The sequence below is a fragment of the Mesoplodon mirus genome (assembly GCF_964341445.2).
Source record: "Mesoplodon mirus genome assembly, chromosome: 16".
In the NCBI taxonomy this organism is placed as follows: domain Eukaryota; kingdom Metazoa; phylum Chordata; class Mammalia; order Artiodactyla; family Ziphiidae; genus Mesoplodon; species Mesoplodon mirus.
Window position 1 is genome coordinate 66993255 of NC_138992.1, and position 72089 is coordinate 67065343.

Below are 72089 nucleotides of genomic sequence, written 5' to 3' on the forward strand. Positions count from 1 at the left end.
CAGAATAATGGAACAGGATATATTAACTTGGATTTACAGACCTATGTATTCACTTTTAGTGGGGAGGGGACAAGTTAGAATATACTGAGGGTGAACTCTGTTTTGACATTAAATAAGTATTGTTTCTGACTCTACAGAATTCACATATGTCTTAGGGCACCAGGGTGGTGTAGTAATTAAGCAGATAGATGGGAGAGCTAGACTACCTGAGTCCAAATGCTGGTTCTTCTGTTATTAATGGCACGAGTTAATGTCTCCAATTTTCCCATCTGTGAAATGGGAAATGATAGTACCTACCTCATAGGGTTGCTGTGAGGATTAAATGCGTCAATCTATATTAAGCACTACGCTAAGAATAGGGTCTGGCACATAGTAAGCACCATACATATGTTTGTTTGTTATTTAAAAAACATATTAAGTTTTCTTAACACTATCTACACATCCTAGAAAATTGTGGCAGGAACTTTATCAGAAATTTAAAAGTCACAGCTGTTTACCAATACCGACTACTCTAGAATCACTTTTTAAATTAAAAAAAAAAAATCCACCTTGAGGCGGAGGCAGGGGAGAAGTGAGAGGTGGCCCGGCGGGGTGTCGGCGCTGGGGGGTGGGGGCCAGTGCGAGAGTGAGCCCGTGGCCGAGTGAGTTTATCCCTACGGGCGGTGAGAGGCCTGGGGCCTACCCCGGAGGAGCAGGGTCTGGCCCCCCTCTCGGTTCCCGGGCCCGGCGGCGCGGTAGCGGCCCAGTTGTGAGGAGGCGGGGAAGCGAGTGTCCGGCCCCAGCCACGGACGGCATGGACGTGGGCCCGGACCCTGGGCTGATGCAGAAGTTCAGCTGCCTGGGCACCGCCGACAAGGACGTGCTCATCTCCGAGTTCCAGCGGTTGCTCGGCTTCCAGCTCATGCTGGCCGGCTGCGCCTTCTTCCTGGGCATGACCAGCTGGAACCTACAAGGAGCAATTGGCGCCTATTATGACTTTGAGAGCCCAAACATCAGTGTGCCATCTGTGTCCTTTGTTGAAGATGTCACCATAGGAGAACGGGAGTCGCTATCCCCTTATGCTCAATATATAAAAACATGGCGGATCCAAAATTCTGGGGCAGAGGCCTGGCCTCCAGGGGATTGTCCTCAGTATGTCAGGGGAGACCAGCTTGGACGTGTGAACATGGAGTTGGTGAGATTGCTAAAGCCCCAGGAGATTGCAGATGTCAGCGTCCAGATGTGCAGCCCCAGCAGAGCCGGAATGGATCAGGGACCGTGGCGGATGTGCACTGCTACAGGACTCTACTATGGAGATGTCATCTGGGTCATTCTCAGTGTGGAGGCGGGTGGACTTTTAGGAGCACAGCAGCTGTCATCTTTTGAGACGGAGTTCCACACACAGCCACATCGCAAGGTAGAAGGAAACTTCACCCCGTTTGCCTCTCCCCCAAAGCACCGACAGGTGAAAACAAAAGATGCTGGGGGTTCCGGGTTCGACTCCATCAGCAAAAACACATGGGCTCCCGCGCCTGACCAAACCGCGCAGGATGAGAGTAGACTCTGCCAGAGCTCTGTAAATCTGCCCCCCAGCAGTCACGCAAACAACTTACCAGTAGCGACTTACAGTAAGGGGCTCCACGGGCCTTACCCCTTCAGTCAGTCTTAAACGGGTGTCACCAAGAAGAAAAATTAACGAAAGACACAAGGCTTGACTCTGGGAGGGGAGGGCAAGGGGTTCCTCTGGATTGCAGACCACATTGCAGGGACCCGTGGCTCTGACCCCCATCCTGGAAGAAGAGGAAGAATCAGAAAGACTAGTTTTGAGTAAACTCAGCGTGTGTGTGTGTGAATGCTGAGTGGTGGGAGTGGTGTTAAGGCTACCAAGAAGAAATCCACGCAGCCACTTTGGGTTTTGTTTATTAGGCGTCAGTCTAACAAGTCATTAGGGCGCTCGGGAAGGAAAAAAATGTTTAAAATGGGGGAAAATGGCCATCTTTTTAAACAAAAATTATTTTGCCTACAGACAGGTTGTAGGTTTGAGCACATGTTAATTGTTTCCCCTCTTTCCCCACTTTTATTTTTTTAGATAAGGGATAACATTCTGTGTATAGAATAGCTGCTTGCTCTGGAAGCAATTGAGGTTCAAAGCTGGCACGGCCTGCTTGGGGACTCTGTGGGTAGGTGCTATGGGAGGACACCTGCCGTGCCACCTGATTGCACAAGACTCTGACCCCATTTGTTTTTAATGGCATCAGCCCATGGGTTATCACGCTTTTCCTCTTCTTTTCTGTTTAATCTTCTGTTGATTTACACCTTTGACATTTGTACTCGTCAACCCTGTGGCTTGTTAGCATCAGAACCTCTCTGAAGACCAAGCTTCCCTGTGTGGCCAGCAGAGGAAGCCTGGAGGACAGATCTCAGGTGACGTGGGAGTTTGTGAGGCCGAGAGGTGACCTCCTGCACTCACTTGTAACAATTCAAATTGCTTTCCTTCCATGTTTCTCTTGGCGGAGAGAAGCGCCATCACACTTAACTGCTCTTCTGGATTCTTGGTATACAGCGGCTCCCCATTCGCTCTGGGAACGGTGCCTCTGTGCTGTGTATATGTGTGTGCTGCATGCACACACACACGGGTGTTGGTGCAGCTCACCAGCGAGGGTGCAGCAGGCGAATGTGAAGGTGTCCCCCGCTTCTCTGTTGTCACACAACTCCCTTCCCTGTGTTTCCCTCCAGTTGTCCTTTGTGGTGTTTTCGCAGCCTGTTAGTGGAGGCTGAGCTGTTAAGGTATGAAAATGGAGCCCCAGATGGGGAATTTGCCGTGGGGAAGGGCCACACTTACTGACTGCGTGATCTTGGAGACCACATTTTGCTGGGAATGAAAGGACCCCCTCCCTGAGCAGGATGCTTAGCTATTGGGAGGTGGCGGGCAAGGCACAGCCCAGCCGGAGCACAGGTTGATTGGCTGGCTGCTCCCTGGGACAGGTGGCCCCACTGGCATCCTGTGCGATCCGAGCAGGTTAACATGTGGATATCTCCACGGGAAGCTCAAACCAGGCCAGAACAGCTGTCTGCCAAAGATACAGGAGTATGCAGAGTCCCTCGTCTCTTCTCACCCCCTCCTCCCCTCGAGTCTTGGTTCGTTTGGTAGCCGGGGATATGGATCTAGGGTGCCGTTGCTGGGTCACCTGCCTGTGGTCACACCCCCATCCCCTGGGGGCTGTGAGACAACAGGGAGTCCAGCTCGATGACTGGCCGCAAGGGGTCACGTAGCCTGGGTGTGGCTGAGAGTCTGCCTGCCTGTCTGGCTCTGTCTGGGTGTCTGAGTTAGGAAAACGCCTGTTGTTTGTTCCTCCTCGTCCTCTTCCGAGACGGTTATTTTTTTCAAGCTTGACTGTGAGAGAAAAGCTTGTATGAAATTCTCCCTACCTTCTCCCCACCATTCTTTGCCTCCCCACCTCCCCCCAAATAAAAGGGGGCGTAAACATTGGTCCACTGGAGAAGCCCCGGGGGAGGGTGGAGCCTGCCTGCTGCAAGGGCAGTACCGCTGGGGCTGGGGCCGGACCAGAGCTCACGCTGGAGCACCTACTTTCTATGCACACACAGAGCACCCCATTCCCAGCAGAGCAGAGGGGAGTCCCTGCCAGGTGCCCAGGCCACCACAGGTCCAAGCCAGGGGCTCACGATAGCTTTTTGTTTGAGGGCCCTATTGGGCCCAGACTGGTGCCACTGTTGCTGCCAAGCTCCGGGGACACCGCCGCCCTGGAGCCCACACATGCCCAGCCGTTCTGCTCACTGGATAGCCCTCAAAGCATCACATCTCCAGCTGCCCCTGCAGGATCATGGGAGGCTTTACACCTGCCGGTCTCCAGGCTTCCTCATCTCCCCCACACTAGGTGCCCCTTCCCCTTTTCCCAGGGGGCTGCCCACCGTTATGCAGCAGTGGCTTCACAGGTGACGTCAGTGGGTCTGGGCCTGCCACAAGGATTCTGCGCCTCCCCTTGCTTTTAGGCATCTCACCTGGCAAGGTAATTGTCCCAAGCACGTTGGCTTCCCTCCCAAGAACAAACCCTTTCTGTGCACATCTTTGGAGCGGTGCGCTCCTTGCAGAGGCCAGAGCGAGCGCAGGCCGCGGAGTCGGGGCGGAAGGAGTCCGTGGTCCTCCCAGGGCCTGGCGGCCCTTAGCACCACTCGTCCTGCCTCTGCTCGCTGGTTTGGGCTCTGAGCAAGTCCCTCAGAGCCCCTCTTTCCCACTGCCTAGTGGGCCAGCAGAGGCTACCCTCAGCCCCAGTAGTCTGTTCCTCTTGGACCCTTTACCAAGTGGCAGGCTGCCTCTGGGCAGGACCACCAGCGTCTGGCACCCGCGAGGTGAGGCAGGCAGCATCCTTAAGGACCTGAGGCCAGCGGGGGAGGCAGAGCGGCTCAGGCTTGGGAGGAACCTGTCTGTCTGCATGGAGAGAGGTGTGTGTGGATGTGTGTGCACGCGTGCCTGCTTTTCTTCTTTTTTGCCATGGGGACAGTTGAATTGGGAGCATTTTTCTACAAGAAACAGCCTTCTCTTCCCCCCGCAAGGACTGGCTGTTACCTGACGTCCATCAAAGGCACTTCCAGCCAGGAGAGAACCTCACCAAGACAGCTGGTGTGGCCCAAGGGTGGCCCAGGTGGGAAGTGAGCATAAGGATAAACCCCTCCCCAGATTCAGTGTGAGCCCCAGCAGGAGAGGGTGGTGGCGTTGCCAGGGCCCAGCACTGCAAGCCGACTCCCCGCCCCACCCCGCCTCGCCTTTTCTCTGTCTCCTTGGGTGACTGCTGGAGCAGCTGCCCTCTCCGTCTGGACAGTGGTGTGCAGCAAGCAAGCTGGCTGGCTGTTTGTGGTGGGGCCTCCTGGTGCCTGGGAGGCGACGAAGATAAGGCAGTTTCTCCTGACTGTATACGTGAATATTTGTATGATTAACACAGACTAAAAAAACCCTGAAGAAAAAAAAATCCAACTTCTCACTCACTTGATTAACGTTGCAGTTACTGGTCAGGCAAGAGAAGTGGCAGGTAGCCCTACGAAAGGCACACGGGCTTCCCAGGAAAGCAGGTGCTGCAGGTAGCAGGGGAAGGAGGAGGGCACAGAGGAAGCCTTCAGGAATTTGCTCTTGAGGAATTTGAGGATTTTGAGTCTTCGAGGATTTACTTGAGGAAGTCACTGGGAATTAAGTAAGGGCCATTCCCTAGAGGAATCTTCTTAAGCGGCAAAGGGCAGTTGAAGAGAAAGGTAGATAATGAAAGGAGTGACAGGTGTGACAGTTCTTTTGAAAATAAAAGAACCCTGGGAAGGATCTGTGCAGGGAGGCGTAGAAGGTTCGTTTTCAAGAAGGACAAATGTAGTTGGAAATATAAGATCATTGTGGACAGGCAATATAGTGCAGCTGTTAATATCATGGACTTGAGGACCCGCCTGCTCTAGCCCTCACTAACTGGGTGATCATGGGCAAGTCACTTCACCTTTCTGTTTTAGTTCGTCTGAAAAATGGGGAATAATAATGCTGATAGTACTTGTCCCACAGGTTGTTGTGAGCATTAAGTGAATATGTAAATATTAAATATATAAAGCTAATATAAAGCTCTTAGGACAGTGTCAGGTCCTGAGCACGGTGACTGTTGGTTATTATTGTTCGTTCAGCAGATTTTTAATTTATGAAGAAATGAATCATGTTCTTTCGAATACAAATGCACCTGTGATCCTAAAACCCAGCACTTTCCACCTCCTTTCAAATCCTTTAGCTTGGAGGATGGGATGTGCTGAGAAGAGGTAAGAGAGAGAACTAAGAAAAGCAGGAGATAAGCAGGGAAGTGAATCATTTTAAAATCTATTAAAACTTTACCCTCTTATTCAGAATAACATGTATCTTTCAGGTTTTGGTAGCTGAAAATTAAATTTCCTAGTATGCTATACATTGATTTAAAAAAATAAATTCCATGCTGAATACAATAAACTTTTGAAATGAAGGCATTTTGTAGAAAATTGTTATGCTAATAAGTTAATCAGTATATAGGCAATACTTTTCATTGCTTGGTGGCTTTCATTTTTTACTTTTATAAAGCTAATCTAGGTTAGCTTTAAAATATTGCTTTTTGCAATTATAATAATTCTGAAAATATCAGTTTAGTAAATAGTTAATGTGTATACATGCCCGAATAGATCATTCTAAAAATATTAAAGAAAATTTTGGAATTTCATTCCCAAAGTGAATATCTGTACTAAAAAGTTTCCCCCAATTATTCTTCACCAGAAAAGAAAGTGTGTCGTAGATGAAACTTTGAGAGGAGATGAATCTGGACATCTCAGGAGTGGAGATATTTGGGTACCAGAGCAGATTACTCAGAAGTAAGAAGAAAAAACCCTCCCAGGTAAGATCCTTCTTCCTGGCCCTGGGAATAGGGATGTGCCTGGGGGTTCTCAGGCATTGGAGAAGCTGATAATCAGATTTTCAGCTATGAGCAAGCTCAGTTGGCAGCCCAGCTGTGAGCAGAATGTGTTAACCGCTGTCCTGTAACTGCTGATATGATTCTGGGAATTTAGTTTTGCTTCTTGGGGACAGCCCCGGAAATAGCATGAAAATTCCGGAAAATTGTGTCACATTTTGGCACCGAGCATGTTTAAGTCCCCTTTTGGAGCAAGACTTTTCTCAGAAGTGGTATATGTTGTGAGAATTAATCAACAGGTATTTATTAGTCTCTTCATTTTTAGCACTGTGCAAAGCACAGATGTACATGCTGACTCTAAGATGTAGTTCCGGAAATCACTGCTCACTTGAGCTACCTACAATTTGGACATGACTTTGTTTTACAGAAACTGGTTATACGTGGCGGAATCTAAATTTCTGGCCCTTTGTGGTCTAGACCTGCTCAGGAATAATATGAAGATGACTGTTACTTAGGTGCTTAGGAGGGCTGCAGGCTGGAAGAAGAGGGGTTTGGGAGAGGAGGACTTGTGTTTCTTGAATAAAGGTCTTTCTCTGCTTGGAGAAGGACTGTTGCCTGGAAGTGGACGTTCGCCTTCTTGTCATTGAGGAGAAAGGGATGGCTGGCTGCTGAAATTTAAACAAAAGCTAACTCTGAAATTGAGCCAGAGGTTTGATTGGGTGCCAAGCTAATGTATTAATGTTTCTATTAATTGAATTAATTAATTTTGCTATTAATATGCTAAGCCTCCCTAAACACTAAGGATTCTAGCAGCTGCTGCAATTTCTAGCAGGTAGGAATTTCTTTATTCTATGACACAGGTTAAAAACTTACTCATTTAACTAATATGCCCCAACTGTCTACCATGTGTCAGGCACTCTTTTAAGCAATGGGAGTTCAGGGCACAAAACAGACAAAAATCCTAGGCCTTGTGGTGCGGGAGAAAGATAAAAAGGTACTAAGGAGAAAAAGCAGAGAAGGAAAATAGGAAGCGTGAGGTGGAGGGTGTTAACAGTCCTAGGCAGGGTGGTCTAGAAAGCCTGCAAAGAATGACATTTGGGAAGAGATCCGGGGGAAGTCTCTTGATGGCGTGTTCTAAATTAAACTTTGGCTTAGAGCTGCAGTTGAACAGGATAGCAAGAAATTTCACTTCAGCCGGGTTTTGAGAGTCCTTCCCCTTCCTCAGATTATAAGGGGTCTGCAAGGGTTTATGTCTTTGTCCCCTAAGTAGGTTTTGAGCCCCTCATCTTGCTCCAGCCTGGTTGCTCCTGAGGTCTCAGGGTCCAACCCTGTGTGGTTACTTTGAGGGGCCATGTGGGCCCAGGAATCTTAATGTCTACCAAGTCCTGACTTAATTTTGTCACCCAGGCATCCAAGTGCTATCTCACCAGAGTCTCTCCCCTGTGGGGACACAAGTCTGGGCTACTCTGGGAACTTCCCCCAAAACTCTCCAACCTGTCTTTAGTCTAGAGGCCCCTCATGATGGGGGTACTTCTCTTCCTAAAATTTCAGCACACATTTTTTTTTCTTTCTTTTTTTTCTGGCCGCGCCACGTGGCTTGTGGGGTCTTAGTTCCTCGACCAGGGATTGAACCTGGGCATAAGAGCGTGGAGTCCTAACCACTGGACCACCAGGGAGTTCCCAGCACGCACCTTTCCAACAGCCCAAACAAAAGCATACATAGGTGGTTGTTTTCCATGTGTCTGACTACCTTTGTTTTTAACCTCTGAGGCTAGGGCGGCAAGGGAGTGACCTTTTAAAGATAAATCAAGAGAGCACTCATTCCTTCCAGTGAGATTCCTAAAGTACTAAGGACAAACCAGAATTAATGGCTAATCAATTACCTTGCCATTCACTCACATAATTTGGTCTCTACAAACGATTTCTATTTGTCAATATACTCGGAGAACTGAATGAAAAATACTTTTGTTCCCACTTTGCCTATTAGCATTATGATTATTGGTGCTTGAAGTTGGAGGCGGGAAGACATTCCTTTACTAACATCCTGTTACCCAGGCTATTTCCTGTCTCTCCCTGCGGCACCCTGCACCAGTTGGGGTAGATTGCCAGAAGTTCAGTTTATCTAAAAATTCCAGTAAATGTGAAAGCAGAGAGTTGACAGTGGTGAGCAGAGAGATTAGGAAACTAAAACAGAGAAACGAAGGTCAAATATAAAGAAGGTGGAAGTGGGAGGAGGAGGACAGGGAAGGAGACGGAGTGTTGAGAAATGGAAGAGAAGGGACAAAGCAGAAAATAAAATTAAAGAGACAGGATGAGGGAGTGAAACAAAAGAGGAATATAGAATAAGGAGTCTGAAGGACAAGGAAGAAACAAGTGAGGAGCGCTGATTCAGTGTTAAACTCATACAGTTCTGGAGGTCAGAAGTTTAACACGGGTGTCAGTGGGCTGAAATCAATGTTTTGCTAGGCTGTGTTTCCTTCTGGAGGCTCTAGAGGAGAATCCATTTCCTTGAGTTTTCCAGCTCTCGGAGGCTGCCTGCACACCTTCCATCTGTAAAGCATATCTCTAGTCATTCTCTGATCGTCAATTGCATCTCTCTTACCATTCTTCTGTAGTCGCCTCTCTCTCTCCATAGTCAGGAAAGGCTCTCCATTTGTAAGGACCAGAGTGATTAGATTGGGCCCACTTGGATAATCCAGTATAATCTCCCTATCTTAAGGTCATTAATAATCCCATCCATAAAATCGGTTTTGCCATGAAAGGCCTGAGAATTAGGATGTGCACATCTTGGGGGACCATTATTGTGCCTGTCACAGAGATCAGGTAGCCTTAATTGGAACCCTTTCTATAGGTCAGAAGATCAGCCAGTGCATTGCCAGGTAAGTGTATTTCCAGACCAGGCCATGTCAAATGTGTTTTAGTCTACATACCATTTGAAATGTAGAAATAGAATGTCACTTATGCTCAAAGAAATAAAATGTGTGTGTTTTGGTAAATAAAAATGCATATATATTTTTATGTTCTGATGTAAGACAGCAAAAAGATAAATAAATGGTTGACCTATGAAACCTTATATGAAATCCCCTTCTCTGGTAGCCTGGAGACCAGGATTAGGTAGTGAGCCACTGAAGTGGCAGTTTATTTAACCCTGCATGAACCGGAGCCAGGCAGCCATTGCTGAGGATCATGGTCAGCATGTCCTTTCTTTCCTCGATGCTTCTTTGCTAAGATGCTTGTGGATTCAGAATAATAGCAGGTGATTCCAGATGGCAACTCCACAAGATGCTTACGTGGCCCCTCAGATGGAGAGTTGATCCTTGTTTCTATGTAGCTAAGGGGCATTCTGTAGAATTCATTCCCTCACTCAGAGACATCCATGTGCATGCATTTGCCACAACCGTGGTAACTAGAAACTAGCTCTATGTGGGAAACATTGGCCAGAATGCCTCCAGGAATTCCACCATCTGATTCTGATTATAATTCCTGCCCTATTCTCATCGCAACCACTCTTGTACCAGCTCTCTGGGAAAGCTGGGAGTGGAAGTAAAAAATTCCGTGTGAGAAAGAAAAAAGAGGTCTGGGAGGGAAAGAGAAGATGAGCTTTGTGACTTGTAAGTTTCTGTTCAAAAACAGGACTGATGTTTGGCTTAGAGTCCTCAGGAAGGAAATGTCGTGGTTCAAATTATCCCCAGATGGGGCTGTTTATCTCATTGTTCCCTTCAAATGGAAAGTAGCATTCAATTGTTGAGTAGAGTTCTGAGCACTTACTGGTCACTGGCACTGTTAGTATTGGGTATTTTCATGGGTCTTGTTGGATGAGAGAGTTTATATACATAAGAAGTCACATTACGTTTGTCTATGTGTATCAACATATACAAACTCATGTGAAACCGTCTTATACTTGTTAAATACTTAACTTTTCAGAGTTCTTTCACTTTAACTATTTCACCTGGTCTTGCAGCAATTAGGAATATGAACAGAGAAGATATGAAAACAGAGTCAGAGAGATTAGCCATATTATTCTCATCTCACTTGGTCACAGGGCTAGTTTGTGAGCACTTAGATTAGAACCAGGTTCTTAATTTTCAAACCAGGGCTCTTTCTACTTAATTATGTCGATTTTAAAAAAAATTCCAGTAACTCAAGAGTTAGAGCAGAGTTTTAGTTATGTCAGAACTATCAGCTATAACACCAATTCCCACTTACAATGTATATTTAACTTTAATTGTAATTTGGTGGTGAGGCAGAATAAGAAACAAAGAAAAAAGGAAACGGCATTTCATGCAGTGTTACATAAAAACATAACAAGATCTTGAAAAATGCAATATTACATAAAGAACTAAGGAAGACCTGGAAAAAAACAAACACTTGCTGCTTACTATTTTAGAAATAGCACATGGTTTCTACCACATGATGAGTATAAGGATCAAACAAGTAAATGAAGAGATGACCTCTGAGCATAAATGTTCAACGTGCACAGAGCAGACCATTTTCTGGTCAGTGTTATTAATCCCACTGAAAATGGGGTGTGATATGCCGTTAAATTTAAATTTAGGCTGTAGAATTTAGAATTCTGTCCTTTACTTCATCTGTGTCTTTTTCTTAGTCTGGCTAATCTAAGCCTGTTGGACAAAAATTATTTTAACTTAAAATTGTTAAACACATTGTTTGGGGCTGGTTTGGGCCCAGAATGACTTTCTGGATCATTTATAACATTTAACCAGGCTGAAGTTTCGTTTTTGTTTTTGTTTCTATGCCAATCTACAAGTACACACAAAACTTCTTCCTTCCTGGTTTTATTTGTCAGTTTTCAGTAAGTGACAATTTGTAATCTTTCAAAAATATACTTTAAAATAATACAATTTGTCTTTACCTAATAATTTCTTCCTGCCTTTGAAATATTTCTATAGCCATATTGAATATGACAGGAAAAATCTCCACACACACAAAAAATTCCTCCTAAATTCACATGTATGTTTTGCTGATGATATTTAAAGGCAGATATGAATACTACATTTAGTTAAATAGATGAAAAGTGGCTTTGGTTTTGAAATACTACTTTAGTCTATAAGGAATGAGATCTGGCTCACATAAAGGGCAGGCTCATAAGCCTGTCCAATGCCACTGTCTTACCTCATGCAAGGAGCATAAAACAACTCTTCAGGCCTTTATTCATTAAAATGGAATATGTGTTTCCATTAGGAGTTCTACTCAAAGAGTGAATCTGCATACTGAGAAAACTATGTAGCAATCATCTTTCCTTAACCTAAAAATAAAATACAAATGTGGAAAAGTTCACAGCATTTCATGTCCCCTACCCTCCCCCATCAAGACCACCTGGAGACATGACTGAACCAAGAGGAGGTACTGTGGACCCCCAATGGGCTCAATATTAAGAGTCTGTACAATAACTTCGAGATCCTTCTCTGATTAGCTGTGTTTTCTCATTTGCGTTTGTAGGCTGGAGGACAACTGGAAAGTCCATATCTAAAAATAAACAAAGAAAACCAGTAAACACCCTCTTATGTTACATTTCATTTAATGGGGCAAGTGGTAGATATTTTTGTTGAAATGATGATTAGCAAATCAATTCAATTCCTAAGATACTAAGGATCCTACCCTTTAAAGGACTTCAAAAGGGAGGATACACTGTCTTTATTCTTCATTTAAGTTCTATTAGTTACAGAATTATAAAACCAAAGCACTAAGCCCAGATTTCACTTTGAGGCAATTTCTAAAGCTGATAAACTTGAGCTTTAGTTTTCACCATTTTGTGGGGATGAGGACAGGGCTGCCACCCATGTCATATAGACTACAGTGTATATCTATATGAAAAATACCTCCAGAATCGTGCAGTGGACAATTGCATATATGGCTCTGGTTGGGAGAGAGGTCAAAACCCAGAGTTTGCTTAGGTGAAGAGTCTAATAGGAAGCTCTCCACATAAAGTTAGTACCCCAAATGGTTATGTGCTATCTAAATCACCATACCCTTAAATCTGCAAGGAAATTTGCTAGTCTTGAGTTTTGATGAGGAAATGAAGAGCTCCCTTAAAAATGTCTGTTAGCAAGCTAATGAGCACACAATTTGGCAGGTCAAGTTTACAATACCTGTGTGTTCTAAGAAACCTCAGGCTGATAATTTAGTTTAAAATGGTCCAGTGCAAAAGCACAGAGCAGAAGTGAATGGCCCCAACCTTCAACCCAGGCCTCAAAGAATCCCCCACGAATTGCAAGAAACATAAACTCATAGTAAAAAACAGAGAGATGGGAGAGATAGGGAGAAATAGAGAGAGAGGGAGAGAGATGGGGGGAGGGGGAACATTACACATAGGAACAATGCACACTGAGTGAGAGCCAGTAGAAACAACAGAAAGCCAGTCAGACCCAGAAAGACTTCAAATTCTGCACTTACCAGACACAGAATAAGAAAATTAGATTTGTTTTTCAAATGATCAAATGGATTTTGAAATGAACAATAATAAAAAATCTCTTTTAGACATTAACACATCTGAAATTTTTAAAACTTGATGAATGGGCTTAACAGCTAAAGAGAGAATTAATGGAATAGAAGACAGATTTGAGGAGATTAATCAGAATGCGACACAGGGAAACAAAGATATAAAATAAGAAAGAGGCTAAAGGACATGAAGAATAGAGTGATATTCTGACTTATATTTAATAAGACTTTTGTAAAGAAATGAAAAGAAAAGAAGAGTAGAGGTAATATTTGATGATTTAATGGCTAAGAATTTCCTGGAATTGATAAAAGACACCAATCCACAGATTCAAGAACCAACTAGGATAAATTAAAGAGAAATTCATATTTAAACATCTTAGTGATATTGAAGAACACTAAGGATAATGGTTTTTAAAGCAATCTCACTTTCCAATAGCAGATACAGAAGCCAGAAAACTATGAAATTATATTTACAATATACTATAAGAAGATATCAACCTAAATTTGTTGATAAACCCTCTTATTGCTACATTTATTTTTTTAAGCATGATTTACAGGTATTTTCAGACAATAAACACAGAAGTTGTGCCACCAGCAGACCTAATTTAAAAGTTATAATTCAGAGCTTCCCTGGTGGCGCAGTGGTTGAGGGTCCGCCTGCCGATGCAGGGGACACGGGTTCGTGACCCGGTCCGGGAGGATCCCACATGCTGCGGAGTGGCTGGGCCCGTGAGCCATGGCCGCTGAGCCTGTGCGTCCGGAGCCTGTGCTCCGCGGTGGGAGGGGCCACAACGGTGAGAGGCCCACGTACCGCAAAAAAAAATAAATAAATAAAATAAAAGTTATAATTCAGACAGAAAGAAGTGTTATCATATGGAAAAATTTGTGCTGTATATAGAAATGATTAGTAGATATGTAAGTAAAACTAAACAATTATTTATTATATAAGGCAATAATAATTTATGAGACTTAAAATTGAGATAAAATTATGACAATAGTATGTAAATCAGGAAGGAGATGATCCGAATTAAAGAGTTATAAAGTTCTTGTATTGTTCAGGAGAGGGTAAAGATAAGAATTAACTTTCAACTTTGGTAACTTAAGTATGCTTGATAAATTTTTAAGGCAGCCCTAAACAAATAGAACAGAGAATATACTTTCCAAACTGGAGGAGAGAAAGAAATGGAATGTGAAAAAAAAATTCTATTAGTACAGAAGAAAGAAAAAAAGAAAAGAAAATAGAAACAGAAAAAATATGCCAACTTAAAGTGATAATTATAATAATAAACTATTAACAGAAAGCATGTATATAGTACTTATTATGTGTCTAGCACTGTTCTCAGTGCTTTATGTATATTAACTCAATAATAGCACTACAAGGTAGGGTAATTATGATAGCTGTTTTACAGATAAACTGAGGGACAGAATGTTTTCAGTAACTAGCCTGCATTACACAGGTAGTAAGGAACAGAGCTAGTATTAAAACCTGGGCAGTATTTCTCAGAATCTGTTTTCTAAAAGACTGTGCCATACTGTCTCTCACAAAGAGTAAGTTCACAGAAGAAAACATACATCATTAGTTATAAAAAATACAAACGGGCTCTATTTAAAAGAAAAAACATGGCCAGACTGAATATGCTGTCTACAAAGGACACATCAACAAACATACAGACAAAAAAACATGGAGAATAAAAGGATGGAAACATATTTACTACACAAACACTGATGAAAAGAAAGCTAATATAACTGTATTTTAAAAACAAAGCATGAGACAAAAAGCATTGCTAGAGCTAGAGGGTAACTACATAATAATAAAATATTCAATGAACCAAGTAGCCATAAAAATTCTAAACTTATATATGCTAATAATATAGCCTCAAAATATAGGAAGCAAAAATTGACAGAACTTTATAGAGAAATAGAAAAATCCATCAGCACGGTGGAAGACTTGAATGCTTCTCTCAGTAACTGATGGATAAAGCAAGCAAAAAAATTTTAAAGGATATAAAGGATTTGAAAAGTGTAATGTTGTGAACTGAATTGTGTCCCTGCCCCCCACCCCGTTCATATGTTGAAGTTCTAATCCCCAGTCCCTCAGAATGTGACCATATTTGGAGACGAGGTCTTTAAAGAGGTAATTATGTTAAAATGAGGTCCTCAGAGTGGGCCTTAGTCCAGTATGACTTGTGTACTTAGGACACAGTCATACATAGAGGGAAGGCCTTGTGAAGACAAAAGATGAAAATGACCATCTACATGCCAAGAAGACCGGCCTTAAGGAAACCAATCCTGTGACACCTTGATCTTCGGTTTCTAGCCTCCAGAATTGCCAGAGAATACATTTCTGTTTTTCAAATCACCCAGTCTGTGGTACTTTGTTACAGCAGCCCTAGCAAACTAATACATACAACAAATTAGCTTTATTTAATAGTCATACATGGAACAGTGAACCTAACAAATGCAAAATGTACTGTTCTGAAGCAATGTGGAACATATGTAAAATCAATTAAGTTCTAGGCTATAAGCAAGCCTCAAGACATTTCAAAATATTGTTTCATGCTGTCCACATTTTCTGATAATAATGCAGTTCAGTTAGACACAAACAATAATAAAGAATGATAAAAGACCCCACAGGTTTACAAATTAAGACATATATAGACCTAACTTATAGATTAAAGAAAAAATCATAATGGAAATAAGAAAATGTTTCAAACTTAGATTATAAGAACATATATGTACATGTGTGTATGTAAAGCCAAACTGGTACTTACAGAAACATTTATAGCCTTAATAGCTTAATATCAGAAAAGAAGAAGGACTGAAAATTAAGAAGTATAAAAATTAAGTTAGAAAATTAACAAATTAAGAGAAATAATAAAAAATAGAAATTAAGTAGAGAGAATGTACAGGAGAATCAATAAAACTGACAATATTTATTTGAGAAGAATAAAATTTTCAAATATCTGGTGAGAATGGCTAAAAAAGGAAAGCAGAAATAACCAATATAAGGAATGAAAAATGGGACAAAAATGCAGATACAGCGGGAGAGGCCACAACAGTGAGAGGCCCAAGTACCGCAAAAAAAAAAAAAAAAGAACAAAATGCAGATACTATAGATGTGTAAAAGGTAACAAGAGGAAATTTTGAAGAGCTAATGGTTTTAATAAAGAAGAAAGGAAACCTAAATGGCCTATAAACATTAAATATATTGAATCAATAATTTAAAATTTGTATAAAAACACATTAGCCCAGAAAGGTCTACACAGTCCAGTAGAAAGAAATAAATCCAGTAATACACAAACTTCAAGAGTTAAAAAGGAACACTCCTAATTTATTTTATGAGGCATAATCTTGATATAGAACCCATAAGGAAAGTTTGAGATGGGAGAATGATAGGCCAGTCTCACTCATTAACATAGATGCAAACATCTAAAACAAAATATTAACAAACACATTTCATTAAAAAATAAAATATTTAATGCATTATGACTGCTTTGGGTTTATCTCTGGGATTCAAGATTGTTTTAACGTTGGGAAACAATTCATATAGTTCTTCACGTGAACAATTTTTTTTTTTTTTTTTTTTTTTTTTTTTTTTTTTTGTGGTATGCGGGCCTCTCACTGTTGTGGCCTCTCCCGTTGCGGAGCACAGGCTCCGGACGCGCAGGCTCAGCAGCCATGGCTCACGGGCCCAGCCGCTCCGCGGCATATGGGATCCTCCCAGACCGGGGCACGAACCCGCATCCCCTGCATCGGCAGGCGGACTCTCAACCACTGCGCCACCAGGGAGGCCCCACGTGAACAATTTAAAGGAGAAAAATCATTACCATCTCAATTGGTGAAGAAAAATGTATTCTAATGAAATAGTAATAGAAGACAACTTTCTTAACCTGATCAAAAGCCTACAGCAAACTTCACAGTCATTATGCAATCTTGCAAGCATCTTCTCTTCAACATTTTACTGGCAGTCTCAACAAACACAGAAAGGCAAGGAAAAGGCTAAAAAAATGATAAGGGAAGGGAAGGAAGAATCAAAACTATCACTGTTCACAAATGATATAGATAGGTATGTAGAAACCCTAAAGAATTTACAGATAATTAGAAATAGAGAATTTAGCTAATTTCTTGGATTCGAAATCAATGTTAAAAAAAGTACATTTCTATATACTAAAAAACAAGTCAACAACTAATATATAATAATTTATTTATAATTGTATGAAAGTGGATAAAGTATTAAGAATAAATGCAACCAAAGATATAAAAGAGATATCTTTATTGAAAGGCAATGAAGAAAACCTAAATAAATGGAGAGGTATACCATGTCACATATTAGAGGACTCACATTCTTTAAAGATGTCAATTCTTCCTAATTTATCTACAGTCACTGCAATTCTAATCAAGATCCCAAATATTTTGTTTAAAGAAATTTTGGTACAGGACTTAACAAAGCTTATTCTAAAATTTATATAGAAAAGCAAAAGGCCAAGGATATGTGAGAGTGTCCTGAAGAACAAATTAGGAAGAGTTGCCTGAGCAGTGTTATGAATTATTATAAATGGGCCTGGTGTTGCACATAGATAGACAAACTGACCAACGGACCAGAACAGAAAGCCCAGAAACTGTTCCATATATCTGTTAAAACTTAATGTATATCAAAACCAAGACTAGAAATCAGTGTGCTGGGACAATTTGTTTTCTATATGGAAAAAAATGAAGTTGGAACCCTACATCATACCACTTGCAGAAATCAATTCCAGGTTATTAAACACGTAAACATGAGTAGCAAAACTATAAAACTTTGAGAAGACCATATAGGAGAACACCTTTATATCCTTGGGATAGGGAAAGATTTCTTAATCAAAACACAGAAATCACTGAGCATAAAGGCAAAGATTGACATTTTGACTACATTAAAATCAAGAACTTTGGCTTATCAAAAGACACCATTAAGAGTGAAACACCAGGTCACAAACTGGGAAAATACATTTTAAACAAACATGATCAACAGAGTCAATACCCACGCCCCAAAAAAGAGTCAGTAAGAAAAAAGCAAATGATATAATAAAAACCTGCAAAAGACTTGAATAGGCATTTCAAACAAAGAGAAACCCAAACAACCAGTAAGATTCTGAAAGGATTCAAGGAGAAAAAAATTAAAACCACAATGGTATACCATTTCCCATCCACCAGACTGACACACATTTATAGTCTAGTGAGGGCAAGGATGTGAAGCAGTAGGAACTCTCATTAGCTAATGGAAATTAGTGCAGCAACTTTGTAGAACAACTTGGTGTTATCTAATAACTTGTAGATATGCATACCTTTTGACTAAGGTATTCCACTCTTGTGTATATATTGGGTTGGTCAAAAAGTTCATTCAGTTAATGAATACATTGTTCAATAAAGTTCTTGGTGAAAATGAAAAATGTGTCTTTTATTTTTACTTAAAGCCGAACAAACTTTTTGGCCAACCCAATACCTAGAAAACTCTAGCACTCATGCACCAGGAGACATTCATAACAAGAATATTTGTACTAGCCCTGTTTGTAATGGCAAAAAAGTGGATTTGGATACCCAAATATCCACTAGCAGTAGAATGGATAAATAAATTTTATGGGATATTCTTGTAGAAGAATATTATACAACAGTGAAAAATGAATGAAAGACAATCACAGTATGTATGAAGTTCAGAAATATGATGTTGAGTGAAAAAAAAGTTGAAGGATAATTGTTGAGTATAAGCTCATTGATTTAAAGTTCAGAAATGTAAAACCGAGCAATAAACTTGATTAGGAACATAAATATATATAGTTGTAATACTAAAAAGAATAGTAAGAAAATGATTACATTATGATAGCCAAGATGTAGGTGGAAACAACCTAAGTGTTCACTGCTGGATGAGTGGATAAAGAAAATGTGGTGTATATATACAATGGACTAGTGTTCAGCCATAAAAAAGAGGGAAATCCTGCTATTTGTGACAACATGGATGGATTTTGAGTGCATTATGCTAAATGAAGTAAGTCAAATAGAGAAAGACAAATACTGTATGATCTCACTTATATATGAATCTAAAAAAACAAAAACAGGGCTTCCCTGGTGGTGCAGTGGTTGAGAGTCCACCTGCCGATGCAGGGGACACGGGTTCATGCCCCGGTCCAGGAAGATCCCACATGCTGCAGAGCAGCTGGGCCCGTGAGCCATGGCCGCTGAGCCTGCGCGTCCGGAGCCTGTGCTCCATGACGGGAGAGGCCGCAACAGTGGGAGGCCCGTGTACCGCAAAAAATATATATATATAAAAATTTAAAAAAATTAAAATAAAAAAATAAAAAAACAAATACAACCCAAACTCATAGAAAAAGAGATCAGATTTGTGGTTACCAGAGGCAGAGGGTGAGGGGACAAGGAATTGGATGAATGTGGTTAAAAGGTACAAACTTCCAGTTCTAAGACAAATAAATACTGGGGTTGTAATATACAATACGATGACTAAAGTTAACACTGCTCTGTGGCATATTTGAAAGTTGCTAACAGAGTAGATCCTAAAACTTCTCATCACAAGGAAAAGAACATTTTTTTTTCTTTTTCTGTGTGTCTATATGAGATGATAGATATTAACTAAACTTATTGTGATCATTTCACAATATATGTAAGGCAAGTCATTATGCTGTACACTTTAGACTTATACAGTGCTGTATGTCAACTAAATATCTCAATAAAACAGAAATTTTAAAAAGGAAAATGATTACAGATGATTTAGGATAACAGTTACCTCTAAATAGGGAACAGCAAGCAAAGAACCTAAAGGTAGTGGCACATAATGTGTGGGGGTGAGCTGACTCACTTGTCCTACTCTCCCGGCCCAGGGCCTTGATGGTGCTTACTTGTTATTTTCATATAAAGAAGCAGCAAAGGGCTTTGGACTAGTTGCAAGAATTATTTTCCCTGAATTATTTTTAGAAATCAGTTCCTTTTGACTGGGGGGAAGGGGATAGGAAGGAGATTGAGTGGGATTGGTGAGAAGAGGAAGGATGCATTTAATCTCTTCTTTGGTGCCCTTTTCCTGGGCAATAAAGTGTGATGAATGCTGAACAGCAAATGTAATAAATGTCTCAATATCTTGGCTGAGAGCGAGTCTAATTACAAGCCATATGGCCTCTTCAGATCAGTGGCTGTGAATTTATTTGGGTTTCATCCAGGTGAGTAGCAAGAACAGTTAAGCAGTCAACAGATTTTTCTGTGCTCTGAATCTCACATTTTTAGATCCAAGGTCAACCCACTATAAAATCTTCTCCCTTAAACACTTTATTTCCTCTCCTTCAAAAAAGTGGGGAAATCATGACTCTGCAAGAAAATTTTTGAGTTTAACTGGGAGTTTTCAGTCCACTGCTTGCAGCTTGGAAAAAAATTGAACTTATCTCTTGTATTTTTGGTTTGCTTTGCCAGCGTATTTAGAGATAACAGGTTTCCATTTATGCTCATTTCTATACCTTCTTCCTTCCTTTTCTTTTTTTCTTCATTTTTCCCTTTCTTTTCCTTCCTTCCTTCCTCTCTTTCTCTCTCTCTCTCTCTCTCTCTCTCTCTCTCTCACACACACACACACACACACACACACACGCACACACACAGGGTCCCAGGGAATGGTGTTCTATCTCAAGATGGTCTGTAAAGCCCTCTTGACTGGTAGAATTCTGACTGCATTGTGGCCTTTATCTAACAGAGGAGTATAAGGTCTAAATGAGCTTGTTTTAAATATAACACTCAAAATTTCACAAAGTGGAACTTCTAATTTGTGAACATTTGAAAGGAAGGGAAATAACCTGGTATCCATCACCTTTATCTTTCAAGCTTCAAATTTTCCAAGACAAGAAAGGGGGTATGGACAACCCCCCAAGACACTCTCTCTCTTCTATTTGCTCCTAATTGATTCATAAGAATAATAGAGTTCCCCTGTGTTCCTAGAATGCCACTGGGATTATATTTTTATTCTGAGAAAGAGACGGGAATCCGTTTACAAGTTCTAAAATTTCCAGGGAATATTGACGATGCCACTGTTTTGAACTTCCCTCCTTTATTTCTTAAGGGTAGAAGTTAGATTACACTCTTTCACATACTTGAAAGAGACACAATAACCCAAGCAAATCTCTCCTCTCTACCAGCAAACCCCACCCTGTACCACTACTCTTGAACAGAAACTGTGTTTCTGTGGCTTGCAGCAACTCTGTGTATAATTATTGCTAGCCATACTGGCACAACAATGTTTAGAGATAACTCCTATAGCTCAGTATCCCAATTTAATTGCTCAGGGGACATGAAGATCCATGCCAGACGTGGTGTCACACATTATGAATGTGTCCAGTGGGCTCTGATCCTGGAAGTATTGGGTGATGGAGGGGCAACAAGGTTTAAAATGTGTAGTCAGAATTGGTCTGTGGAAAAATTCTTCCAAATGTACATCTCATATATGAAATAAACTAGATAGGAGTTTTCTTAAATCTGACTACAATCCCTAAAAAGTTAGACAGCATTATCAATAATGAGTTGTAAAACTGAAACTTTTCTAATCTACCAATAATAAAAAACAAATTTTGAAGAAACATGCTAGAGGAAGGACAATTATTTTTCTATTCTCCCTAAGGAAATGATATTAATGAAATTATTATTAAATGAAGAGGCAATCAAAGAATATGCACCCAGAAAGCATAGGGGGAAAGTATTATAAAGGTGTGTCAGGCAGTTAATTAAACTATTGCTATTTTTCAAATTTTATGATATTTAAGATATTTATCCGTTTTTAAGCTTTGCAATTTTTGGTAATTTCTTTTTTTCATTATAAATAAGTATTCACTTTCAGATCTAATTTTGTATTTGTAATTTTATATTCTTTTTCTCTAAAAGGGCTGTCCAAATTGTGTAAGTTTCTGGCCCTTGAAAACCTTGATTAACTCTGCACAGGAGCTTTCAGATATTTAGGAATAGGATAGAGCTTTCCCTTTTGGTTAAGACTAACAGTAACACAGTCAAATGGGTTCGTGACTTACTAAGTCTGGAATCTGACCTCTGCAATGGAATCGGTAGCTCTGGGGTGTCAGAACTGAGAACAGTGAGCGGCACGTAGATTTATCACCAACAACTCTGCAGGAAGGAAATCTGGGTGGAATTTGGCACTGAGTATGAATTTCTGTTCCAGAAAAGAAATCTTCTGCAAAGAAGGTCTGCTGAAATGCCCTGGTGGAGCTTTTATCTAATTTAAAAAGGAAAGACTTTGAGGCTTTTCAGAAAAGTGTGGAACACTGGATTTGAGGTATCTAGGTTCAGTTCACCCAGTTTTGGTTCCCGCACTATAAAGGAAAAGTTAATATAAGCTTGACACAGCGGCTGACGATGACAGTCCTCTCCTATCGAACTGCCCGTTCCTGTCCTCTGTCAGTGACTGGACTGGGTTGATGGATATTATGGGAGACCCTGTGAACAATGGGCCCAGCGACCCCTGACATGATCTAATAACAGTTTATCTCCCTCAAAAGAGCAGATGAGATTAATGCACTGGGCTCGTCATTCTTAAGCAACTTATGCCGAAGTCACTGGCTCTTCCCTGAAGAAGAGTTTATACGTGTGTATCTCTGTTTAACCCATTTACGAGTAATACAGCTTGCTTGCTCTTTTCGGTGTGTATGCCCTGTTAGAAGATTTGTCATTTTATATCCCAGATGAAGCAAAAGAAAGTTGTAATTATATTTCACCACGGGCCTACAATTTGGCTCCAGGGGCAGTAATAAAAAATGGTGAGGAACAGACCCCCTGTTTGCCAGACTGGCCACCCAGTGGTCCCCATGGAAAGGAATCACAGCTTGCAGGAAAATCCCTTCTCTCCTCTCTGATCTCCCAATCCTAAAGTGGTCCGAGACTAAGTACAATTCACATGATGGAAGACTCCTTTCTTTAAGCTGGACTCAGGGTGGGTAATAACTGGATATTACTTAGCATCACATTTGATAGGGAATTTGAAAGTATCTGGAAGCCTTTAAACAGTCTCTCCTCTGTCTGATGTCATGGAATTTCTGCTTCACTGTGATCAAAGGAATCAGCGTACAGTACACAGAAGTGCACCATGCCTGATTTCCGCAGTTCTGACAGCAGCGGGTCACTGTCTGAACTGTTTATTTGGCTGTCCAGGCTTCTTTGTGACTTAGCGATAAAGTCTAGTATCCAGAATAATGACGCATTCTGCAGGAGAAAATGACAGGAGGATCATGGCTGCAGGACAGAAAGGATGCTGGCAGGTTTGACTCCAGTTTGTTTAAACAAAGGCATTTCCCAGAGAATATGAAGTATTCCTGATGATGAGAATTCTGTGAGATTGTTGTCTTTCTTTACATTTTTTCTTTATCATCGCTGGGTCTAGTGAACTTGAAGAATCATGTAATCTATCACGGCCATGCCTACACACTGATAGACATGTGCAGGTGGTTTAAGAAAGCAAACAGTCCCGTTTATATCGGACAGTATTCTTGATGCTGGTTTGAGGCTAGCTCTGAATGTGTGGTTTTGGAAGGAAGCTGCATTTCTGGGGAAGAAAGACTACCGTCCCCCAGTTTTACCCAAAACTCATGATCAAGTAATCAGAAAGAAGAAAAGTCAAGGGGTGTTGACTTCTCTTGATGTCCATTCCCTTCTCTCTGAATAGAGATCCTAAAGCAACAGGCTGAAATGCTTCTCCTGGGAGAAATTTCTGCCTTGGTTCTCCTACCCCTGGGCACTGTCACCCAAACCTCCCTGAACCCACAGCTCACTCTTTTGTAATGCGACTGTGAATTGTACTAGCTTTGCTTTGTGATCAGCATGTTTCATGCCTTCTTTCTGACAGTGTCAGGTTCTGCTCTTCTCTGTGGCTGGTAAAGGTACCTGTCCTTTCATCCTCTCCAAAAGAGGTACCAAAGGCGAAGGTCTGTGGCATTCCCCCCATTTGGTGGTTGTATCTCTCTCACTTTAGTGATAGCTGTCGCCATGGGGCCTGCTGCCTGGCCAGGCCTATGAAGACACACCCCCTACTCTGTTCTCATCTTGCTGTACCTTTTTCTGTGTCAGTCTTGATCTGCTCCTCAAGACCCTCTGGGGACACATAGCAGTCCTCTTCTGGCATCGATGGTTTAGGCCGGCAGCGTCCACAGCAGCAGAGACAGCAGCAGCAGAGATAGCAGCCGGTCAAGAGGCCGATGATGACGAACAAAGTCTAGGGGAGACGGGCGAGGGGTGGTGGGTGTAGGAGACCCCGAAATCAAGCGTGTGCCCATGTACCTCCAGAGACCCGAAGGTGGCACACTTCACCCCAGAGACCACATACTCACCCTCATCCTTAGTCCATGCAGGACTATCTTTAGTTGCCTTGGAAACAAATTCCTCATAAAGTTTTACCGAACAAGTTAAGCCAGGAACAAGTGACGTGCAGCCACAGTAATGAAGTGTGACATTTTCTTCTTTAGTCTTAAGCCATGGTGATCATTATTAAAAGCAGAGCAAACAAACCAACGAACATAACCTCTACAGGTCACATGAGCTCACCAAGGGCACTGAATCATCCTCACCAAGAAGAGCTAGGGATAGCTAGCCCTGACACCACCCCATCCCTCTCAGTCACCACATCCTGCAGTCTCTCTCCTCACCATCTCTGCCCCCTCCCCATTGCCTCTCTCCTGATTGGTAGGGCTTTAGAGTGGATCCCCTTATCTCTGCTCTGGACACTTCAGTAGCCTCCTAGCTGACCTACCTGCTTCCACTCTTGCCTCTAGCCCACTCTGCACATTGCTGCTGGAGCTTTCTGACATGTTCTCTTGAGCCCATGCAGCGACTCTCCTGCCTCTTAGAAGAGGCTGGAGCTCCTTATTAATGGTCATCTGGCCTCTTCCAGTGCCTTCCCTGCACCAGCATGGCACTGTTCCTGCCATCCCTGCAGAGCTTTGCCCTCCCTATGGAACCACCTGCCTAGACACCCACTGTCCCATTCCCTAGTCATCTAGAAAATACCCACTCCGCGTTTAAGATTATCTCAAAGATCCTCTGTCTGACATCTTTCCTGATCCCCATCTCCTCCAGAACGATTACTCCCTCCCTTGTGCCCCAACTGTACGCCATACCAATGTCCACCATAGTCTTGTTTTGTTGACACTTTTAAGACAGTGATCAGTTTATAATTCTGTCTCAGACTGTGAGCTTCTTCGAGGCTAAACTGTATGTTAGTTGTCTTTCAATCCCTCCTATACCTAAGGATTTAGTACCTGGAGCGTGGTAGACAGTAAATGCCCACTGAGTTAATGAATGTATTAATTGATTAGTAGATAAAGAGATGATTTGTTCCAACTAGTGAACAGCACCAGGATTTCCCCATGAGCATATAAAAGTTTCCTCACTAAGTTTGCCATCGCTAAAGATTAAAAGATTAAACTCTCCCAACCCCATTTGAAGTGAAAACAAGCCCATTTTTGTTAATTGAGCAAGATAAGTTTATGATTTTATTAAAAATATGTTATTTGAAATAGAAAGTGATTTTATACACCCTCACACCTATAATCTTTTTGCTATGGATTCTCTACATCTTCAGAGTCATGAATTTCTTAAATTATTCTGAAAAGTATAAAAAAACTTCCTCTTCACCAACTGCCTCTAAGAGCCTCCTGTGCAGTGTTCCTGAGCCAGTGCCCCAACAAGCACCCCCCTTTTTTCTAACCTACTTTTGACCTTTTTGCTTTCACTATTCCATTCCCATATTTTTTCTCCTCTCTGAAAATTTCCTTTAATGCATGTATCGTTTTGTTCTTTAATTATTCCAACTAGATTATTTGCCTGTTGCAGAAATAACCTTGCCTTATCCTTGGAGTGCTTAGTGCAGTACAAGGCATAAGTAGGTGTCCACTGTTTTTAAAATATTTTCAAATTGGTACACTGATTCATACATGTAATGCATACTTAATACCTATCACTGTGTGCCAGGCCACTCTAAAGGGCACTGGGCAATTAGGCTTTGGCACAAGCAGAAGGGGAAGGTAGATTTCTTTGTAGCCTTATTTTTAAAGAGCCACATCAGGAATTATTTTATGTATATCTCTTACACTATTGAACAGCTTCTGCTTGTCTATATGAATTTTGATCAATTTTGTCAACTTCCTGGGCAAGGAAATCTATTCTCCTTTTTATGCAGGTAGGCCCCAATATGCAGTCAGGTGCTAGTGTGTAAATTATCTACCTTCCCAGAGGAAAGGTACCTTTCCCAGAGGTACCTTCCCATTGGAAATAGGGTCATACCTGGGGGTTACGTTCCTACAGAAACCTGTATTTTACATAAACCTTCAAACTATCGTCATAGATGACATTGACAATATATAAACTCTCATTCTAAGTTCCAGATCCTCTAGGCAGAAACTTGTCTCCCTCCCAAGTCCTCAATGATAAAGAAAGGAGGTTTCAGTGGGAATCCCAGTTATCCCCAAGAAAAGGAATTCTGAGGACTGCAGAAGGCAAACGAGGCTTTAGGCTGCAGACTCTCTCTCCCCATGCCTATGAACAAAAACATATTCTGTCTCGTCCTGTGTATATAAAACTATTCAATTTAGCAAGATTTACTTTAGTGGAAGTTTAGCGGAAGAAAGTAGCAGTCAGAGTACTACTGAACTTGACGTCTGCCTCTGGAGATCTGCTGTTTATTAATTACAACTCATATGAATGTGAGTTCATCTGATTTCACAAAATGTGTGAACTGTGAACTTACTACATGTATGTGAACTGTCCAAAAAAGATGCAGATGGACTATATGTATGATTCATATGTAAATATACTTTTATCAGATGATAAGGATATTAATACTCATAAACAAATATAAAACTATCACCAAGCATGCATATACTAGGGATTCTTAGGAAATCACACAAAATTTACTGTCAAAAGTCAATTCCGGGGCCTCCCTGGTGGCGCAGTGGTTGAGAGTCCGCCTGCCGATGCAGGGGATACGGGTTCGTGCCCCGGTCTGGGAGGATCCCATATGCCGCGGAGCGGCTGGGCCCGTGAGCCATGGCCGCTGAGCCTGCGCATCCGGAGCCTGTGCTCCGCAACGGGAGAGGCCACAACAGTGAGAGGCCCGCGTACGGAAAAAAAAAAAAAAAAAAAAGTCAATTCCGGGGCTTCCCTGGTGGCGCAGTGGTTGAGAGTCTGCCTGCCGATGCAGGGGACGCGGGTTCGTGCCCCGGTCCGGGAAGATCCCACATGCCGCGGAGCGGCTGGGCCCGTGAGCCATGGCCGCTGAGCCTGCGCGTCCGGAGCCTGTGCTCCGCAACGGGAGAGACCACAGCAGTGAGAGGCCCGCGTACCGCAAAAAAAAAAAAAAAAAAAGGTCAATTCCGGTTGCACTAAGTCCTTAAAAATCTTGCCTTTTTCTTGACTAGATATCCTTTTTCTCTCTCTCTCTTCCTCTCTCTCTCCAACTCAGTGTGCTCCACTATTTAATTCTTACCTTTCTCCCCTCATTTCCTTCTCCACTACTTCACAGCAGGCTCCATGTGAACCTATGACCTAATTACCATGTATTCTCCGCAGTACTGTCTTTGCTGATGTAGCCTATGCTATAGATAGGAAAGTACATGGCTAAATTTGTCCCATAATAATTTTTAAACAGTTGTCACACTAATAAATTATTTTAGGTTTTCAGCAATGAGTCAGTTCTTAATTTGTCATGATGGGAGTAGGGAGGGCAGTCAGAATTAACCTGAAGCTTCAAATTCAAATATAATTAACATCTAGAAGTATTTTAAGTCATGCTGTATTTTATAATTATTTGGTGAACTAAAGCAAAAACGATCCTTCAATAACAGCTCCTTTTATCTGTAAGAGTTTAGTAATATAGTAAGGTTAGACTTTCCTTGAGGTGGAGTCTAAAAGAGAGAATAATATCATGATCTTGTAAGAAATTGTTTTCAAGAGAAACAAAAAATCCAGTTCACCTTTGCCCACCAGCTTGACAGCATGAAGTAGGTATTAACGTTTTCATCTCCAAATTGCTCGGCCACATAGAGTCCCAGTGATCCGTACTTGTCATATATGTTTCTTTTTGACGTGTCAGTAAGTATTGTGTGGGCATTGTTGATTTCTTTAAACTTCTCAGCAGCACCTGGATCGTCTGGATTCTTGTCTGGATGGTGTTTCAAGGCCAATTTTCTTTTAAAATTTTAAAAAAAAGTGAGGAAAAGTGTTACTTGACAGGTATTACAATGACATTTTAGAAGGGCATTATTCATTTGTACATCTTTTATACATGTAAATACCATGAAATGTTACATTTCATAATAATGTTGATTTAACTAAGCAAGTGTCCATTAAATGTTGCCTTGTGTTTCTAATGTGCAGGCACAGTAGTATTGTTTCTCCCCTCACATCCTCAAAGGAATTCTCAATAGCTGCATAACTGTTAAGTCTTAGACATTTTGCTATTGGCAAATATGTGAAGTTTATTTTTACCTGGAAGCTCATCAGTAGCCCACCTCAACATGCAGAGGCCTTTAAGAGTTCCAGCAACAGGACCAGTTTATACCACAATTTCATTTAGAACTGGAAGACTTTTCCAGAATGAACAAACCTTCACACCACCTATTCTAAAAGTTAAACTCAACTGTCAAAAAAAAAATCTCTGATTTATACACCTTGAATAAATATTATGACCCTTTCACAATTTTTTCACAAATCCTAACTCCCTTTTGTTTTTATGGACAAATACCGTGACTTACCTTGTATTCAAGTGTGTATTTAACCTCTTTCCAAATAGGTCTTCCCACTTCAAATAGTCTGTAGAAATTTACTTGTGAGTACAAGGCCCTCTCTCCTCTGTGGATCATAAAGCAATTCCAGAAGGGCATGAGTGTGTGTTGTGTTGCAGTGGGTGCGTATTGGGGGCAGAGGGGTGATATGTGAGTATTCTTTATTCTTCAGTTATAATCAAGTATTAAAAATGTAAAATGGGGGCCTCCCTGGTGGCGCAGTGGTTGAGAGTCCGCCTGCCGATGCAGGGGATACGGGTTCGTGCCCCGGTCTGGGAGGATCCCATATGCCGCGGAGCGGCTGGGCCCGTGAGCCATGGCCGCTGGGCCTGCGCATCCGGAGCCTGTGCTCCGCAACGGGAGAGGCCACAACAGTGAGAGGCCCGCATACCGCAAAAAAAAAAAAAAAAAAAAAAAAATGTAAAATGGATGTAAGAACTGAGCTATGATAATCAGGCTCTGGCTAGGGGCTCTTTCCCTCACTTCCCTCCACAGACAGATTTAAATTGATGAAAGCCATGTTTAATATTGAGTCTAGTAATTTTTCCTCTACAAAGTCAACTAATTTTAAAACTCTCTACTGGAAATTCCACATGACTTATTCTCCCTACTGTGCCTATTGTAGGCATATGTAGGAATGCACCTTAAGCTTTTGTTTATTTTATCGGTTTAGATTAAATTGCTTCATTTTAAAGCAGTAATAAAAGTCCATAAGTAGAAAAAAATAAAGTATATCTTATAAGCCAATCTGTACAATGAACTTAAAAAACATCACACCTATTTTAGGAATTAAAGCATTGCTGGTTAGGAAGTAGGTGAATAATTAAGCAGTTTAAGATCAGGATGCTTAAAAAGTACCAAAATATTTAAAAACATACATCATGGTGTATAATACATTCTAACTCTGAACTCAGAATAAACAAAAAGAATAAAACAATAATAGTTCATTTTAAATTTGTTTAATCAAACATTTTTCATCCTTATTTTTTGAGAGATGTTTGGGGTATCTATAAATTCTTATTGGAGACATTTTTTTACCTGCAGAATTTATGATAAAATCTTCTAATAGCACAAAATGCCAATTTTGTCATTTTAAAAAACTTTTATAATGTTTACTACATACCAGCACTATTGTAAGCCTGTTATAAATATTAATTCATTAATCTTCACTGCAGCTCTATGAGACTGGTATTATAATAATCCCATTTTACAGTTAGGAAATTTAGCCACTGAGAGGTTAAGTAACTTGTCCAACATCATACAGCTAATAATTAGAACCAGGCTTTGAACACAGGCAATCTGACCCTGAGCATTATGCTGCCTCCTACATATTTTTAAATTAAAAAAGTAAGACATTGCAAGGACTTTGGCTTTTGGTCTAGGTGATGTGGGAAGCTCCTGGAGTGTTTTGAGAAGAAAAGTGTTATGATCTGACTTTAGTTTAGAAGGATCACTCAGTCTGGAGAGGACAAAGGCCAAAGCAGGAGACTCTTTTAGGGGAAGTTCATGGTGGTTTGGACCAGTGTGGTAGTGGATGATTAGTTGGAAGTGGTTGGATTCTAGTACACTTTGAGAGATAGCTGATGGATTGGGTGTGGGATGTGAAAGAAAAAGAGGAATGAGGGATGGCACCGAAGTTTTGGCTTGAGCAACTGGAATTTTGGAGTTACTGTTTAAAGAGTTGGCAAGAGATTTTTTTTTGGTAGTAGGAAATGATTTGCTAGGATTCACAGTTCTATCTTGAGCACCTGTGAGATGCATATTAGACTTACAAGTGTGACAGAGGTAGAGAGATATATGAGCCTGAGTTCAAATGAGAGTTACTCTGGGAGATGTACATTGGGAGTTCTCAGCAGGTCGATGGTATTTAGAGCCATGGAACTGGAAAAGATTCCCAAGTGAGTTGGATCCAACGTAAGTCCAAGGGCTGAGCTTTGGGAAGGAAGAACTACAGAGGAGATGAGGAAAGAAAGACCAATGATGCAGAAGGAAAAATCCGGAGAATATGGGGTGATGGGATCCAAGTGAACAAAGTATTTCAAGGAAGAGGGTGGTCACCTGTGTCAAGTACTATTGACAGGTCACGTACAATGACAACTAAGAAGTGATCACTGGGTTTAGTGTTACAGAAATCTTTGGTGACCTTGACACGTGCACACACATACACACATAACACATATACACATGCATATATGCACACACACACACAGACAATTGTATATATGTCTTTATATAGGGAAAATAAAGCAGAAAAATAAGTAGAAATAAAGAGAAAAATGAAAGGTTATAACCATGCTTAACTGTGACTATTGCTGGGATTATAGGTGATTCTTTGTTTATTCTTGTTATAAAAAAATATACATACTACTTGTGCAGTTTCCTTCCCTAAGTATTTTTAAGCTCCAGTTAAAAATTTTATGCTCCTTTAATAACTGAAATTTTAGAGTTTGTTCCCTTAAATGACCCACTACCAAATTAGAGGGGGAGAGGAAGGAAGAAAGAAGTCCTCAAACTTTAATAATACAACAATCATTATCAGAAAGTCTCAAGTGGATTCTTTAAGCACATTAATTTTAATGGCTCAATATTCCTGGAATTCTCACTCTGTGCCCTGGAATACAATTGCAGCATTTTCCCCTACCAGTTCCAGAGATCATGTCCAGGCCAACCAAATGCAAAGGCTCTTACTTCTGCCCTGAAAGAAAAAAAATCCCTGGAAAATGCCTCTTTACATATATTTCTTTATTTCTAGGGTTCAGTTGTAGACTGATGCACACTACCCAAGACTTATCCGGAGAAACGTGTCATTTTAAGCTGCTTGGATCTTTGTCAGCTTTCAAGGGCAGATGCACTCAACTATTTATCACATTCCTCTAACAATGGAGCTGGCAAATTCAGAGGGCTGGAGCACCTCCATTTGTAACAAATCCAATTCCTGGTAATCAGCAGCATTCTGACTCCTCTTGGCAGATGCTCTTGGCCCTGAGGAATCCTCAGGAAATATGGCTAGCAGAGGCAGCTGCCAAAGTTACACAATTGCTCAAGGAGGTAGTTGATCGATGACCCACCCCCTTGGTGTTGTCTGTACAGCAGGAAAACACGTATGGAATTTAGGGTGAAAGGAGAGTTGCTTGGAGTACATTTAAATATAACATTGCCTATTCACTTTAAAGATCTTTCTTATAACTTCTCATTTTATACTTAAAAGTGATGTAATGTTCAACTAGAACATGAGCGTTTAATTCCACATCTGTCTATACTCTTCGTCACTGTTAATCTGGTATGGCTATAACTAATATTAGAAATAGCATCAATACCTGTAATTTCCACTTCAAAATCCAATAACAGCTTTCAACTGAGTAGCAGATAGGATCAATGTGGATTTATAGGTGTAATTACCAAAGGCTCCTAAGATCTACCTATTTTCAGGCAGTGGAATAATTCTAAGCATTGTAGTGCCCAGTTCTCTTCCTCACACCATCTACCACTCAGGTGAGATCTACCTACTATTCTCTACCAGTCTGTGAATCACCCAAGACCCAGTTCTGACCATGTTGCCCCAGCTCAAGACCAAATCTATCTCCATGGGGTTGGAATGTCAGAGGAGACCTTCTTGTTTGGAAAGGCTGGCCCTGAGCCTCAGGGAACTAAGTTCCACCATCTATATCTGTAGCTGCCTTTCCCCCACTCAACACATTTTTAGCTGCCTTCTCCAATTACCTTTTGTTGCTTCCTGTTTGAAAGATTTCCCCATTGCTGTGTGACTTTCTGCTAAACTCCCTCAGCCACAAAGTTTATTGCCCCTCCCATGTCCCAGAAGAAGGCTACCTGCTACCTAAAATGAAAGAGTAGAAGAGGGAGGGTGAGGCACTGGTTTCTTCCTATATCCTAGAACCGTTAAAAGTGCCCTCATGGCAGAGGCAGCCTCATCAACAGCAAAGGTAGCAAAAAAAAAAAAAAAAAGAAAAAAATCTGAGCTCATATTAGATATAGACTATTATTTCTAGGGAAAAAAACTGACTATAATGGGAAGAAGACTGGTGGTAGATAGGAAAATGAACTGCTATAAACCAATTTTCAGGTGAAAACAAACCCTAGACTAGTAACCCTGCATGTTTGGCAAGTATTGCAACTATGGAACTTAATAGTATGTCTTCATAGTAGAAGTTCAGTGGAACTCTTGTGCCCTCTTGGACTCAGGCAACACCCAAGTGAAAGTATAAGAAACTAGTATATGAGTTCCAATGCACATGTCCCTGACATTTGGTATTGACAGACATTTTAATGTTTGACGGTCTGGTAGCTTGTGTGTGTGTGTGTGTGTGTGTGTGTGTGTGTGTGTATCCCTTTATGGTTTAATTTGCATTCTCCTAATTACTAATGAGGCTGATATATATGTCATTTGGATATCCTCTATTTAAGTGTATGTTGGTCTTTCAGTTTTTAGTTTCATGTTTAAAATGAATTTGTAGGATTTAAAATATATCTATAGTATTCTATATATGAATTATTTGTCAGTTTATGTATTGCATATGTATTCTCTGTTTCTAAGGCTTTTTTGTTGTTGTTAGTTTCCTTATGGAATCTTTTGGAGAACAGAAATTCTTTTTTTAACTGTTTTTTTTTTTTTTTAGTTTATTGGAATATAGTTGATTTACAAAGTTGTGTTAGTTTCAGGTGTACAGCAAAGCGATTCAGTTATACGTATACATATATTCATTCTTTTTCAGATTATTTTCTCATATAGGTTATCACAGAATATTGAGTAGAGTTCCTTGTGCTATACAGTAGGTCCTTGCTGGTTATCTACCTTATATGCAGTATTGTGTGTATGTTAATCCCAAGCTCCTCATTTATCCCTCCCCGCTATGTTTCCCCTTTGGTAACCGTAAGTTTGTTTTCAATATTGGTAGGTCTGTTTCTGTTTTGTAAATAAGTTCATTTGTATCATTTTTTAAATTAGATTCCACATATGAGTGATACCATATATTTGTCTTTTTCTGTCTGACTTCACTTAGCATGATAATCTCAAGGTCCATCCATGTTGCTACAAATGGCATTATTTCTTTCTTTATTATGGCTGAGTAATATTCCATTGTATATATATGTACCACATCTTCTTTATCCATTCCTCTGTTGATGGACATTTAGGTTGCTTCAGTGTCCTGGCTATTGCAGATAGTGCTGTAATGAACATTGGGGTGCATGTATCTTTTCCAATTATGGTTTTCTCTGGATATATGCCCAGGAGTGGGATTGCTGGATCATAGGTGGCCCTATTTTTAGTTTTTTAAGGAACCTCCATACTGTTCTCCATAATGGTTGTACCAATTTATGTTCCCACCAACAGTGTAGGAGGGTTCCCTTTTCTCCACACCTTTTCCAGCATTTATTATTTGTAGACTTTTTGATGATGGCCATTCTGACCAGTGTGAGTGATACTTCATTGTAGTTTTGATTTGCATTTCTCTGATAATTAGCGATGTCGAGCATCTTTTTATGTGCTTTTGGCCATCTGTATGTCCAGAAATTCTTAATTTTAACTAGTTTAATTAATCAGTCTTTTCCTGAATTAGGGAAGATATTGTCTTATAAACTCTTTAAAATCTTTATAGATTTGCCTTTCACATAGAAGTCAATGACCCATTTGTAGTTGATTTTTTAATGTGGTAGAAAGCAAGCATACAATTTCGTTTTTAAAATATGGATATCCAGTTATCCTAGTGTCATTCATTAAAAAGATAAAATCCTTTCCCTATATTTTAAATAGGATCTCTATTCTGCTCCATTGGTCTATTTGGCTACTTCTGGGCTAATAAAGTCTTGAATATTATACCTTTAAAATATGTCTTAGTATCTTAAAGAGCAAGTTCTTCCATATTGTTGTTCTTCAGGAGTTCTGTGGCTGTTCTGGGCCCTCTATATTTCCACATACATTATAGAATTAGTTTGTTAGTTTACACACACACACACACACACACTCACTCTCTCTCTCTCTCTCTCTCTCTCTACTGGGATTTTTATTACAATTGCATTTGACTCTATAGATTAATTTGGAGATTGACATTTGTATGGTATGTCTACTTATTTAGAACACAAAGTTTATCATTTTACCATTTAGGTTCTGCATATATTTTATTAGCTTTATTTCTAGGAACTTATTTTTTGTGTGGTTTTGATATTAAAGTATTTTTCTTAATTTATTGCAGATGTAAAAGATTTTTATATATTGATTTTTTATCCTACAAACTTAAGCTCATTTATTAATTTTAATAAATTATAGGTTCTTTTGCATTTTCTACATACACAATCATATAATCTGCAAATAATGAAGTTTTTTTCATTTCAATTCTTATATCATTTTATGTTTTTCCTTATTGTCCTGGCTAAGACCTCCAGTATGATGTCAAGTAAGAGTGACTAAAGCAGACATTCTTCTTTCCTTCTTCTTTTACTAATTTACTAAGAATGAATGAACATTGAATTTTAACCAAATGTTTTTTCTGCACCTGTTGAGAAGATACATTTTTTTATTTTTTAATCTGTTAATGTGATTGATTTCTTAGTGCTAAATGAAACTTGTGTTCCTTGGATAAACTCAACTTAATTATTTATTATTTTACTTATTGCTGGACTCAGTTTTCTAGTACATGCATTTAATTCTGTAAATTTCCCTCTAAGTACTACTTTAACTACATTCCACAAGTTTTAATATGAAGCATTCAGTTCTAGGTACTTTTTAATTTTAATTGTGGTTTATTTTACCCAGGAGTTATTTTAAATTGTGCCTCTGAATTTTCAAACATATGGGGATTTTCTAGCTATCTTTTTATTTTTGCTCTCACTACAGTGCAGCTTGATTGCACTGCAGTGAGAGAACATATTCTATATGATTTAAATCCTTCAAAATTTGAGATTTGCTTTTTGTCTCATTATATGTTCAGTTTTTATACATGTTCCATGTGTACTTTAAAGAATATGTATTCTGTACCTGTTAGGTGCTTTGTTCATATATAAGAACAATAAATTTTCTTTGCTAATTTTTTTTGTTCAAATCTTCTGTATTCTTTGCCATTTTATTGTTCTACAAGCAAGGTATGTTAAAATCTCCCACTATTACTGTAGGTTTACAAATTTCTCCTTATAGTTCTGTCACTTTTTGCTTTCTGTAGTTTAGTCCATGTTCTTTAGAAGTATACAAATTCACAACTGTTATATATTCCTGGTGAATTGAACTTTTATCATTATGAAATACACCTCTTTTTGCTAGTAATACTTTTAGTCTTTACTTTGATATTAATAAAGCTACACCAGCTTTCTTTGGGTAGGCTTATACATAGACTATATTTTTCTCTCCTTTTATGTTCAAATTTTCTGTAACCTTATATATTAGATGCGTCTTTTGTAAACATATAGTTTGGGGTTATTTTATTCACAGTGACAATCTTTTTCTTTTAATTGAAGCATTTAGTCTATGTTTACTCTTAATCTAATTGTTGATTTATTACAGGTTAAATCTACCGCTTCATTATATTCTCTGTCCCATCTAAAGTATTTTTCTTTTCCTCTCCTTTCTTGCCTTCTGTTAGATTGATTATTTTTCATTATTATACTTTTTTCCCCTCTGTTGCTTTGGAAAATGCACATTCTTTTATTATTCCTTTTGGGGTTCTCCTAGAAATTAGAAAATCCCTGACTTGTCAAAGTCTAAAGTCAATGTACTTTTGTCTTTCTCCAAGACAATGTAAAAATCTTAGAACACTAACACTATTAACTGTCTTCCCAATTTGTGTTGTTGGTAGCCCGTACTTTAATTCTGTAAATCTTTTAAGCCCTCAAAAAATGTTATTTAACACAATTAGTATATAACTGTCCCTCAGTATCCATGGGAAATTGGTTCTAGTATCCTCTGTGGATACCCAGATACGTAGATGCTCAGGTCTGATAGCTGGCCCTCCATATCTGTGGTTCCACATCTGAAGATTCAACCAATCATGGATTGTGTAGTACTGTGGTATTGGGGGGAAAAATCCACATATAAGTGGACCCATGCAGTTCAAGCTCCTGTTGTTCAAGGGTCAGCTGTATGATGGTATTTCATACAATTAGTGTGTGTGTACGTTTCCTCACATATTTTCCAATCTTGTTGCCATTAGTTATTTCCTGCATCACTGACCATACATCTGGGATCATTTTCCTTCTGTCTGTGAACACTCTTTAGTATCTCTGTTAGTGTAGATCTGCTGATGATTAATTCTTACAGTTTTTGTTTAGCTTAAAAATGTCTTTATTTCACCTTCGTTTCTGAAGAGTATTTTCCCTGATAAAGAATTGTAGGCTATCAGTTATTTTCTTTCATCCGTTTTCTTTCATCCAGATTTCAGTTCACTGTCTTTTGGATTTCAGTATCTCTTGAAAAAATCTGCTGTAAGTCTAATTTTTGTTCTTTTCCATAGGGGCTTTCCATCTTTGGTTTTCAGCAGTTTTTCTGTGATGTGCTTAGATATAGACTTTTATTTCTTCTGGTTGGCTTTTATTGGGCTTCTGGTATATATGGATTGATATCATTCATGAACCTGGAAAATTCACATACATTATGTTTTCAAATCGCTTTCCCCTTGTCCTCTGTCTACTCTTCTTTTCAGACTCCAGTTGCACTCACCTAAGACCTTCTTAATAGATCCTCTATGAATTTTATCTTATTGTTTTGTTTTTTGTCCTCTGTAATTCTTTCTGGTTATTTTCTTCTGGTCTGTTGTCCAGTCAGCTCTCTGACCTGTTAAACCTTGCCTTTGAATTCTTGAATTTCATTGTTGTATTTTTTTTAGTTGTATAATTTATGTTTATTTTAAACATCTGGAATGCCCCTTTTCATAATTTTGAGTTCCCCGTGAAAATTCTCAATCTTGTATTTTATCTTCTTGATCATAGATGTTTTAATGTCTTTATCTGATAATTCTAATACCTGAGTTTTCTGAAGTTCTGTTTCTATTGTCTCCTTTCGGCTGATTCTTGTTCTTATTGTCTTGACTTGTGTCCTTGATTATCTCTGGTATGCCACATATTTAAAACTTATAAAGAATAATCGGAGTACTAAGAAGATGTTATACCAGAGAGAATTTTTATGTCCTACTTTCAGATGTCTGGAGGCATTTACAAAACTGGAATCATGTTAATCTAATATTAGGAATTGAGATTTTTCTCAGTCACCCAGATGGCTCAAAGTTCAGTTACAGTCCATACAAGGGTGGTGTTTCCATTGTCTGTTTCTGTGTAACAAGCTACAGTAAAATTTAGTAGCTTAAACCAGCAAGCATTTTATTTATTTGCCTACCATGTTGTAATTGGGTAGGACTTTGTGGGGACAGTTTGTCTTTGCTCTGTTTGCCTTTGACTGGAACTGCTCAACTTGAGCTGAAGGATCTGCTTCCAGGATGGCTTCACTGACCTGCTGATAAGTTGGTGCTGGCTGTGGCTGGAAGCACAGCTAGGGCTGTTGGCTGGCACTGTTTTCTCCTCCACGTGGCTTCTCCACGTGGCTTCTCCACGTGGCTTCTCCACGTGGCTTCTCCACGTGGCTAGGTGAGATGCCTCACAATGTGATGGTCTCAGGGTCATATTTCTTAAATGTTGTCAAAAGTAGATTGCAAAAGTAGAAGCTGCTATGCCTTTTTAAGATTTAGGTAAATCATCACTTCTGTCATATTCTGTTAGTTAAATCAGGTCAGAAAGCCAGCCCAAATTCTAGAAGACTACACAGGATATGAATACCAGGAGATATGGTTTATGGAGGACTACCAAAGTAATTGTTAACCACAGATGGTTTACTTCCGTTTTTGCCCTTTCTCCTGGGGTGCAGCACTTTGGAGTCTAAATGGAATTGCAGGATTTCCATTCTTATAGGGCCAGGGTCCTGGTTTTTTCCCCCTTCTCTGAAGACTGAGTCCTGCTCAGCCTCTCAGCTTCTCTTCTCCCATATCATGACCTAGTAAGCAGCAATTCTTTACTCTCAAATGCTTTTAAGATGTACATATATAAATATAATTTTCCTTGCAGTTTTTCTAGTTTTTAGCAGAAGGGAGAACTGGTACTTTACCTAGCTAGTGATAACCAGAAACTCCTGATTCAGAAATTCCTGGTTATCTTTCATGTTTATATTCTCTTCTTTCAACTATGTGTTAATTTCACAGAGAGCTTTTTACCACTGTTATATGAATGAGCCAAAGAGCGCCTCTGTGTATTCACCCCTACATTGTTTATTTCTTTACTGCAGACTGAGACTCATTAGCTCAAAAGGCCTCCAGTGTCAAGCTCAAATTTTCACATATTCAGTTATTTTTATTTTTTTAATTTTTTTGACCACACCATGCGGCTTGTGGGATCTTAGTTCCCTGACCAGGAATTGAAACCAGGCCATCGGCAGTGAAAGAGCAGAGTCCTAACCACTGGACTGCCAGGGAATTCCCTCAGTTATTTTTCAAATAACCCAAACAAGCAGATTGTTAGCCATTCAGAGCCTGTCTACTTTACATATCTGCAAGACTCACCCCACATCTGCTGGCCATTGGTAAGACAGAGCCTTATGGCTATAAGACTGCAAGCTGCTGTGGCCCTTTGGAACTGTCTGACTCAGAGACTCCGCACTATGCTCCCGAGTGACACCACCTAGTGACCCTTTCCAACCTTCCTCTCACCTGGGTGTTCCCTTGACCTCCTGCCTTTTTGATGATAACCCCCATGCCATAAGCCTCTGGATGGTCTCGTGCTGTGAGGAACTTCCCCTCTCATGCAGCCCTGTTCAAGCACCATCCAGTAAAGCCTGTTGTGTTGCTGGCTCTTATGGTCATGTCTTTTCCGTTGACCAGCCACCAAATCTCTCCACCCCCCACAGCCATTTCGTACATTTGTACTGAGTACAGTTTCCCTCCTCATAAGACACTTTAATACAGTAAGGTGCTGTGAAAAAGCTGGAATGAGAATGTAAGTGGGACTCAAGGAAGCAGCAGCCACTGGGCCAGGGTTAGTGTAGAGTCAAGGGACAGAATAGCAAGGTCAGGGCACCATTTGACTTCGCATTGCAAGTAATGATGCCAGTACTACCCCTACTGTGTAATTATTTCTGAAACACCTGCTGCCATAATGTATGATTCAAGTACCAAGGCTTCATCCAGGGCCCTCTGAAGGCCACATTACACAGTCCTGTGATTTCCTCACACTTACAGATGGAATATCTGAGCAGCACACCCCAGAAATTGTTAACATTTTCTTTAGTTTTCTGGGATCCACAGTCACATTCAAGATTCAAGACAGATTGCATGAGATAACGATGGGAACCATAATTGATGATCTATTTCAGAGAACAGTCCTTTCTCTCATATAGAATGACATCGAGAGTCCAGTGCTGACCTCTAGTGGCAGTTGAGACAGTGATCCCATCGTGCTTCAGTGATCCCTTGCCAGATTTTTACTAGAATTTTTACTTCATGAGGCGTTATGCTTGTTTTTTTTTTTTTTTAATATGACTTAAAAATACTTAAACTTCTGAAAAGTTCAAATGCCAATTGATAGAGCTTTGTTTTAGGTCATTTTCTGATCACTACAATTCTTTTCTATGGCTAATTTTAAGAGCAGCTCCTTACCCTCCCTAATAAAATAGGATAGACTATAATATTTGTGCAAACACAGTAGATAAAATGTGGCCAATATTAGAAGTATTTGTCTATACCAGTCATAAGAGTACTACTTTAGGGGATGGGGACCTGAAGTTCGGCCACCAGTAGGCCTCTGACAGCCTTCAGCAGGCCACTAAGATTGTGTGCTATATTTAATCCTTTTCCCCACAGCCTACGGCTCACCCAGAATCTGAGAGCTGCATATAATACAAGATCTCTGTATCTGGCCCAGGTTCCCATCAAAAGTTTCTGTGCCTCTAACCTTATTACATTTCCTGGGGAAATTTTTACGTTCTTGTTTTTTCAAAGCCGGCAATCTCTGTTGAACTCTGAACATCAAGGGATCATAAGACCAGGATGTAGGAGAAATGGCTACACAGACCTTGTTTCCTTCTTCCAACAGCAGCTCCAGCCACTGGTTCTTGTCAAAGCCCTCAGCAGGCACTTGCTGTCTGTAAGCCTTACTCCTGCTGGCTTCCTAGCTCAAGCTCAGTAATAGTGTATCATGTCAACGCTACAAGCAGGTCCTGGTAATTACCTGTAGCAGGCCCAGCCACTGGCCCTTGTAGGGCTCCCAGTGCTCACTTTCTTGTCCTCCCTACACCCATTTTCCCCCCTAAACCAATATTTTAAAACTACCAGGGTCTATTCTTCTAGACAGTCCATTTCACTGACTCCATTTCCTTGACTATTTGGACTCAGCCTCATGGTCATACTGTAGGAGTGCTACTCAAACCAATTTATTCACTTCCTTAAAAGTTCTGATTCCCTGTCATGCCTCCAAGGAGATGACTCTAGCTGTCCACTACTTCCACTCCCATTTCTGGGAGAGCAGTATTGCTGGAGAAGATTGCAAAACTGTGCAAATCAGGGGCAATAAAGACAAACAGCTTCCCCGCCCCCCACAAGAAACCTCATTTCCTACTTCAAACGGGGTTAAAAGTTCATTAGAAAGAAACTCCTTCACACCCTTTTACTTCTATACTTCTGCATAATTGCACCCATCTTTCCCTCCTCCTGTTATTTAAGAGAAGAAGAACCTCTCCTTTTTAAAATTAAATTGGCCAGTGTGTTCTAGACTCTACTTATCTGTGCACTTTCCTAAATCCTGGTCCATCAGTCATCAATCTCTGCCCCCAACTCCAGTATCTTCAATAATGTCTTCATTAGCTCCTTCTCCTCAGCAAGCAAACATGCTCATTGTTTGTTTGTTTGTTTGTTTTTATAAATTTATTTTATTTATTTATTTTTGGCTGCGTTGGGTCTTCGTTCCTGCGTGCGGGCCTTCTCTAGTTGCTGCGAGCGGGGGCTACTCTTCATTACGGTTCGCGGGCTTCTCATTGCGGTGGCTTCTCTTGCTGAGGAGCACGGGCTCTAGGCGTGCGGGCTTCAGTAGTTGTGGCACACGGGCTTAGTTGCTCCGTGGCATGTGGGATCTTCCTGGACCAGGGCTCGAACCCGTGTCCCGTGCATTGGCAGGCGGATTCTTAACCACTGCGCCACCAGGGAAGCCCATGCTAATTGTTTTTTAAAAAGGGAAACTATTTTTTTTTGTCCTCCCCTCCCCTTCACATTATTGAAATGTTAATTATCTCCTCCTTCCCTTCCCGGTACACTTCTTCAAAGTGTAGTTTACACAGGAAGGTTGCATTCTCAATGTCCATTCGCTCTTCAGCCCCCTGTAATCTGACTTCTACTTCTGGGTCTCTGCTGAACTTGCCCTCCATTCCACAACATCCTAACTGAAAAATCCAGTGGCCCATTTGCACCTTCATTCTACTCGGCCTTTCTGCCAGGTTTATTGGCCACTCCTTCTTTTCTCTCGGCTTCTAGGATGTTTTCCTGATTCTTCTCCTGCCCTGGCTGGGAGGCTAGGCAAGGTAGTACAAACATGTGGGTCCCTTAGGGCCAAGGTTGGCAGAAGGAGTGTGTCTTATCCAAAGTGACCAGTGCACCAAAAGCAAGCGGTTATGCAAACATCGAGTAAGGATAGAGCAGACAAAGAACTGGGAAAGCAAGAGCAGGAACTGGAGTGTAGAGTGAACACATCAGAGACAGGATTTGATTCACTCCCTACAAGCCAGAGGATGGCCACTTCTCATAAAAGGACCAGGAACAGAGTGGATAATCTGACTGTGTTATTACAGTCATCTATGCTTATCATTTCTCCTCGGCCCACCAGTTAAATCAGTGGTTTTCAACATCTGGTATTAAGAATCATCTGTGAAGGGGTGTTCTTTTTAAAAACTCACATGTCGTGTCATATGTATGTCTTTCCTTTCTTTGTTTCTTTCTCTAGAACTCCTCTACATTGCAAACTGAAGCTTTGTATCTGTTAAACAACTAACCATTTCCTCCTTCCCTCAGTCCCTGGAAACCACAATTCTCTGTTGTTTATTTAAGCGTGACTACTTTAGATAGAAATTTGTTTCGTTTTGTTTAATGTATACATGAATTGCTAGCTTCAAAGCTATTTAACACTTTCTTAACAGCTTTGTTCGAATGCTCTTATACTATTAATTATTTGATGCTTTTTTTTCCTATGGTAAATAGCTAAGCACATTGTACAATATTAATGGCAAAGCATTATACACATACAACATCAAGTTATGACAATTTGATCTCTATTAAAAACATTTATAGCCTATTCTTTCTGCTTTTTTAATTTTGTATTTTCCTCCAGGACTTATTTATTTTATAACTGGAAGTTTGTACCTTTTGACCAGCTTCACCCATTTCACTCAGCCCCAGCCTCCACCTCTGGCAACCACCAGTCTGTTCTCTGTATCTATGAGTTTGGGGTTTTTTTAGATTCTATGTATGAGTGAGATCACACATTATTTGTCTTTTTCTGAGTTTTTCACTTAGCATAATGCCCTCAAGGTCTATTCATGTTGTCAAAAATGGCAGGATTTCCTTCTTTTTATGGCTGAATAGTATTTATCCATTGATGGACACTTAGGCTGTTTCCATGTCTTGACTATTATAAATAGCACTGCAGTTAACATGGGTACAGATATCTTTTCAAGTTAGTGTTTTTGATTTCTTTAGATAAATACCAAGGAGTGGAATTGCATGGTAGTTCTATTTTTAATTTTAAGAATTTCAATACTGTTTTCCATAGTAGGTGTACCAATTTATATTCCTACCAACAGTGTGCACAGGTTCTCTTTTCTCCACATCCTCACCAACAGTTGTTAGTTCTTGTCTTTTTGATAATAGTCCTTCTGACAGGTGTGAGGTGATATCTCGTGGTGGTTTTGATTTGCATTTCCCTGATTATTAGTGATGTTGAGCATCTTTTCATGTGCCTGTTGGCCATCTGCATTTCCTCTTTGGAAAAATGTCTATTCAGTTCTTCCACCCATTTTTCAGTCAGGTTGTTTGTTTTTTTGGTGTTGACTTGTATATGTATGCAGTTGTTTTTTAAATAAGATAGGAAAAAAGAAGAATTACAAACAAACAGATTAATTCTGTCTTTTATATTTACCTATGAAGTTACTTTTACTGGTGTCCACTAATTCTTCACGTGGGTTCAAGTTAGTGCCTAATGTATTTGCATTTCAGCCTGAGGACTCCTTTTAGAATTTCTTATAGGGAAAGTTTGCTAATGACTCATTTATTTATTTCTCTAGAAATGTGTTGATTTCTCTTTCATTTTTGAGGGATAATTTTGGTAAATATAAAATTATTGGTTGACATATATTTTCTTTCAGCACTTTGAATATATCATCCTACTGCCTTCTGGCCTCATAGTTTCTAATGAGAAATCACTTGTTGATCTTACTGAGGACCCTTTATACATGATGAGTCGCTTTTCCCTTGCTGCTTTCAACATACTTTTTGGCTTTGAACAGTTGTTTATGATGTGTCTCAGTGAAGATTTTCTTGAGTTTATCTTACTTAGAGATCATGGAGCTTCTTGGATGTGTAGATTAATATTTTTCATCAAACTTGGAAAGTTTTCAGCCATTATTTCTTCAAATATTCTTTTCTCCCCTTTCTCTCTCTTTCTTCTCTCCTCTGGGACTCTTTTTTTTTTTTGTGGTATGCAGGCCTCTCACTGTTGCGGCCTCTCCCGTTGTGGAGCACAGGCTCCGGACGTGCAGGCTCAGCGGCCATGGCTCACAGGCCCAGCCGCTCCACGGCATGTGGGATCCTCCCAGACTGGGGCACGAACCCGTGTCCCCTGCATCGGCAGGCAGACTCTCAACCACTGCGCCACCAAGGAAGCCCCTGGGACTCTTATTTTGTATGTGTTGGTATGCATGATGGTGTATGCAGTGAAATTCACCTATCTTCAATTTCACTGTTTCTCTCTTCTGCCCACTCAAATCTACTATTGAGCCCTCTAATGAAATTTTCATTTTAGTTATTGTACTTTTCAACTCCAGAATCTCTATTTTGGTTCTTTTATATAATTTTTATTATTCTGTTAATATTCTGTATGTGATGAGATATCATTTTTATCCTTTAGTTCTTGAGGCATGATTTTCTTTAGCCTTTCACATACTTAGCTTATTTAAAGTCTTTGTCTAATAGGTCCATATTTGGAGCTTTCTCGGGGACAGTTTCTGTTGATTTTTTTTTCTCCCTGCATGTGGGCCTTTCTTGTTTCTTTGCATGGCTGATAATATTTTTTTTGAAAACTGGACGTTTGAATAGTATAATCTGGCAACTCTACATTTCAGAATCTCCTCTTTCCCTATGGTTTTCGGTTGTTGCTTGTTGTAGTTGTTGTTTGTTTAGTGACTTTTCTGACCTAATTTTATAAAGTCTGTATTCTTTTTTTTTTAATATTTATTTATTTGTCTGCACCAGGTCTTAGTTGCGGTACATGGGATCATCATTGCTGTGTGCTAAGAGCCTGCAGGCCGCAATTAAAGTCTGTATTCTTCGTCATGTGTGGCCGCTGAAGTGTCTGTTCCATTAGCTTAATGGCCAGCTAAAGATTAAACAGATTTTCTTACACATTTGGAGCCAAAAATCACCCAGTCTTTGCAGATGGGCTCTGTGTGTATGGTAGGGCACACCTTCAGCACTCAGCTAGGCAGTTTACACCTCTGCCTTAGCCTTTACTTCCTGCCTGCACAGCTCTTCAAGGTCAGCCAGAAGTGAGAGCTTAGGGCTTTCTCAGGTCTTTCCTGAGCGTGTGCAGACCCCTGGACATGGTAGTAGCTTCTAGATTCCCAGGAATAGGTCAGAGCTTTTCAAAGCCCTTTTTCCCCTAAGTATCTCATTCCCCAGCCTTTTCTCCCAAGTTTCTTCAGTGAGTCTCCTGTTGCCCCAACTGTTATTCATTACCTCAGGCAGCAATGACTAAAAATTTGCCTATAAATGTTTTAAACAAATGCCCTCCCTCCTTTCAGAGCAACTTTATAGCACTGGATAACTTTTGATGTAGGTGAGATAAAACAAGCCTTTTAAACAGGTTTTCCAGGGAGCTACCAGACAGATCCTCCAATGACAATTATTTGCAAATGAAGTCTTTTCTGCTTCTTCTGGTACCACTGGTACCAGGAATACAGACAGCTATTTTCAAGGTTACAACTGAGCTGAGGAGCAGGGTATAGGACTAGGACAGTTTAAAATGCCATGAAGTTCAGTGTTCTTAGCATGATTCAACTTAAAAAAAAGTGCACCCCAGTTGCCACAAGCTTCTCTATAGTTTCCAGGTTCTGAAAAGGTTGATTCTGATAGTTCTGATAGTTCTAAAAATCTTTTAGATTTTTAGTTGCTTTTATGGTGGAGGAGACTTTTAGAGTTCCTTATTCTACCATTTTCATTGATATCATCACCTATCAATAGTTTAATATCTATAACAATTCCAGTAAAACGTATTGTTTATAGAAAACATTTCTTTGAAAGTATTCTTTTATTATTTATGCTTTTCTTCCAAGAATACTAATGGACATAAAGAAGATTTAAGGAATGTTTTGATACCTAATAGATGTAACAATATTCAATGAGATAAACGGTGTTAGTGTTGTTTAAATTTATGTCCACATAATTTCTTTCAACTACTGCATTAGTTTATTTGGCTTGATGGCCATTGCTAAAGCACCCAGAAAAAAAAGGATTGCTTTTTCTTACTGATTTATTAATTTATAATTTTCATGCCTGAATTTATTTACCAGTTATTTATTAAGTACCTAGTCCATCAGGTATAGCTATAGGTTCAAGGTATCTGGCACATAAAATGCACCAAATGATGCCATGATTTTATTTTATCAATAGATGACTTAAGAAGCAGTTGGACTTAACAGTTAGTATTGCCAGAAAGAGGTGCCTTACATCACCTTAGGACCTATATGGACTCCCTTGCAACTCTGATTCATTTAACCATCTAGAACTTTGCTAGTAAATACCAAAAGCTACTCCTATCCAGTATAAGAGCAAACATCACATTAGCTGGGATGTGCAGTCATCTCCTGGGTGTGCTGACAGTGGACCCACTTCCCCACACTGTCTGGAACTTACAGCTCTGTGCTAATTCTGGATTCCTCTCACTACTGCTGTCTTTAAATCTCAACCTGGGCCTAAGAACCCTAAATTTCATCCCCAACCTTCCTTCTCAGACCCTGATCTTTGCTCCATCCTTCAGTGTGACCTCTCACTCAGATTCAGGCCTTTAAATCCTTTGGATTCATGGTAGCTATTCTAAAATCAGAGATGTAATGGTTAAGAGCAGTAGGCTCTGGAGTAAAGCAACCCAAATGCTGGTATTAACTCCACTACTTTCTGCTATGTGACTTCGGACAGCTACTTATCCTACCTTCCTAAGCCTCAGTTTTCTCAAGTGTAAAATGAAGCTAATAATAGTATCTACAATACAGAGATGTGAGCATTAAATTGAATAATGAATATAAATCACTGAGCATAGTGCCTGGCACATAAGAAGCATTCCATATATGTTGGTTATTTTTATTATTCTTGTTATTAATGACTCATTGTGGCTCTTATGATTGTCCTTCTGGCTTTTCTTTGACTGGTATAATTTGTACTATATAAATTGGTATAAATTGTCCTAAAATTAAGACTGCATTAACTTTCTTGGGGAAGACTTCTCTAATCCCTAGTCCAGATCAGCTTTGTTATATACTCTCATGAAGCCATCCTTTTTCCTTTAGAACACATCATCGCATCAGTAATTGTACACTCATTTTTTTCATCATTTGATTGTGTTCTGTCTCCTCCGTTGGACTTCAGGTTACATGAGATCAGTGACAATGGTTTGCTTAGAATTGTATCCCCAGAACCTAGCATAATGCCTGGGATAGGGATGAATAATGGCAGGAAGCATTCACTTTCATTTAAATGATTAACATGAATTCTGTGCTCAAGTTAATCTCTCCCCCTCACCACAGTTTCCCTTGTTTTGCTTGTCTTCTTCTAGTATGTGTCTTTTAAACCTTACTAAATCTAACTTTTTATAAGGTAAGCTCTTTAAATGGTACAAAGTTTGTGGTTACAGATGGGTATAGATAGACGTAGATATGTAGATAGATATGTATATTCATCTTTCATAGTATAATGTATTGATAATAGGTATCTAGTAATAAATAGGTATTGAGTGAATGAGTGAGTGGGAAAAAAAAGCCATTGATCCTAATGATTCTAGTACCCAGGAATAACTGAAGGGGAAGCTGCCTGAAGAACTAAGGATCAAGTGGAAGATTTGCCATAGGAGACGGGAGGTCATGCACTGACCTGGAAGATAACGCTGACATAGCCTCATATACTCTTCTTTCTAGTGGAAGGTTTTAGAACTCGGGAAACAAATTAGTGCTTGATAGACATTAATTTCAATTTATTTTGTGAGCTTGAATCATCACTTTGCCTTGTAAATATTTACAATTCTTATTAGCTATGCATTCCCCTGACATTTAAACTTTATTCATAAGCAGCCTCTGTTATGACCTGTAATTGCTAATAAAGATGGGTAAAAGCACCACAGATAGGGGTTGCCACAGATCACTATGGAAATGACACTCTTTCCTGCTCCTTGTGAAAACAGCATTGCCACACTTTGGTCTACTCTGAGGCAACTCACCTCTTCAGAGGTGGAAGATAATTTCCAGAAAGTTCCATGTGAAATTGAATGAAATAGAAAAATCAATTGAGTCCCTGCTACCCTGTGAACTGAGATATTTGGTACCTTGTCAACAAGGAGAAATTAAGCTCATCCATGGGCACAGAGACCCAGGTGCTAATACACAGAACGGTTCACTTTGATTTTGCGGTTCTCTGAGGACCTAAGGAAGAGCTCGATCTGTATCTGATTTCTTATCCAGCTGGCCAGTGTTATGTTAGGCTCCTGCACCGCGTGCACCAGGGGAACCAGTCAGCCTTCCTTTCAGCCATCTTAAATTTGTTTTTATCTAACTTCAAAAATGTACACATCAGTGTAAATAAAAACTAACATTTAGGTTGCGTATGAGATTTTGAATACCCAAGACTTAGAGTCTCTAAATTGCATAACCGGCTCTATTTTCTACAGAGTTTTCCCTTCCTTATCCCCTAAGTACTTCTCACTTGAAGGCTCCACAGCCATGTAAAATGTACTGTGTCTCTACTGAAACTATGGTCTTTCCTAGCTGATCTGCCCCTCTCTATGTACTGGGTCAGTATATGACTCCCTCTTCAGCTAGGTGACCAAATATTTGAGAAATGGTCCTAAAGAAGCTGAGAATATAATCAAGGAGAAAACCCACAGGCAAAAATCTATTTGCTGACCAGTTCATTCTTGCATTTGGTAAATATTGGCTTGGTGCCAGGACTGGAAGTGCAATGGAAGACAAAGCATACTGCCTGCCCTCAAGGAGTTGATGGAGTGGGAAAGGCAAGAAAGAGGGAATTACAGCCTATGAGGATTTCATGCTCTGATGGGACAGCACAGTGGGCCATGCAGCGTGTAGAGGGCTTCAAGGAAGCTCCCAACACGCCCCTCTCCTCAAACCCACCGCAGTGGTTCCTTGGTTCCTTGTAATCTCTTTGGGTATGATGTTTGGGTTTCTTCTTGTTTTGTTCTCTTCTCTCTTGCCTCTCTCCTTCCCTCCCCTTCTCTCTCTCTCTCTCTCTCTCTCTCCCTCAATTAGATTCTAACTTTCTACTTATATGCTCCTTAAAATAATTTTGAGAAATTGTTCCTTCTACAGTCTTAACTTGGTATCTAAAATTTTTTTGATAAAAGTGAATAGATGTGAGAATTCCCTGTCAGCCCACTGGTTAGGACTTTTCACTTCCACTGCAGGGGGCATGGGTTCGTTCGACCCCTGGTCGGGGAACTAAGTTCCTGCATGCTGCGGGGAGCAGCCAAAACAAAAAAAAAGTGAATAGATGCAAAGGGTGCAATTTTCAGCATATTACAAACATTGGCATGTTAAAATATAAGTTGTAACACTCTTTTAAACGTGTTCAGTGGAATTTAAATGTCACAGAATCTAAATACCCCCCCATACACACACTCTCTTACACACAAACGTACACACACTCTCTTATACACACACACACACACACACGGACACGCCCTCTCACATACATGTGCACACACACAGACATTCCTTAGAGAGTCTCTTTGCACCCATGCCCTGGCCAGGTTTGAAGAATGCCATTCTTTAAGGCTGTTTTTCTCACTTCTTATGTATCCTTTGTGGCAGCCAGTACCCATGTGCCAGACCTTGGCTAGACACTTCACATGTATCATCTCATTTAATCCTCAGCAACCCTCTGAGGTCAGTACCATTATCTGCATTTTACTGTGAGAAAAATGAGGCTAAGAGAAGGGGTTTGAATCCAGGTCTTTCTGACTCCATATCCTGCACTCTTGACTGTTACTATATACTTAGAGTTCACTGCAGTAGAGGGATTTTAGTGTTCAAATCTGTGTGGAACACCTCAAAGAGAATATGTAACATCCAGCACCATGCCTAGCGCTGCTTTGCTTTTCTCCACATCATTTACCAGCATCTGGTAGACTGTATAGGCTACAGGAGTGCTGGGATTTTGTCTCTTTTGTTCACTGCTATTTTCTCAGTGCATAAAACCATGTCCAACATATAGTAGGTGCTCAATTAATATCTGTTGGGTAATAAACAAGAGTTGCTGCTATAAAGCCATTACTATTGAAGGAGACTCTAAACATACCAGTGGTTGCTAAGTGATCTGATCAGCCTTCCTGGCTTCTGCAATAATTAGATAGCAGTATAAGGTATAGATCAACAATCTACTGATTTTGGAGTGAAGGATTTTTATGTGCCAGTCAATATCAAGAAAAGAAGGCTCTAATCACACACCTAAAGTGCTTGCTGAGCATCAGATTAATGACAAACTGCATTTACGTAATTCGGATTTTTAAGGAGAACATAGTCAGGTAGCCTTGTTGTAGGGCTATGGTAGGGATGCATCTTGTAGCCATCACAGCCTGCCCTGCACAGCCAGGAGTTTGAACAAATCAGGGCATGCTTGAGAGCATGGTGATGGCAGCCTCCCAGAAATCCCCCAGGGCTAGAGAGCCTTCCAGAAGGTGTCTAAGCCATATACCCTGCTGGAGCAGTCACAGTTGGGTGAGTCTGACAAACTGGCAGGGCAGCCTGACAGAAGCCTCTCTGGGGGTGGGCTGGGAACTGCAGAGTGTTCTGGGAAAGGATGCTGTCTTAGGGAAGAAAGAGCCAGACATGATAAACATGACCCTTTATCAAGGGAACAAATGTTTATCTGTCAGAGCGGGTGGAGATTCTAGGTATAGCATCATTACTGCTAGTCTCTGACTCACCCTTGAGCACTTATCTGGGTCCTATAGAAAAAGAGATCTACAAGAAAAGCTGGAAGCTTTTCTACCAAACTTTGACATTCACTGGGGGCTCTAAGAGAGTATCACAAAAACGAGGGAGCCATTCCCTACATCCATCCCCCCACCTCCCAAGGGCACAGCCCAGCAGGCATTTATGACTCCTTTGAGTCTCAAGAGGAATAGCAGAGGCAGCTTCTTGGCCTGGAGTAGTAGTCAGAAGACTTGAGCACTGAGTAGTTAGCAAGGAGCCCCTGCTATGCCTGCCAGGCCTGGGAGAGTAGCACAGAACAGCAGCAGAGCAGCTGTACCCAGCTGAGAACCAGGGACCTGCAGCAGCAGAGCCTAGCATGCCCCGGGTTGTACCTAGCAGTGGCCGTGGACATGCTCCCTGAGTGAAAGGCAAAGCAGGTATCATCAACAGGGTGGAAACTTGGTTTGGTGGAGCAGTCCTGCTACATGGGAATGAACTGATTCCTGGGTCCTGGGAGACTCTCCCAGGGCAGCCTCCTAGAGGGACTTGGGTGGTGGAGACTTTACAGGGAACCTAAGCTCTTGAGTCACTTGAAAGGGGCCAAAGACTGGTATTGGGGGCTATGTAGAAAATAATCTTTGAGTGTCTTATTTCAGCAACCTACCATGTCCCCAGTCGTCCCACAGTTCACTAGTATTTCTCTCTTCCTCTCCTCCTCTGCCAGCTTCCTAACTCAAAATTTCTGTTGGCTCAGAGAGACTGCTTTAATTAGGTGAGAGGGGAAAGCATGCCTGTTTAAAGCTACAGCAAATATGTGAAAGATGGGTAACCTCTTAGCCATTCCAGGTGTATCTGAACTTTAAAAGCTTAACTCAAGTGAGTCTCCTTCAGACAGCATGAAAAGGGGGAGTAAAGACTCTTAGGCAGTGGGAGAATAGGGGGAAATATTTGTTCATCTTGTGAAGAAACATTGGTAGGATTAAGTGACATGACCCAGCTATGAGGGAATTGAATTAAATAAGGCTTAGACTTCAGACTCCTTGGAATTATTATGCTCTGTAATATGGAAGGCAGATTTATTCCATAATGAAGGCCCTGGATAAGACTCATACCATGAGTCTCACTCTGTGCTATGGCACTTTTGACATGGAGCAAAAACTCACTTTATGCTAGATAAATGGTTTTTGAACAGTAGCACCAAATGGCAGGATAATTTTAGACTTTGAAGGATGAGAGTGTCTGTCCATTCATAACAGTACCTGGTATTTTCACTGTGATTTTCCACAAAGGGCTCCAAGTGCTTTGAAAAAGTGATCTCATTTCTCTTTACAAAATCTCAATGAGGCAAGTGCTTCAGTACATTATGGATTGGCACAGTAGAAACCTTCCTCTAGTCATCCTCCCTGCTGTCCTTTGAAACAGTTGGGGACTCCAATTTATCAGCTGACTAATGAAGTATGGTGGTACTTGTAATGTAGGAAAAACAATGATATAGGAAGACAAGATGGTTTATTGACAGAAAGGTTCTATGATAAGGGTTTATAGACATCGGAAGGCACTGAGATAGGTCTGTGAGGCTGTTTATGGTATTCTCTTAAAAAATAAAGGACTAGAGATATTGACAGTTTCCTTCCCAACTCTGTACCCCTCTTAGAGAACATAGCCACTTTTCCTTCCCATAGGGTTGGATCCTACAGTCCTTGCTAAGTGGTAGTGGGGATTTGCAATTCCAGATCTCTAGTTAGAGCCGGGTAGACGTGGGTGAGCCTCTGACCCAGCTGGGTCCACTAGATACTTGCTCAGGAATTTAGAATTGGTACATAGCAAAACTGGAAAGTGGACAGGAACACCAAGATAGTTTGCCTCTTCCCACCTCTATCTACCTTTCTGGGACCATGGGAAACTTTCTGTTTGCCTCTCTGAGAAGCTCTAAGTTGGTTTAAAAAGGAAGCCTTGATGGAAAACAACCTAACTATCCATCAATAGAGAAATGATTAAATCATGAGACAGCTCTGCCATGGAAAGCTATACAGCAATGTGAAAAAATGGAAACTTTTTATGAACTGATCATTTCCTAGAATGATCTCCAAGATATATTAAGAGAAGAATGCAACTCACAATGTAGGAGTGATAGTACACCACCATTTGTGTAACAAGAAAGGAAAAATATAATGCATACTTAGACCATTTACATTTAATATAATTATTAATATGTTAGGGCTAAGTCTGTCATTTATTTGTTTTCTGCTTGTTTCCTCTGTTTCTCATTTCTCCGTTTCCCTTTTCTTGTCTTCCTGGGGGTTATTTGAGCATTTTCAAGGATTCCATCTTGATTTACTTCTAGTTTTTTGGAGTGTATTACTTTGTGTATTCTTTTTAGTGGTTATCACAGTCTACTGATAACAGTGTTTGACCATTTGAGTCAAGTGCAGAAAGCTCACTCCCATTTAGGTCCCATTATTCTCTCCACTTTTAAATATCGTTGTCTTGAGTATCAGATGATATTATAATTTTTATACCAGTCATCATATATTATTTAGAAAACTCTTGAGGAGAAGGATAGTCAATTGTATTTACCCATATTTCTGTGTTCTTCATTGTTCTTTCTTCCTTTCTGATGATCCAAGATTGCTTCCTTCATCATTTTCTTTCTTTTGAAGAACATCCTTTAGCCATTCTTTGAGTAGATCTGCTAGTGATTAATTCTTTTAGTTTTCCTTAATCTGAGAACGTCTTTCCTTCCCCATAATTCCTGAAGTATAGTTTCACCAGATACAGAACTCACAGTTCTTTTAGCACTTGAAACATGCTGTATCCCTTCTTTCTGGCCACTGTTATTTCAGGTGAGAAATCTGCTGTCATTAGAATTACTGTCCCCATAGAAGCAGTGTGTTATTTCTCTGTCTGCTTTTATTTTCTTTGTCTTTAGTTTTCAGAGGTTTAATTATGATGTGTCTTAGTATGGACTTGTTTAGATTTATACTATTTGAGATTCACTCAGCTTCTTTTTTAAAAAATAATTTATTTATTTATCTTTGGCTGCGTTGGGTCTTCGTTGCTGCGTGCGGGCTTTCTCTAGTTGTGGCAAGAGGGGGCTACTCTTCGTTGCAGTTTGTGGGCTTCTCATTGTGGTGGCTTCTTTTGCTGCGGAGCATGGGCTCTAGGCATGCGGGCTTCACTAGTTGTGGCTCGTGGGTTCTAGAGCGCAGGCTCAGTAGTTGTGGCGCATGGGCTTAGTTGCTCCGCAGCATGTGGGATCTTCCTGAACCAGGGCTCAAACCCATGTCCCCTGCATTGGCAGGTGTATTCTTAACCACTGCATCACCAGGGAAGCCCTCACTCAGCTTCTTGATTTGTAGGTTTACATGTTTTGCCAAATTGGGGGAATTTTCGGTGGTTATTTCTTTGAATACTCTTCAGTCTCACTCTCTTTTTTCTCCCCTTCTGGGACATGAATGCTGTAAATGTTAGATCTTTCGTTATGGCCTCGCAGTTTCCTGTGACTGTTTTCAGTTTATGTTCTCTTGTCCAGATTGCATGCATTGTATTGATCTGTCCTGAGGAGGACACTGATTCTTTCCTCTGTCATCTCTAGTCTACTAGTGAGCTCATCCAGTTAGTTATATTATTTCTGTTATTTTTCAGTTCTTTAATTTCCATTTGGTTCTTCTTTACAACTTCTATTTCTTTGCTGAAATTTCCATTTTTTTCACTTGGTTCAAGAGAATTTGAAATTCCTTGTTGAATCTTTCTTATGATGGTTACTTTAAAATACTTAGATAATTCCAATAACTGGTTCATCTCTGTGTGGGAGTCAGGTGATGATCTCTTCTCATGCAAGTTGGAATTTCCTTCGTTCTTTGTATAAAGTGCGTGCTTTTAATCTGGACATTTTGGCTACTATGTTAGGAGACTCTGGGTCCTATTTCAATTTCTCATTTTCATAGACAGTCAGTTTGTTTGGGTTTAGCATGCGGGTCCTAGCCTACTGTTGTGGTCAGTGGTTCCAGTGGCAGTCTCGTTTTCAGAAACTCCGTGGTGCTATTTTGGTCTGCTTGGTTTGTCTCCTGCCTCTGGGGCTGCCGCTGGTGCTCGTTGGTACTAGTTGAGGAAGGGAAAGGAGCCTTCCCAGGCTGGATGTCTGGTGCCTTTAGGTGGGGGAAGGGAATCTCCAGGCTGCAGGGACAAAAACATTTCCTGGGCTGGGTGTTTGTTGTGGCAGAATCCCTCTTGTTAATTTCCCCTGTAAAGTGGGATCTCTGGGTGGGAGAGGGAGGCTCAGGCTGGTGGGAAAGTCCTCTGGCTGGCTCTTGTTAGGCGGACATTCAGTTGGTCCTCTTTGCTGTTTCTGCTGGGATTACCTAGAGTTGTTGGCAGGACTTCAGTTCAATTTAGAGGAAGAATAGGACTACCTGGCTGCCTTCCGTTGCTAGAGCGGGTGTTGGGAAAGGCCAGGCCTGGATTACCTTTTCTTGGGTGCAGAGTTGTAAGATGCCTTGTCACTGTGTTGCTCCTTTGGTCCTGTGATCCCTAACCAATTCATCTCTTCTTCTTCCATCTACCTTTTGAAGGTTCTCTTTTTTTGTCTCTTGTGTTATTTCCAAGAGTTTTCATCATGCTTATTAGCAGGGAGGATCTGTGAGAGACAAGCCTGTACCATCTTGCCTAGACCAGAAGGTCTCTTTATATGTTTATATAGCATAAGATCTCTCTAGAAGGGTACACAGGAATTTCTTTCCCTGGGGAGGGAACGTGGGGGATATGAGGTAGGAGGGAGAATTTATTTGTATAGCTGTTTATGTGTTCTCATTGTAATCAGGTGAATATATTATCTATTCAAAAATAAAATAAAATATTTTTTAAAAATATTGGATTTTTTGAATCCGTATGGATTCAACAGTTGGTAATTTTATTAAACTTCACTGACTTTTAATTTCACTATATTGTCACTGCTTTGATCCAGATCCCTGAATATAAGAATAATATTCTCAGTGGATTTTCAGTCTGCTCATACATTTTGAATAACTTGCAGAATACAAATGTGTAATTTAGTTAGAAGTAGATGCTTTTGGCAGCATACTAGTGCCCTAATCAGCTGAAAAAATAATATTTGTATGACATTAAAACAAAATTAATAGGAAGACACTGATTACATGAAAAGACTTTAGGTTGTAATTATTAAACTTGCAAACAACTCAGCATAATTAGTGTCTTAATTAGGATATGACTTGAAATTTTAGCTTACAAAATAAATAAAGGCAATTAAAAGTCACATTTGTAAAGTAAAGCGGGCTTTAGAACTTATAGTTAGACATCACTTTTTTTCTCATTTGGGGGATCATCTTTGTGTAGGATATTATGCTTACAGTGCATATACTTTGATTCCCAGTCCCACCCCAGCACAGTGTCTCAGCCCAAAGCGTTAAAGGTCAAGTTTAGTGACCCTTCACCAAGGACGTCTACCCAGAGGGGGCTGAACAGCTCCCAGCCACACTCCTGGGTAGCTCTAGGGCACAACGAAACAGCAAAGACTTTTTCTTCTCCAGCACCTTAAGTAAAATATAAACTAGAAGATTGATATTGACTTGGATCAAAATCTACCATTTTCACAGAACTATTTGGATTCAAATGAAAATTTTCACCACTGTCATTTATTCTTCAGCACATGCTTCTTTAAGATGTTTCAGGTCCCATAGTTTACCACATGGTGAAGGTTCCAATTCAAAGCCAAAGAATTTTCCATCAGTAGATAAAAAAGGAGAATTCAGTAAATTTTGGTGGGCTAGTGATTTGGGAAAAAAATTAATCTGGAATCCTATCTTCATTCCTCATGTCAAAATAAACTCCAAATGGATCAAAGATTTAATATAAAAGCAAAATCATAAATGTACTAGAAGAAGATAATGGTTAATATTTTTATAATATTATAATCGGGAGAGACTTTCTAACCACAACAGATAAAACAAAAGCCATAAAGGAAATGACTAACAAATTTGCCTACCTAAAAATATTAAACTTCCATACAACAAAAAACAAACAAAAATAGGTTTAAAAACCGAATTCAAGGCCAAATCAAGAAGTAACTGATTAAAATCTGAAACTTTCATTTGTATTTTGATTCATTTTTCTTCTAAAGGCGCAGCTTTATTCCTCAATAAGTTAGGAAGTAATTGGAAATATGCATCATCATTTATGTACAAGGATATTAAGTATAGTGAAAATTAAAAGAATTTGCATGTTAAAAAGTAGCTCATAAAGTAATTAAGTTACAGAATAGCCATAGGCTGCAGGCATTAAAAATCACAATATTAAATAGCACCAAAATATTTTCATGATAGGATCTTGTTAAAAAGAAAGCTAGTTAGTTGATGGGAATGTAAATTGGTGCAGCCACTATGGAAAATAGTGTGGAGGTTTCTCAAAAAACTAAAAATAGAACTGCCATATGACCCAGCAGTTCCACTCCTGGGTATATATCCAAAAAAGCAAAACCACTAATTTGAAAACATACATGCGCCCAATATAGGGATGGGGGAGTGGGAGGTACAAACTACTGGGTGTAAGATAGGCTCAAGGACGTATTGTACAACAAGGAGAATGCAGCCAATATTTAGTAATAACTGTAAATGGAAATTAACCTTTAAAATTGTATAAAAATAAAAAAATTAAAAAGAGAGAAAGAATTATATTTTCCTAAAATATGAAATGCAAGAGGTTGGAAAAAAATTTTAATGAAAAAATACAACAAACTAGTGAATGTAACATAAAAGAAACAGACTCACAGGTATAGAGAGCAAACTAGTGGTTACAAGTGGCCAGGGAGGGACAAACTACTGGGTGTAAGACAGGCTCAAGGGCATACTGTACAACACAGGGAACAGAGCCAGTATTTTGTAGTAACTGTACATGGAAAGTAACCTTTAAAAATTGTATAAAAATAAATAAATAAAATTGGGACAAGGCAAAAAAAAAGACAGCTAGTTAGAGAATATAGATCAATCCAATTTGAGTGTAAAATGTCTTCTCTAGATTTTTTAAAAAAGATTGGAAGAAAAAATATCAGTGATAATTATCACTAGAGGTAGAATTATGGATAAATGTTATTATCTTCATTTTTAGTGATTTCCAAATTTTGCACAATAAGTAAATTATTTTTTTACTTAATCCTTTTTAAAATTCCTTGATGCTTTGAAGAAAAAGATATTTCAATTTTTCCCAGAAGTAGCTAACTTGGAATTAGATCGGATATGAAAGATCAAACCTGAAGACTTGAAACGCATAGCACAAAACAGCAATTACAACGAAGCTCCACTTTATTTATTTTTTTAAATCCCTCTACCAGATTTGGTGGTGCTATCTCATGTGGGTTAAATCACAGCTCCTGGTCATTTGCAGTGTTTGTCTGTATGTCTGTCTCTCTCTAACAATGCAGGCCTAGAACACAGGCTACCTTTTCCTAAGGCCCAGCATCACAAGAGAGTTCTTTCATAAAATCAGTGTGATGCCTGTCCATTCCCAACTGCTTATGCTGTAGAATAGGGAATGGAACATGAGTTCCAAAACTCATGTTTACCAGGTCTCAGCAGGAAGCTTATGTCTTTAATTGGAGGCACTCGCCAATCACAAAATAACTCTCACTAGCAGTACAGGAAATATCATCATTGAACTTCCTCTGTACCTGTACGTTTTCTTAATTTCTTCATTTGATGCTCCCTTATGCAGACCAAGAATTTCATATAGAGCTTCTCCAGATGTAGACATAGTCCGCTGTCTTTGGTCAGGTGTGTTACATGCCATTTTCTCAAGCTGCAAAACCAGAGGGGAGATAGCCGTGAGGGTTATGCATACTGGATCCCACTCTCTCAAGGGAAGATAGTTCATTTCTGACCTTTTGTAAACTGACAATCTGAAGTACATCTTTGTGTTAGCTGCGAAAGGAGGGGAGAAAAAGGTTAGGAAAGCCAACACTAGAGCTTCAAGTCAGTCGGGGTTTTAAAGGCTACAGGCAGCCATGCAAATGGAATATGGCTTTGTCCACATGGGTAAATAGAAGCAAAATGTTATCTAAATATCCAGCTAACTCATAATTGTTAAAAATCAGTCCTCCCAAGTCAGGCATATATAGATTTTTTTGGTCAGAATTTGCATAACTCCTTTTTTGTATCTTTTCCAAAGTTAGCAATGGAAATAATCATCTATTTTACTTTGAGGCTATTGGCCTAGCCATTGTTAGAGTATGAGTTTTTTTAAAAAAACAAAACAAGCAAAATGCAAAAAACTAACTTTCTGTAAGTATCAAAAAAAAAAAAAAATCCTGGTCTCATCTAGGAGCCAAGTTAGAACTTCTCTGCAGCTGTGGGATACCAGGTCCCCCAACAGTGCTCCTGAGTTTTGCACACGAGATAGCACAGCACAGAAAGGGCTGTGCTGTCCCAAGTCCCAAGGAGCCATCTTCCTGCTGTGTTCTGGCTCTAGTGGGGAAGCACGGAGAAGCAAACACTGGGGGCATTCCTGCGTCCACACTCAGCCTCGCCAAGCCTTAATGTCTTCACTTGTAATATGAGGATAATAAAGCCCACATCATAAGGATACCTTAAGGATTTAGAAATAATGCATATAATGTACCCAGGACATAGTAACTTCAAAGAACTATTTTTATTAAAGGAGGCACAGTGTGTAAGTCAGAGAGTGAACTATCGCCAGACTCTCTGGTTTGGAATATTGGCCCTGCCATGACCAGCTGCATGACCATCCCTATCTATAAATTGGAGACAAAAAAGTGCCTAAACTCATAGAGCTGTTGAAGAATTAAATAAGTTAATATATTAAACAACAGAAACAAATACCAATGTTCATAGCAGCATTATTCGTAAAAGCCAGATAAATGAAAATGTGGTATGTACATACAATGAAATATTACTCAGCTATAAAAAGAAATGGAATTCTGATACATGCTACAATAAGATGAACCTTGAAAACATTATCTAAGTGAAATAAGCCAGTGACAAAAGGACAAATATTGTATATGATCCCTGTTATATGAGTACCTTGAATAGGCATATTCATAGAGACAGAAAGTAGAATACAGACTACCAGAGGTGGGGGGGTGAGGGGGAAGTGGGGAATGGGGAGTTATTGCTTAGTGGGTACAAAATTTCTGTTTGGGATGATGAAAAAGTTCTGGAAGTAGATAGTGGTGATGGTTAAATATCACTGTGATTTTACTTCATGTCATTGAATTGTACAGTTAAAAGAGTAAACTTTATGTTGTATTTGATCACAAAAACAAAAAAAGAAAAAATAAATAAAATTACTTAGATTGCAAGCTCCTCTGACCAGAAATTCCTTGAAAATTGCTGTCTATCTCTGGGCTTTGGGCTTTGGGCAGCAAGTGCTGTAAGAGTGAATGAATGTATATACCAGGGCTCAGGAGATGGCATCAGGGTTGTGGCGATACTCATGTCCAACACAAGGACTCCCTGGTGACCACAGCGGCAGCAGCAGACCCAGATGGGCACATGCCAGTGGCAGGTGGGCTTGGGTGACGCCAGCCTTTGAGCTCTGCTTCCGCCCGACTAATGACCGAACCAACACAGGCAAGAGCAGAGCCTTCTGGATGTCATTTGGTGGGTCAGGGTGGTCTTAGAGGCCCCTGAGACCGCAACCTGGCACAGTGAGCGCTTGTGGTCCTAAGTAATTCGATTAAGAAGGACAACGTGGGCTCAGTAGTTGTGCCCACGTTGTCCTTCTTAATCGAATTACTTAGGACCACAAGCGCTCACTGTGCCAGGTTGCGGTCTCATGAAGAACATAGGGGTAAGACAGGAATAAAGACACAGACCTACTAGAGAATGGACTTGAGGATATGGGGAGGGGGAAGGGTAAGCTGTGACAAAGTGAAAGAGCGGCATGGACATATATACACTACCAAACGTGAGGTAGATAGCTAGTGGGAAGCAGCCGCATAGCACAGGGAGGTCAGCTCGGTACTTTGTGACCGCCTGGAGGGGTGGGATAGGGAGGGTGGGAGGGAGACGCAAAAGGGAGGGGTTATGGAAACATATGTATATGTATAACTGATTAAATTTGTTATAAAAAAAAATGGGAGAAAATAAAAAATATATGCATAAAAAAATTAAAAAAAAAAAAAAAAAAAAAAGAAGGACAACGTGCCGGGCTTCCCTGGTGGCGCAGTGGTTGGGAGTCCGCCTGCCGATGCAGGGGACACGGGTTCGTGCCCCAGTCCAGGAGGATCCCACATGCCGCGGAGCGGCTGGGCCCGTGAGCCATGGCCGCTGAGCCTGCGCGTCTGGAGCCTGTGCTCCGCAACGGGAGAGGCCACAACAGTGAGCGGCCCGCGTACAGCAAAAAAAAAAGGACAATGTGAAGAACTTCAAAATGTTTTCGTGAGCATTTAGCTTCTTGAGGGGAGAAAAGGAAGCCAGTGCTGGAGAAAGTCAGACCCCAAGCAAAACTCCTGCAGCCCTGAAGACACTGGGGAAAAAAACTGACTTAACAGAGGACAACAACACAAGGACAAAGGCTCCTCTTTTGGCATGACTGTGTTGTCCCCTCCTCAGTTAGCCTTCCGTGAAAGTGGAGCTTCTAGAGGCCAGAGGGGCCCTAGTCCCAAATGTCTGGTTCACACAAGGACAAGAGGAGGAGGAATCCTAATTTTGCTTGCCACAAAACAAAATCCAGCAGATGTCCATACTGACTGGCAGCCACTCAGTAATTCGTAGCACTTATTTTCACTACTGCTCTACCTTACCTCTCTTACCTACCATCACAATTTCCCTAGCAAGTAAGTAATTCAAGACTTGGGGCCGGGTCATTCATCCCTGGGTTCCAGTTCTGCAGCTCAGCCCTATCTTGGAACCACAGCCCAACTGAATATTCACAATTGAAGGAAAAATTGCCCAAGTAACTGACACCCTCCCTACTTCTTTTCTGTCCCCTCTCTCCTGCTGCCACCACACACATATGCTCAGGATACTGATGCTCTGCCCCACACTTCCACCTAACTGTTCCCAGGAATGGAGGCGACTGGTAGGTAGGTTTCTCACTAGTCACACTAAATGCCATGAATGAATGGGATTTGGAAAGTAGGGATTTCTGTGTGGCTTGGTAGACAAGGAATAGGACCACAGGCATCCTACTTGTCTCGGAGATGTTAAGATCTCGCTGGGTAGCAAGATCCCCAAAGTCACTAACTAAGAATATATCAACATTGGGGCTTCCCTGGTGGCGCAGTGGTTGAGAATCTACCTGCTGATGCAGGGGACACGGGTTCATGCCCCGGTCCGGGAAGATCCCACATGCCGCAGAGCGGCTGGGCCTGTGAGCCATGGTCTCTGAGCCTGCGTGTCCGGAGCCTGTGGTCCGCAACAGGACAGGCCACAAGAGTGAGAGGCCCGCGTACCCCCCCCCCAAAAAAAGGAATATATCAACATAATGATTCAAATCTTAGGACCGTAGAATATGGAGTTAGAGGTCATCTAAGCCAACTTAACAAATGCCTTTTGGGGCATTCTGACCAGAGATCACTGTAGCAGACAACTGTACCATTAGCCTATTAGCTCTCCTTTCTCCTCCTTCTGCACTGCCATAGGCGTCTCGTGAGACCTGCCTCAGTCTTACGTGATCTCAGTTGAAGAGACCAGGAGTGGGTACCTTACCCAAGCCAAGTCAACCAGGTCAACCAGAGTCCTTCCCTAAGATTTTTTTTTGTTTTGGATGTAGAACAATCTCTCAGATGGTAAAACTTGTAAAATGTAAAATTTGGGTATTGTTGGCTGGCCTGAAATGAGAGAGATTGAAACAGACCTGCAGAAGGGGAGCAGTGGCAGGAGATGGAGAGCGAGCCTCGCTGGGGTTCAGTCCCCTGGTTCCAGCTGTTTTCGGGTACACTTGCAGCTCATCCCCTCCCACGGTTTGTCCATCAACCCTTCCTTGGGTTGAGCCAGTAAAATTCCTCCCTGTACACAAATGTATATACATTGTTTTCTTTTGAGCATGTCTTAGCTATAAATAGATTCTGGTCACTGTCCACCAATACTCCTTAGTGTCATGTACCTATATTAAACATCAGTAGCGGTTCCCTGAGCACCTTTAAGCCAGGCTTATCCACTGTGGATTTTTCTTAAATCACTGCAACCTACTCTACCTTTAAATTGAAAGTGGCTTGCAGGTATTTGAGAATGAATACTTCAGGGACATAACAATGGTATATATATATCTGTGTGTGTGTGTGTATATATATATATATATATATACACACACACACACAGATATATATATATGTATATATATACATACACTAAGGTATTCAAACCAAACAGATTCAGATATAGTGTATAGACATTACTAGTATGGATAAAAGAAGCAGTGATAAATCTGGGTCAAGACATTTTCAGAAAGAAAGTTTGTAGAGAGCTAGGCAAGAGAACTAAGAAGAAATAAAAATATGAAAAATAGTTACCTTTATTTTTGTCTATATTCAAAAGAAACAGTTTCAGTTTGAGGGAATAAAATGTATTCACTCTTCATCATCTATCTCATGAAATAAGAGAGAGGCCATGGCTTGCATAAATCAACAGATTGTCCTAAAATCCATTTCAACAAGGCACAAGCATGCACAGTTTCCCAGTTTTGACTGGGACTTTATTTTTCCAAGACTGCCCCCTAAAGTTATTCCAGGTGAGGAACAAGAGAGGGAGGTCACTTGGGGGCTGGAGTAGTCCTGGAAACAATGTGGGGTTTACCCTTCCCCGCCCCACAGCCATCCCTTTACATACTCCTCTCCCCAGTGGAAAAAGAAGGCAGATTCCATCTCTCAAATAGTTCTGTACATAGAAACTCACGCCCAAGAAGACATGGTAACTGGCTATTTCTTTGGTTTATGTAATTTTTCATATCATCCTTTATTTAGAAATCTAATCACACTGTAATCTATTCCTGCTAAGTGAAATCCAGTAGCTGACTTTCTTTATGTTGTGGATTGAACAATATTCAGAATGGGCTGTTACAGAGTTTGGAATTTGTTTATTTTCTGTTTCATCTTCTTTGCCCTATTCCCAAGAGATCAGAATATTTCTTTTTAGATGACAACATCAACGTCTCCTAATTGAGGTACTTAAAAAAATTACATCAATATTGGAACACAAGAAAAAGATAGTTGGTCAATAGCTGGTCAGTGCTGTTAGTAGTTGGCTGACTCTATAAACTGAAACATAAAGGAACCCAAAGACTGCAGGGTTGCTTTCTGTGTGTCAAGCAACAACCTGCTATTTTTCTGTGCCCTTGCTGAGCTGGAAACCAGACTCTTCATATATTATTAATGCAGATGACATTTAGTGTCAAATTCAATAGAGTAATACATTGAAACCCTTAGTTGTTTATTGTGTGAAAATAAAGACATTATGCCAAGAACATACTAACTACAGAGCAATAGTCAAAACATCTCCTAAAAACTCTCCTTAAACTTAAATAATGGAGTCATACCTTTGTTTAATTCCTTATATAATATATAATCTTTATGAGTTCTTCCTCTGTAGCCTTTTGAATGCTAATATTCCTGTGCAAAACTCAAGTCTTTATTATTCATTCATAGTCTCTCATCTATACTATCCTATCAAGAAAAAACTGTTATGCAAAGTTATTAAGTAATTTAATTTTGATCATGATAAGTGCATGACAATCATCTGAACTTAAATTACTTTCTAGCTGCATTACAATCCATTAATATTATAATTTCTTAAACCACTGACCGCTAAAGTCACTACCAAACCACATACAGCTTACCTGTCTCTTGATAAAGATATAATTGAAAGAACATTCAACACTCCAATGGTGACAGACATCCAATTCAAAACAAACCCATATTTTAAAGGTTCTAATTCCAGGAGCCCTACAAATGCTGTTCTAAATTTTTCATGTTGCCATGAAATGTTTCCTTCAGAGTAAAAGAAGCTTCACCTCTGTCTATTATGTGAATTCTGAAAATGGAAAAAAAGTCAAACTATGCCTTTCTTGGCAGGGTCCCTTCACGGCTGAGAAAATGAATGTGAGCAGGGGAGATTAGATCATTAAACAGCAAAAACACTTCTGATGGCTGTGATTGGAGGAGCCAACATGTTTCACCATTTTTTAATTACTTCTATAATTCCTCTATAGAAATCTGTTTATTGGAGCAAGATCTCCTTATTCAAAGGGCATTGTATCTTAAAGCTAAACACATATCCAAAATGCTGACCTATGTTTTAAAGTAATAATTCTCCCTAGTGTGATTACAGTTTGCTATTGAGAAATAATTACCTCTTGACTGCACTGGTACTTCTATAAATAGCAACCTGAAGATGAGACAACTTGGGAATGTTACAAATAACCCACAGTACCTGTTCCTGTAACTCCGATTCTGTGTTTTCAAACAGGAATAACTTGCTCTTTTCAGCTGGTCTGGAAATAGATGTGCAAAGAAATAAAGAAAGGCAACAACAAGGAATTGTTTCATACCTGTTCCGCTCTTTCAGAGTAAACGGCTGCTCCTTTCCGTCGTTCCCAGGCGAGCTTAAGCGGGTCAATGGCGTCGAGTTACTTTTGATTTGTTACTCTATCAGCCAATTGGTTATCCCTCTGGAAAACATAACAAAGAGAGAATAAAACATGCATGACCACAAAGGTTGCCATTACAAGGCATCCAGTGATACCAAAATACATGCTACCTCTAATTTGATCATTAGTCAACTGTTGCTTGGCTCAGCCAGATGCTGCTATGGAATTGCTTCCAGGTTTCCACCAGAACTTTCAATCAAGAAAATGTGCTATCTCTTGACATGCAAAGTGGGTTCTTTTATATTTTTTTTGATTGAGATATAGTTGACATATTTAATTCGTTTCAGGTGTACAATGTAATGGTTCAATATTTGTATATATTGCTAAGAGATCACCATGGTAAGTCTAGGTAACATCCATCACCATACATAGTTACAAATTTTTTTTCTTGTGATGAAAACTTTTAAGATCTACTCTCTTAGCAACTTCCAAATATGCCATACGGTATTATTAACTATAGTCACCATGCTGTACATGACATCTCCATGACTTATTTTATAGCTAGAAGTTTGTACCTTTTGACCCCCTTCACCTATTTCACCCACTCATTACCACGACCATGCTCCCCCCACCCCTCTCTGCTTATGGCACCCACCAATCTGTTCTCTGTATCTGTGAGCTCAGGTTTGTTTGTTTGTTTTTATTCCACATGTAAGTGAGATTATATAGTGTTTGTCTGAATTATTTCACTTAGCATGATACCCTCAAGGTCCATCCATGTTGTCATAAATGGCAAGGTTTCCTTCTTTTTTATGGCTAAGTGATATATACCGCATTTTCTTTATCCATTCATCCATTGATATACACTTAGGTTGTTTCCATATCTTGGCTATTGCAAATAATGCTGCAATGAACATGGGGGTGCAGGTATCTATTTGAGTTAATGTTTTCTTTGGATAAATACCCAGAAGAGAAATTGCTGAAATATATGGTAGTTCTGTTTTCAATTTTTTGAGGAACCTTGGTACTGTTTGCCATGGTTGATGCACCAATTTACATCCTTACAAACAGTGCACAAGAGGCTCCATTTTCTCCACATTTTCGTCAACACGTGTTATTTGTAGACTTTTTGATGATAGCCATTTGGACAGGTGTGAAGTGATATCTTACTGTGGTTGTGACTTGCATTTCCCTGATGATTAGTGTTGTTGAGCGCCTTTTCATGTACCTGTTGCCCATCTGCATGTCTTCTTTGGAAAAATACCTATTCAGATCCTCTATCCATTTTTTATTTGGGTTGCTTGCTTCTTTGCTATTGATTTGTATGAATTCTTTATATATTTTAGTTATTAACCCGTTATCGGATATATGATTTGCAAATACTTTCCCCCATTTGGTAGGTTGCCTTTTCACTCTGTTGATGGTGTCCTTTGCTGTGCAGAAGGTTTTTAGTTTGACATATTCCCACTTGTCTATTTGTGCTTTAGTTGCCTTTGCTTTTAATATCAAATCCAAAATATCACCAACACCGATGTCAAGGTGCTGACCACCTACATTTTCTTCTAGAACTTTTATGGTTTCAGGTCTTACCTTCAAGTTTTTAATCCATTTTGAGTTGATTTTTGTGTACGGTGTAAGATAACGGTCCAGTTTCATTCCTTTGCATGTGGTTGTCCAGTTTTCCCAACACATTTATTGAAGAGACTGTCCTTTCCTCAGTGTAAATTCTTGGCTCCTTTGTCATAGATTAATTGACCATACGAGCATGGCTTTATTTCTGGGCTCTGTGTTCTGTTCCATTGATCTGTGTGTCTGTTTTTATGCCAATACCATACTGTTTTGATTACTATAGCATTTATATTAATAATATAGTTTGAAATCAGGGAGTGTGATGCCTCCACCTTTGTTGTTCTTTCTCAAGGTTGCTTTAGCTATTCAGAGTCAAAGTGGGTTCTTTTTAATTTTATATTCCTTTGGTCTAAGGCTAGTACTAATCAGTTGCTTTAAAATTACTGGAAGGACCATATAACATTAATAAGGGTGAAACTGTAATTTCTCACTACATTAATTCACCTGTTTTCATATCTGAATATTTTACCCTAATCTTAGTTAAGAGGCACTGAGTCACAGTGGTAACTGAGGTGGTTTTAAGAATTAGGGATTTCTTGGGACTTCCTTGGCGGTCCAGTGGTTAAGACTCCACACTTCCATTGCAGGGGGCATAGGATCAATCCCTGGTCAAGGAACTAAGATCCTGCATGCCAAATGGCACAGACAAAAAAAAAAAATTAGGGATTTCTTGTTAAAACAATGGTCAAAGTCTCATATAAAATAGAAGGTCACAGAGAGAATAGTTCCCTATGATTTTGAGTAAGATCATACAGACTGAAAAAGTCTTAAGTCAAATGAGACAGGTATTACTCCTGAATTTTGCAAAATGTGGCCTGGCTCCTGAAGTTGAAGGTAGTGTTTAAGTTTGCTGCTTAGTATGACAGGTAGCAAAATCCTAGTGCTATTTTGTATAAACATTTCAGAGCACTCTCATCTCTAGATATTGTTGTTTTTTTTCAGATACAAAGACTATTTCTCATAGATCCTGATTTCCAGCCAGAGTTTAGAAAGCAGCCCATCATCATGCAGATAAATGGGGCAGGGGTGGGGGAAACTAAAGACATTTAAAGCCAAATACCCAAGTTCCATCATCCCTTCAGCTTAAGGACAAATGTCCTTTTTTTAAAAAAAATTGAAGTATGGTTAATTTACAGTGTTGTGTTAGTTTCAAGTGTACAGCATAGTGATTCAGTTATATATTTATGTGTATATATATATATACACATACATATATGCATGTATGTATTCTTTTTCAGATTCTTTTCCATTATAGGTTATTACAAGATATTGAGTATAGTTTCCTATGCTATACAGTAGTTCCTTGTTGTCTATTTTATATATAGTAGTGTATATATGTTAATCCCAAACTCCTAATTTATCTCTCCCCCACCCACCCCGCTATCCCCTTTGGTAACCATAAGTTTGTTTTCTGTGTGAGTCTATTTCCATTTCATAAATAAGTTTGTTTGTATCAGTTTTTTGGATTCCACATATAAGTGATATCATATAATATTTGTCTTTCGTTGTCTGACTTACTTCACTTAATATGATCATCTCTAGGTCCATCCATGTTGCTGCCAGTGACATTATTTTATTCATTTTTATGGCTGAGTAATATTCTATTATATATATCTATATATCTATATCTGTATAAGTATTTGTATAGATATATGCTACATCTTCTTTATCCATTCATATGTCAATGGACATTTAGGTTGTTTCCATGTCTTGGCTATTGTAAATAGCGCTGCTGTGAACATTGGGGTGCATGTATCTTTTCAAATTAGACTTTTCTTTGGATATATGCCCAGGAGTGGGATTGCAGGCTTGTATGGTCACTTTATTTTTAGTTTAGTTTTTTTTTTTTTTTTTTGTGGTACGCGGGCTTCTCACTGCTGTGGCCTCCCCCGTTGCGGAGCACAGGCTCCGGATGCGCAGGCTCAGCGGCCATGGCGCACGGACCCAGCCGCTCCGCGGCATGTGGGATCTTCCCAAACCGGGGCACGAACCCGTGTCCCCTGCATCGGCAGGCGGACTCTCAACCACTGCGCCACCAGGGAAGCCCTATTTTTAGTTTTTTAAGGAACCTCTGTACTGTTCTCCATAGTGGCTGCACCAATTTACATTCCCACCTACAGTGTAGGAGGGTTTCCTTTTCTCCACACCCTCTCCAGCATTTATTGTTTGTAGATTTTTAATGATGGCCATTCTGGCTGGTGTGAGGTGATACCTCATTATAGTTTTGATTTGCATTTCTCTAGTAATTGGCGATATTGAGCATCTTTTCATTTGCCTGTTGGCCATCTGGATGTCTTCTTTGGAGAAATGTGTATTTAGGTCTTCTGCCCATTTTGTGATTGGGTTGTTTGTTTTTTGATATTAAGCTGTATGAGCTTTTTGTATATTTTGGAAATTAAGCCCTTGTCAGTAGCATTGTTTGCAAATATTTTCTCCCAACCGGTAGGTTGTCTTTTTGTTTTGTTTAGGTTTCCTTTCCTGTGCAAAGCTCTTAAGTTTAATTAGAAGGGCAGAGTCCTTTGATGAAATGAAAATAGTTGCTCTATTAATATGGTGAGATTATGGGTGATGTTTTTTAAAATTGAGGTTTAAAGCCTCAAATTCAGTTTAATAAATAGTTTTAGTAAAATCCATTATTTTTACACAATTAACCACTCTCTTCTTAAATCATTACTTTTTAATTTTTTAATATTGACTAAACCATGAGTTTATAATTTTTTTAAGTATTGCAAAACTCTTAGGTGAAGTAAAACTATAGCTGTTTCTCAGAGAGAAAACATAGTTTCTTATTCATCTAGTCATTCAACAGTTGGTTACCTACTAGGTTCTAGGCATTGGGCTAAATGCTAGAAATATCCTGGTAAACAAAACCAAACACAGACTCTGGGTTTGTGGTTTACAGAGTTACAACCTACCAATAGAGACAGACATTAATCAAATGATCGCTCAAATAAGTATAAAAGTAAGACTTTGGAGAGATGTAAGACTATGTAAATCAGTGGAACAAGGGAAGATCAGAAAAAGCTTCCCTGAACAAAAATAACCAAGCAGATAACTAAAAAGAACTAGATGAAGGGATTGTTTGTAGAAGCAAATATATTCTAGGCAGGTGGAAGAGTACATTCAATGGCCCTGGGCACTTAAATTGAAGAAATAAAAGATTCATGCTGATGTGTGCTCTAACACATAGGATGTCAGCACATGCCTATACACATATGGCTTCTGATATATAATCTAAAGATACAGCCAGAGATTAATGGAATCATATTCCACTAAAACAGGTGAGGCTTTCTAGAAGTGGTGTGCTTCAAATGATATTTGTAAAAGGACATAGCTCATGGTAAGCACATAAATAACTCCTTGATGCAAAATGCACCAAATGTACTATAAAAGCATTGCCAATGTAATCATTGAAGTTTGAAGAGGGGAATCTAGAAAATATTCCAAGATTGAACCAATGTGGCCTTTCTAGAAAATTGGAGAGAGAAGTCTGTGTGTGTGTGTGTGTGTGTGTGTGTGTGTGTGTGTGTGTGTTTGGGGGGTGGGGGCATTGCATGCAAATTTTCCCTGTGTATTCTATTTTTGGGGTCTTCACTATTCCCTTAGGTGCTCCTAGAGACCTTTTATATACCTCTCTGAATTACCACATGGGGTTAGGGTTATTATAATAAATGACTAGTACCAATACATCAGCATAGAATCTGCAGCAGGTACTAGATGAATTTGAATATTTGACCAAAATACTCTAAGAATCATAAACATTAGGGTACATAGTGTTTAATGTAAACTTCATATATCAGCAGCAGGTGCAAGCACCACTCATTTTGAACATGTGATGTCCAAGGGCACATAGTTTCAACAAATAAATCCTAATCTAAACAACCCAATTCAGTGTACAAAGGCATTAGTATCGCTATCACTGTTACTATTATTACCCTTCTACATTATTATTGTTATCATTATTATTATTATTATTGCTATATATGGAATTCAGGCCACCCAGTTTATAAATTTCATGGGACGAGTCATCTTGGTAAGCTTCATTCTGTTAAATGAATTTAGAAAGGAAAAAGATAAGTTATTGCCTTGACTGTGTAAAATTAAGAGGCTGTTGGTGACCACTCCAGCAGCACCTCAAACAAAATTACAGAACAATTCTTGCAATTCTTCTATAAAATCAAGTGTTTATGTTTCAGAATGCACATTGGTTAATTCCTATTGTGTCGCCTAATTTTCCAAAGTTAAAAAATGTCCCTTTTAAAAAGAGGTTACAAAGGGGATGGAATTTTAATGTGCCTAAATCTGTAAATATGAAGAAAGCATAGAATCATAGAAGGCTAAGGGAGATGGTAACCACAAATCAAAAACCTACATAGATATACAAAAACTAGAGAGAAAGGAAAACAAGCATACCACTAAAGAAAATTAATAAACAACAAAAGAAGTAACTAAAAGAAGAAAAGAACAGAGAAGAACTATCAAAACAACCAGAAAGAAGCAGCAAACTGGCAATAAGTACATACCTATCCATAATCATTTTGAATGTCAATGGACTAAGTGTTTCAATCAAAAGACATAGGGTGGCCGATTGGAAAAAAAAAAAAATACAGGATCCATCTTACAAGAGACTCACTTCAGAAATAGACACACACATGGGCTTCCCTGGTGGTGCAGTGGTTGAGAGTCCACCTGCCGATGCAGGGGACATGGGTTCGTGCCCCGGTCCGGGAGGATCCAACATGCTGCAGAGCAGCTAGGTCCGTGAGCCATGGCCACTGAGCCTGCGCGTCCAGAGCCTGTGCTCCACAACGGGAGAGGCCACAG

The 72089-nt window shown here is 40.0% G+C and overlaps 2 protein-coding genes across 4 annotated transcripts; one reads left to right on the forward strand and one right to left on the reverse strand.

The window, feature by feature from the left end:
- Positions 1-674: 674 nt before the first annotated feature.
- On the forward strand, positions 675-1786 carry LOC309792091 (protein ILRUN-like; the record flags this gene model as incomplete). Of its 3 annotated transcripts, none has more annotated exons than XM_082601369.1 (2): positions 675-1124; positions 1296-1786. In XM_082601369.1, exons 1-2 carry the CDS (start codon positions 794-796, stop codon positions 1646-1648), a joined length of 684 nt encoding a protein of 227 aa, XP_082457495.1. In that variant the 5' UTR covers positions 675-793. The 3 variants fall into 3 exon arrangements, with proteins under 3 accessions (XP_082457495.1, XP_082457496.1, XP_082457494.1); XM_082601370.1 differs by having other exon boundaries at positions 675-1396; positions 1613-1648; XM_082601368.1 differs by having other exon boundaries at positions 675-1786.
- A 9998-nt stretch (positions 1787-11784) lies between these two features.
- Positions 11785-58889, reverse strand: DNAJC5B (DnaJ heat shock protein family (Hsp40) member C5 beta; the record flags this gene model as incomplete). The annotated part of the gene is made up of 4 exons (XM_082601374.1): positions 58762-58889; positions 27839-28052; positions 23925-24084; positions 11785-11879 (listed from the first exon to the last, which is right to left on the reverse strand). Exons 1-4 carry the CDS (start codon positions 58878-58880, stop codon positions 11785-11787), a joined length of 588 nt encoding a protein of 195 aa, XP_082457500.1. The 5' UTR covers positions 58881-58889.
- Positions 58890-72089: the final 13200 nt, after the last annotated feature.